Source organism: Daucus carota, chromosome 2 (genome assembly GCF_001625215.2).
Source record: "Daucus carota subsp. sativus chromosome 2, DH1 v3.0, whole genome shotgun sequence".
Taxonomy (NCBI): Eukaryota; Viridiplantae; Streptophyta; class Magnoliopsida; order Apiales; family Apiaceae; genus Daucus; species Daucus carota.
Genome location: NC_030382.2, coordinates 26,320,887 through 26,388,936, shown reverse-complemented (window position 1 = coordinate 26,388,936; position 68,050 = coordinate 26,320,887). Strand labels below are relative to the sequence as shown.

Below are 68,050 nucleotides of genomic sequence, written 5' to 3'. Positions count from 1 at the left end.
AATGTTCTGAAGATTGTCTTCATTGTGTCAGTAGTTGACCGTTGTGTGATGTCGTTATCACCTGTGGCTCAGTCTGTCACTTTCACAACAAGTGTCTTGTGTCCCGTTGGCTGTCTTGTGTCCGGGTTCATCTCCGGATTAGGCCTTTTGCCCGGATTGGTGTGAACCAACCCGGATTGGTGGCCTTTCATGCTCCCTGGACCTGGGTCAGATTTAGTCTTCGTTCCCCGGGGATGAGGAAATCCGGATTAAATCCTATTAATACCTGTTTGCAAATTTCAATCAATTACATATGCATGCTGCAAAGTCAATTGCTTGATGGATTTTTGTAATTGCCAACCAACCTTCTACAATGACATAGATGTCTAACATCAATAAATGTGCCCGGTGTTAAATTTCTAGTTAAGAGCATATGCTATGACGATGAATACCTTTTTTGTGCTTATAAGGCCTTCAGATTCATATTTGTAAAAACGTAGTCCGTGATCTATTTTTGACAATGGGGTTGTAATTACCATGCTTTCAAGAACTGCTCATATTTACTAACTTTGCTTTATTTTTAGATTGATCAAAAAAAAGTTTTATGTTATGGTAATTGGGTTCACTTTTTTGTAGCACCGAGATATATACTCGTATCGAACGGAGGTTTCTATGATGACTTCTGCCACTGATTGTTGAAGACAAACCCCTTATTTCTCCCATCACAGACTTGTACCAAACTGAGGTTTCTAAACTCACTTAATGTGTGTGTTCACAAAGTTTAACATGCATATGTTTTCCATCTAATTAATTCTTTTGCCAATAGAAATGCTCCTGTACTCGTCAGTAGTGTCCACCTATGTTGTTTTCTAGTTTCTTTTCACTAGTGTACACCTGTGTTGTTTTACGTATCACCCTGTTTCATTTTGTAGTTGCTCTTGTTCGTGCATTTCTTTTGCTAATGTTTACACTTCCACCAAGTTTAAAATGAGCTTATGAACATTGTAGTGGGGGCATGTATCCTTTACTTTTGGTATATCAATAATTACTATTATAGATGATATAAATATGTCTCGAATCTTAATGATGATTAGTTTGATTGCCTGGACTTGGTCTCTGGATCAAAGAAACTTGAGTTCTCCCCCAAACTTATTGTAGCGTTGTTATATGTCATCTTAGGGCCAATTTATTCTAACCTTGAAACTGTGTATCAATGTAATTTTCAAATATATATGCAATTGAGATTTGAATTTGGTTCATAAGCAGTATATGTCATTTAACATATGTCTTCGGTACTTGCTTGCAAATTTCAATCGATTACATATGCATGGTGCAAAGTGAATCACCTGATGGATTTTTGTAAATGCTAGCAAACCTTCTCCTTGTGCTGAATTTCTAGTTAAGAGCATATGCTATGACGATGAATACCTTTTTTGTTCTTATAAAGGCCCGCAGGTTTATTTTTGTAAAAATGTAGTCTGCGATCTTCTCTTGATAATTGTGGTTATAATAACCATGCTTTCAGAAAACAGCCTTGCTTTAGTTTTAGGGGCTGTTAGGGAGTGCTGTTAAAAATTGTTGTGCGGTCAAAAAAAGTGCTGTTGTAGAAATCAGATAACTGTTTGGTAATTTTTTTGATATTTGCTTATTTTGAGTTATAATATAAAAAAAATTGGTGAGGTTTGGTAGCGAAATTTGTAACAGCTTCCTGCAAAAGCTGAAAACAACTTTTTCCAAAAGCATGGGAGGATCTGCTTTTTATAAAAGCTGGTTTTAGATTTACCAAATAGTTTTTCACCTGCTTTTCAGCAAAAAGCTGTTGTTGCTGTCTGCACCAGCAACCCCAAACAGCACTTTAGACTAATTAGAAAGTAGTTTGTTTTGGGTGATTGGATTCACTTTTCCACCCCTACTGGATACAGGCCACTGGTTGTTGAAGGGGAGCTCTCTTGATGTGTGTGTTTCTTTACAAAGTTTAACATGTGTTTTCCATCTTAATAAATTCCTTTGCCATGTTTGGGGTTTTCAATTGTCTATTTCTTGAACTGATTACTGACTGTAGCCTGTATATTTGAATGAATTTTATTATAATTTAAGGAGCAAATTGCACATTGTGTACTTGTGGTATGACCAATGTGCACATTGTGTACCTAAAGTTCCAATTAAACACATTGTGTGCCTATACTATACAAGTGAGTGCAATGTGTGTACTATGCACTGTTTGGGGTTAACGGGAGGTAACCTCCGTTACTTGCATTTCCCTCCATTTTTTCCCTCCTAAAACCCCTTTATCCCACCCCCCCTGCAGCTTCATCAGTAAGCCAAAACACTGCACTCACTTACTCAAACAAAATGGCCATGCTCTGTAAATGTGGAATGGGTGGCTGTCCAGAGGTCCTGGACGGATAATAATTATGGTCGGAGGTTTCTTGGTTGTGTTTATGGTGCTAAAGGATGCAACTACTTTCGATGGGTTGATCCACCAAGCTGCCCAAACTGTTGCCATGTGATTCCTGGATTGCTGGGTAAGATTGAAGTGCGAAGAGAAGGTGATGAAGTTGGAGCATGAGAAGAAGAAACTGAAGAAGTGGTGTTTGATAGTCCTTGTTTGTGTGTTTTCAATGGCAGTTTCTAGGCTTGTTAGTTAAGCTATGGAATCTATGTAATGCTACCTCAACTCTGTAATGTAATGTTGTTAGTTATGTAATGATTCCTAGCAATGCATTTTGTTTTATTTATGCAGTGATTCGAATGTGAGCATGATTTTACTTGAACATTAACATTAAATTACATGATCATAACCTTAAAAACCATCTAAGCAAACACATAAACTACATAATCATAATCAAGTTCAACAGCCAACCAACCAAACAAACACATAAAAACTTAAACCAATACATAACTATTTTATTTAAATAGCTTAAACATGACGAAGCCCGTCCATGGTGCACTTCCTCTAGATGATGGCTTTGATGGCTGAAGGGGGCTCTACAAACTCCTCAACGCCACCATCCCCTCGCATACAATGTTGTGCCATGGCATTGACTGCAGCATTGGCATCAGGGTGGGTGGGCTGGATGTCAACAAAATCCCAGGACTCACGAAGGAGACCGCTGACCATGTTAACCAACATGGCCATAGGATGTGCTGGATCAGCAGCGTTGATTGCGTTGATGGCTGCCCTGCTCTCAGAGAAGATAACCACAGAGGTCTTCTCCCTCTCCCAAGCCATTTTGAGGCCATAAAAAATAGCCCAAAGCTCTGCTGTTTCAGGATCTGCTAGCCCGATGTTGCCTCCCAGACCTCGAACCCATTCCACATCCTTCTTCAGGATGCCACCTACACTAGCAGACATCTCACTCCTTGTGAACACACCCTTTAACACACATATGATAAGCCATTGTTTTATGCTGTAGAGATGTGTAGCAGTGGTGGTGTTTATATAGCCATGAGTTGGGTTGGTTAGGTATGTGTAGTCAATGATCTTGGTGTTGGAATTAGAGTTACAAGACTGATTAGTTGACCTAGAAAATTAAACCAGCCAATGCATGTAGTTGAGGGCATTGAACAAATGACATGACCAATTCATGGGAAGAGTGTTACCAATGCATACCCTAATACTAGTGTACTGACATAAAGGCTTAAGAAAAAAACTGTAGTGGCAAATAAATGAGAGCAAAAAGGCTTACAATAGGCCTGTAACATAAACTCAAATGTATGTTACATTTAAGAGCAAAATAAATAGCAAATTTCTATCTGCAATTTTGACAAAAAGAAGCTGGGATCATAGCTTGATTACAGTTTTTCAATGTTCCTATAATAGTGGACATTACTTCAATAATCAAAAGGTGATACTAGCTTTATAGTGCTGCCTCATAATTCCAAGCTGGCTTTTGCAGTGCTCCCTTTCTTTCATTTTTGGCATTCTCCAAATGCCTCATGGTTGTAACATACTTGCCATCCTTAGTTTGACTTTGAGGTTGTATTCCAAGTGGTGTGTTAGTGACCCTTGGAGCTTGTGTAGGATTTTGAAAAATTCCACCCTGTGTTGCACTAACAGTTGCACTCTTCTTAACCCTTTTCATCCTTGTACTGTCTGCATGGCTTGTTTGACTAGGTAATGGACATGCATAGCTAAAATCAGTGGTACTACCTTGAGTTGTTTGTGGTGCTTTTTCACCTTGACCCCCTGTTTGTGCTTTGGCACCTTCATCAACCCCTGTCTGTGCCTCTTTTTGCTTAAATTGGTGATCATATTTCTGTGATAACAAAAGGAAAAAAATTAAGAAGAAGCAGTGATTTACATTACAAATAAATAGGTAAATTACCATACCTTTGCAGGGCATGTCCTTGCATTGTGGCCTTCAAGTTTGCAGTATTTACAATGTAATTTGCCCCCAACCCTTCTCACTTTCAAAGCATCAGTGCTGCTATCAGGAGGAATATCATTCCTTTTATTCCTCTTTTTCTTTGGTCTGCCAGGTTGTACCTTCAACACTGGTGGCAATGGGGGTGGGAATGGTGTTTTCTCCCAATATTGTTGACTATTTATAGGCTCAACTGTGTGTTCATAAGTTTTCAAGAACATGTCCTTGTGGTAAGCTTTATGAATAAAGGCAGACATGTTAAGATTTTTCCATCTAATGCATGCACATGCATGATAACAAGGGAGACCATTTAGATCATATTTTCTACAAGCACATGTTCTTGCCTCTAAATCAACAACAATTTCATGCCCCCCATCACATACAGTCACCAAATATTTGGTGTTCCCACTCCATTGCACAATACAGCCTCTACTATATCCCAAATCCCTATCATATTTGAGTAAAATTTAGGACATTTCAAGTAAATAATAATTAATACTAGATACCAAATATAGTAAAACTGATGACATTGCAGTGCACTTACTTGTTCACTTTTCTCATTGCATTTGGACAGATTGGATTGAGTTGATAACTTGCAATCATTTTGTCCCTCCTACTCTGGATCCTTCTCATGACAACTTTGTGTATCCCCTGCAGTAAACTAATGATTGGAAGATCCCTAAATTCACCTATATTGTTGTTGAATACCTCACAATGGTTGTTGACAAACATGTCTGATTGACATGTGGTCCTGAAACCAGACCTGGACCACTGTGATCCAGGTTTTTCTATTAACCAATCATAACATTTTTTGGATAATTTTTTAAGTTCAAGCATGTGCTTGTCAAACATGTAATCATTGGTAGCTCTTGCTGCCTTCCATAACAAATCTCTCAAGCCCTTCCCTTTATGTTGTTTACTCATATTGTTGTAGAGATGCATTACACAAAATCTGTGCTCAGCATTTGGGACAACATTTTCCAGAGCATTGATAAACCCCTGTAACATTGTAAACATTATATTTGTTAACTGGGAATGACAATTTCTATTAAGAGAAATGCCAACAATTGCTTACTTTTTGTCTATCAGAAATAAAGGTCCATGCACCACTGTTAACAATGCCCACATCATCTGCTACCAATTGCAAGAACCAATTCCAAGGTTATGTGTTCTCTGCCTCAACCACTGCCCAAGCAATGGAATACATGCCATCATTTGAGTCTGCAACAACAGCACTTAAGAGTTGCCCTCCATATGGTCCCTTTAGGTGACAACCATCAAGGCCAATCAAAGGCCTGCAACCTGCCCTAAAACCCTTTGTCACAGGACCAAGACAAATGTAGATTCTCTTGAATCTTCTCCTCTCCACACTAGCTTCTGCATCTTCAAGCTCCATTTGAACTGTGCTATCTGGCATGCTCTTCTTAACTGCATTCATATAATCCCATAGAAGTGAATATTGTGCCACATGATCACCCTTAATATACTTCAAAGCATATCTTCTAGCCCTTCCAATTGCATGCCCGCTAACATCACATTTCCAATCATTCACAACTTTCTTGTGAAATGCAGCTATTAGCCATGTAGGGTTCATCCTAATATCATTTTCATAATATTGGGCAATCCACCTTGAATTCATCTGCCTCTGCTCAAAGGTTTGTTGACAGGTATGTTTGGGAGTTATGGTTTTAATCTGAAATATGGATGATTTCTGCATTGATGATCCATATATCTTCCATCTACAACCAAGACCTTCACAAACAAATTTAACTCTTCTGCCAAAGTTTCTTAATTATTTTATGGCCCTCCTATCTTTAATTGCTTGATTCTTCACTGCCATCCTAAAGCTATTTGCACTAGAAAATTTCATACCAATTTCAAAAGTTGGATTTTCCATGCCATTCTCTTCATTAAAATCAGGAAAACTCTGCTCACCATCTTCATCATCTGTACTGTTTGCCACCATCCTTTCCTCATCACTCATAAGGCAATCACTGAAGTCTGACTCCACATTCTCTGGTATCCAATTTTCACTGTGCACTGGAACATCAACCATGGCAGCCTTCTTTTTCTTATGACTCCTCACATCCTCATCAGTACTGTCTATGTTGGAGCTGTCCTCATGAAAGCTTGCATTCTCATGATCACTAATTTCTGTAGGTTTCTCTTTACCACATAGACAGTCAACCAAATCATCAATGTCATTGATCTCTTTGTTTATCTCTTCAAGTTCAAACAAAGCTTCAAATTGCTATCTTTCAAATTCCCTGTTCTTTTGCTCATTATCAACACATTCAGCTGTTTGTGTAATAGGATAGTCAAGTTGAGTTTCCTGGCTTGTTTCACAATAAAGATTCAACATCCTAGAACTATCCAAGTGAGTGCACATTTCAAGAGCTTGAGTGTCACTGGTTACAGGGAATAAACCAGATTCCATGTTGGCCTTAGGCAGTTTGTAATAGAGGTCAGCAAAACCAGCATCCACACCACAATCAGTTAGCATGCTATATAATTCAAGCATGCTAATTTCATCCACATCACACTTGTCTACATACTTGAAACTTCCCCCAACATAACTCCTAGGGTTTGATGTCAAATGGCCTCCAAAATGTAACTTTATGGTAAATAAATCATTATTCCCTAACACACCATGCAAAACAACAAACAAGCACACGTAAAATACATCAAACACAGTTCAATCAATTACACAATCAATTTCAATCGAAAATCAAGAAACTAACAGCTAAAAACAAAATATAAAAACAGCAGCTAAAATCAAACACAAAGTGAGGCCATTAACAGGAGCTTAAAAGCATCATCAGGGCTCAACTTAACACAGTCATATCAGAACAAAGTTGCATGAGGAAGAAAGCAAAACTCACCTCCATAATCAGGTGTCTCGCTGCCAAGATTGCCTCCACCATGATCGACGTCTCTTATCAACCATGTCATCACTTTAAATCACAAAGCTTGTTTAACTACGGATTACGCAAGCTTGATCGAATTTATCACAGAGAGAGGATTACAGTTATGACTTGTGTAATGGAGCTCGTGTGTGAGTTCTTATGTGTGTTGTCCTAAAAGTGGGTGGAAAAGACAAGAAAGCCCATCACCTTCTACCTTATTTACTAACGGAAGTGGGTCAAACTAACCCCAGTACACAAGATGCAAACGTTTGTATAGTATAGGTACACAAATTGTTTAATTGAAACTTTAGGTACACAAAGTGCACATTAGGCAAACCACAAGTACACATTCTGTATTTTGCTCTAATTTAAGCTAATATGAAATGAGATTCATTGCTTAATGAGTAATAATTTGAATATTGCAAGTTGTAACAAATTCATAACTAATCAGCTTATAAGCATGCCTGATAAAGGTAAGATTGTTAAGCAAAGGGAAGCAACTGGCACCAAAAGAAAGTCATCAGTTTGGCAGCTATATTGATTTCAATCCAAAGCTTTTAAATTAGGAATAAGGCAAAGGAAAATTGAAGCCAACTAATATGAAGTATTGGATGCTAGCTGGACCAATGAAATCCCTGAGTGTGTGCGTATGTAATTCTGCCAGAGATGTTGCTCTTGTAAACTCCAGTGTATAAACAAATGTCAAAATCAGATGTCTTGAGCTACAAGTTACTAGAAAAAGATATACTGGTGTTCATATGAAATTTACACACACATTTGAGTATATGAGCATTTAAGCTTCATTTTGATGGCTAACTAGTTACCAACTTAATATTACCCAAAAATAATGGCGACAGTTTTGCAATTAAGCAGAAAAGCGGGGTCAAAATCTTTGGAAGGAGAAATTATTGTACAAAATAGAGTTCAGGAACTATTATATAGATAGATATATTTGGGGAATGATTAACCAGAGTTTATAAGTTTTTGTTAAAATAATTTAATAAGAAATATACAAGTCTGATTTCTCAGTCATCTCTTTTGATATTTCTAGTGGAGTTGGATGATCCATACTTTGATTGATGTGCGTAAAAAAATTTCTTACTTAGAGGAACTTGCTCCCATATAAGACTGGCATATTCTGGATGGTTATTGAAAGAATTCCTGTTGTGCTGGTACAACTAGCATACTCTATCATTTTGCAACTTCTCTTCCCTTGAAGGTGTATCAAGATCATTCCATCTTAACGGTGTGGTAAGCAAACCCATCTCGTTGGTTGCTGAATAAAAGACATGAACTCATACAATCAAAAAGCACAAACGAGTAAGCTACATTATATATAAGATGGGTTAATGGCAGCTTGAGATGTCAAAATACATAATTATTATATTTTAAAATGCACAAGATCCATAGTTACAATCATTATCATCTAATTATTATATTTCAACAAAGGCAAAAATACAGCAAATGATTATAGTGGCAAAAACATACCAGCTCGTGGGAAGTCAGACAACCTCAGATTAACCCCTCCGTCTGATTGAGGAAAGCCATAACAAACTGCCATATACATTAACGCTCTTGCAATGTCAACCTGATTTGAAAAGTTTCACTAAAAAAATGATGAAGATCTATTAAAGGAGGGTGAAAATAAATCTAATATCACAACATGTTTCACAGGATTGTTGCCCAAAAGATAACAGCAAACATCTAAACCTTATTAATATGTTAACTTAAACTTATGGTAAGCTTAATATCTCAAAACCTCAAGTTTTAGTAATTTATATACTAAAATAGCACAATAATTAGATTGTATTCAACTGAAGATACATTAGGTTTTGACAACCAATTAATCATTTTGCCAGCATCAAAAGGAATGTTTCACTGTCAGGGATGATACGGCACAAAAGGATACTAAATAAAGCATCCGTATGATATGCACAAACTCAGATAATTAATGAAAACAAGCACTTACAATATAGATTGATAAGAGACAAAAGCTCAAAAGTGAATATAGTAGCACGAATTACACACCGGACATTTGAGAGGCAGAACTCTCGAAAATGTAACTACTCACACAATATTTAGAATGCCAAACCCTACTTGCCTCATTGGCTACATATCACTACTTCTCCATAGTAAAATCCCTATATTACCCCTTGACTCCCTAATATTACTCCTTAGACTTCACACGGCTCAATTGCCCATTTTACCCTACTTTGCATTCTTCCTGGAATATGTTAGTAACTTCTGAGGCTCATTCGAATGCATCACAATACCCCGCCCCCAAAGATTAACCTTGTCCTCAAGGTGAAAAGCAGGAAAAATATTAGCCAGAATCAAGATATCTTCCCATGTTGCTTCAAACTCAGGTAGTTTCTTCCACTTAATAAGGGCTTCCTGTCGAATGGTCGTGGACTGTACATTTTAACTGAGAAACGTGGAAAATAGGGTGCACCTTGGCCGACTCGGGTAACTCCAATCGATAAGCCACTTTCCTAATCTTTTGCACATCATGATAAGGACCATAAAATCTGGATGCCAACTTATCAAACGGCCGCCGGGCTAAAGACCTTTGACGACAAGGTTGCAGCTTTAAGAAAAACCAGTCATCCACCTCAAACGATTCCTGACGTCATTTGCCATCAGCTGCAGCTTTCATTACTTGTTGATCTCGTACTAAATTGTAGCAGAGATCATCCAATATAGCATCTCGCTCTTGTAAGAGCTCATCCAGACTGCCCACAGGGGTCTCGCCTTGGGCAATTCTCAGTAAGGACGGAGGATCTCTCCCATACACCGCTTTGAATGGGCTCAGTTTAGTGGAAGTGCGCGGCAAAGTGTTATAAGAATATTCTGCCTAGTGCAGCCATTTCGCCCAGGACTTCGGCTTGCCCCCAATGAAACATCGTAAAAATGTCTCCAGCCCTTTATTTACGATTTTAGACTGCCCATCGTTTGTGGGTGATATGATGTACTCTTCCGCAACTCCGTGTCATGTAATTTAAATAGTTCTCGTGAAAAAGTTCTCATGAAAATCTTGTCACGATCAGAAATAATAGTTGCTGGAAACCCATGTAATCGCACAATCCCCTTCACAAACACCTCTGCCACCTTAAACGCATCAAAAGGATGGCGTAACCCCAAAAAATGTGCATATTTCGTCAAGCGATGAACCACTACCAGAATCACGTTATACCCATTGGAGAGAGGAAGGTCTTCTACAAAGTCCCTGGAAATATCATTCCAAACTAACAACGGAACTGGTAGAGGTTGTGGAAGTCATGCTGGTGACAACTGAAGAGCTTTATTCTGTTGGCAAACCAAGCAATGTTGCACATATGCAGCCACCTCCTTACGCATCCCTTTCCAATACCAATCGGCGGCTAATCGCATATACATTTTCAATTCACCCGCATGCCCGCCAATAGCAGAATCATGGTACTCCTTAAGCAGAATTTCACAAAAGCGTAATTTCTGTGGTACTACCACGTCCTTTGTACAAGGGTCGCTCTTCCACCACTGAAAATCCAGGATGTTCCCTGATCTGTGCAGTCAACTCTTGGCAGAGTGTCTGTAATACCTGATCCTGGGCAACCTCATGGTCTAGTTCTGTCCAAGAAACCACAGTCTACGAAATCAAAGTACTCAACACCACTTCTCCCACCTGTTTTCAAGACAAAGCATCAGCAACACGGTTTGAAGACCCTGTTTTATACTGAATTTCAAAGTCAAACCACAACAGCTTCGTTACCCAATGTTGATACTCGTGGTTAATCTCCCTTTGCTGTGAAAGGAAACGCAGACTCTGCTGGTCGCTCCTGACTATGAAATGACACCCCATGAGATAACTTTTCCACTTTAATATGGCAATACATATTGCAATCAACTCTTTTTCATAAACCGATTTTTGTTGAGCCCGGCTTCCGAGCATCTTACTAAAAGGGTTAAATATCAACCGGGTGATTGATTGCGGCCCGATAACTCAATTTGGTCACTGAATAGAAAAGTGACTCAAATTAGTCACTCATTTAAAAATTTGTACCAAAAATATCACTCTATCACTTGTCGAAATTTTGAAAGTATTATATATTGAGTTTCGCACATTTTTTATGAATGATATTGCATCCAAATGAAAGGTTCCGAACTTTACTATTTTAGCTAATATTGTTAGATTTTTAAACCTTTATCAACTATTTACTTTTAATTTTTTGATTGTTTTACTTGATTTAAATAAAAATAAATAGTTGATAAAATTTTAAAAATCTAACAATATTAGCTAAAATAGTAGAACTCAAAATCTTTTATTTGGATGTAATATCATTCATAAAAAATGTGCGAAACTCAAGATATAATATTTTCAGAATTTCGACTAATGATAAAGTGATAGTTTTGATACAAATTTTTAAATGAGCGACTAATTTGAGTCACTTTTCCATTCAGTGACCAAATTAAGTTATCGGGCCGCAATCAATCACCCGGTTGATATTTAACCCCTTACTAAAATAGGCCACAGGCCGGTCTTTTTAGAGAAGCACGGCTCCAATGCCAAAACCTGAGGCATCAGCCTCAATAATGAATGGCTGAGAGTAATCCGGCATTACGAGAACCGAGGGTGTAGTCATGGCAAACTTTAATCCAGAAAAAGCATTATCTGCCTCATCATTCTAGCCAAACTTATCTTTTTTTAATTGCTCGGTCAGGGGACGAGCTAACTGAGCATAGCCTTTAACAAACTTACTATAGTAACCCGTCAATCCGAGAAAACCCCTCAAATCGCGTAAGGTCTAGGGCCGCGGCCAATCTAACATATTCTGCACTTTAGCCGCATCCACCGCAACTCCCTGAGATGAAATTATGTGTCCCAGATAACCCACCACACTCTTACCAAATTCACACTTTTTGTAATTGACGAATAACTGATGTTTGTCCAAGGTACTGAGCACTAACTCCAAATGTTGCTGGTGCTCCGCTGGAGATGTACTGTAAACAAGTATGTCGTCAAAAAACACTAGCACAAAACGCCTCAGAAATGGATGGAAAATGTCGTTCATCAAGGATTGAAAATTCACGGGTGCGTTCATCAATCTGAACGGCATTACTAAAAACTTGTAATGGCCATTAGGGGTCCTAAAAGCGTTTTTATGCGCATCTTCTGGCTTTACACGGATCTGGTGATAACCCGAGCGAAGATCAAGCTTCGAAAATGTGGTGGCTCCATGCAATTCATCCAATAATTCCTCTATAACCGGAATGAGGTACTTGTCCGGAATGGTCTCCTTGTTCAAAGCTTGATAATCTACACAAAAACGCCACGAGCCGTCTTTCTTTTTAACCAATAGCACCGGGCTAGAATATGCACTTGTAGAGGGCCTGATGATCCCAGCAGTTAGCATTTCTGTAATCAACCTCTTTATCTCGTCTTTTTGATGCTGGGGATATCTGTAAGGACGAACTCCTACAGGGTTAGTGCCTGCTTTCAGGTTGATGGCATGTTCGTGCTCCCTAAACGGAGGAAGCCCAGTGGGGGCCTCGAACACCTGGTCATGCTGCTCAAGAATCTGAGTGACGAAAGCAGGCTCATGTTTTGAGTCTTTCTCTTCATCAAGAGGTGGAGCCTGGACCCTTATCGAATTGTACTACCAAAAACCCACATCCCTGTTTTCGCAACATTCGTTTCATTGTCTTGAGAGAAACCTGTGCATGAACTAAGGACTGGTTCACCTTTGACTTCAAATTTCATAATCTGTTGTTTCTAGTCAGTTAACACCATGCCTAACTTTTCCAACCAAGCTATACCCAATATCACATCTGAACTTCCTAAGGCAAGAAATCATCAATCACTTTTAAACCCGTATCCAGCTGAACCCGAACCCTTTTACAAACTCCTTCACCCTTAATAGCTTCACCATTCCCAAGCGATACCCTGAAGTTAGGAGAGCTCTCTACTGGAGTTTGGGTTATGGCCCCCGTCCCCAACGAGATAAAATTGTGGGTGGCCCCAGGGTCTATCATCACCACCACAACATGATCACCAATCAACCCTTTCATCTTCATGGTTTTCGGATTGGATATGCCAACAACAGAATTTAGGGATACCTCAGTAACAACTCCAGGGGGTGAGGGAGGGGGTTCACTCTCGTCTCCATCACTGTCCTCCTCGTCCTCGGCAATCAACATGACTAGTGGCAGAACCAGGAATGAAATTCGGGGGGGGGGGGGCTCAAATTTGTAAATGACTGATTGAAATTTGGATACCGAACCTCGATACCACATTCATCAAAGAGAGACTGTCATCTTTCTAGGTTGCACGTATTGATTGGCTAAAAGGCTTCCAAGAGAACGTTGTTCAAAGTGCATTAACATAAATACAGTAGTAAGCAGCAGCGTCGGAAAAAAAAAGTTGACTTTATAGAATAGCAATTTTTTTACGCCACATAAAGGCTGTAGACCTTCGAAAAAGCGTAAGCAACCAGTTCCAAGTGACATGACTATTCACTATTCCTTTCTTAGAAGTAGAGATGGCAATCGGGTCGATCGGAACGGGTTTCAGAAATACCAAACCCAAACCCGAAATTTTTTACCAAACCCGAACCCAAACCCAAACCCGAAAAAACCCGAACCTTCAAACCCAAACCCGAACCCAATGGGTTTGGTTCGGGTTCGGGTTACCCAAAACCCGAAATATATTTTCTTAGCTATGAAAGATTATTACGATAAAATCATCTAAGCAAAGGATAATTAGTCATGTAACAGCAAAATATAAAACGTTTCACATGTCACATTCACACCAATAAAAGAGAACTAAGTTTTTAAATCTTTTTATCCACATGTATAAAAATATATGAGGCAAGCAAGTCAGCACTCAGCAACTTCAGTAGACAACAGCTTAGTAAAATATATATGGAGTAAGTGAGGTCTGAGAGGTGTTTCCTCTTTATAATTTGGATTATTTTATATAATATATATTGAAGTAATAGAAATATATATATATATATATATATATATATATATATAATATTCGGGTTTCGAATCGGGTTCGGGTTTGATTCGGGTTCGAAACGGGTTTCGGGTTTTCGGGTCGGGTTCGGGGCGGTATGATCAAAAACCAAACCCAACCCGAAACTAGTTCGGGTTCTAAAAATAAACCCAAACCCGAAACCCAAAAATTCGGGTTCGGTAAAACCCAAACAGGTCGGTACGGGTTGGATATCCATCGGATCGGGTTGAATTGCCATCTCTACTTAGAAGTCTCCTTCTCCATGTGTGGCGTGATAAGATAAGGACCACTAAGGGCCCAGTTTGTCCTTCCCACAAAAACCCCATTGCCGGAAATATTAAGCTTACTAAAGGTAGGGAGAGTCGGAGAGAGCAGATTGCAGGCCCTGTGGGCTATGGGCATTGGGAGCCGGCCGCCGGGAGGGAGAGCGCAGCTGAGCAGGTCGTCACGGATTCGCTGCTAAGTGAATTTATCACAGTGAGAAGCTGAGTTAGGGTAGTGTGTCAAGTGTGTGCGTATGATTTATTCTGTTTGAATGTATTTGCTAATCAGAATCTCTTTAGACTAAGAGCAAGTCCAAAGCAGAGAGAGAAAGAGAGTATGTATAAGAATTTATTATAATATATAGGATAGAGCAAGGAGAGAGAGGTGCCTTATAAATATGGCTTCAAGAGGTTATCCTAATGATATAAGGCATCACTAGGGCATTATTGGATCAACATTTTTTATCAAATGTCCTAAATTATGACTTAGGACATGTTATAAGGTATCTCTTGAACTCGCTCTAAGTACCCTAAATTATACTGACATGAATAATTCAGCGGGGGCTGAAAAAAAAAATATACACTGTTTTTTCGAGGTTAGGGGGGCTCTAGCATCCCCTAGCCCCCCTCTGGTTCCGCCACTGAACATGACACTCAGCTCCTTCTTTTTACACCGGTGACCCACTGCCCATTTAGCGTCACAGCGGTAACACAATCCCTTTGCACGTTTGTCTTGAAACTCACTCTCGGTTAACCATTTAACATCCCCTTGAGGTGGAACTGCCGGGCTGGAACTAGCACTAGAGTGTACTGATCCAGGGAAACTCCCTTGAGGTGGGAGCTCCATTTTTGCCACTTCCCTCGCCAAAACTACTACAACCTTGTTATCCATTCGGTCTCTGTGACAAGGAAACATATATGCTTCCACTTTGTGACCTCCATTCAGAAGCTTGTAAAGCTCAGGGCAAACAAGACCTGTAGCTATAGCAGTGGAGTTTGCAATTGCAGGGATGATCCTTAATTCCAGCAATAAATTTAGCTTTCAGCTTATGATCAACTTCCGGGATGCTATGATTTCTTGTTGGCTGGTGCAGGTGCAGCTATCATATCCATGTGGTAGTTTGTATTATCATCATTTTCAAACTAAATTAGCTTCATCTTAAACCCAGATGACAGCAGGCTCTTTCCATCTCAAGGCACTCGAGAATGATTCCAACTTATCGCCCTGAGCATCACCACCTGCATTCACTTTAGCAGAGGTATACATATACATTTGCATTGAAGAAATAGGCGTTTACTTCAGCAGGTCTTTTATCTAGCAAGCCTCAACCTGAACCTGGCCCATGTCAGACAATGGTCAATGCTGTGAGGAAATGAGTGCACATTACACATGGGTGCCTGTTTCTCTAGTGGATCTCTTGAGGCATCCATAACTTCTCTGCCTGCATTCCTCACCTGAAAACTTAAATACTCCGTCAACTTGCATATTTCCTGCACATTAAAAATCGAATACATGCCTTTTTTCTGTCAAGAGGTCCCAAACATGTTTGTATATGAAGTCTCATATGAAACCCAGCAACCGTATTACATATTTGAGATGAGTATGTTATTGATTTCCATTAACATAATGTCCTTAAATTACTAGGCTAAAAAAAAATCACTAGGCACAAATATGAAACAACATTTTATAGATACCTTTGCTTTCTTAGGAGCAGCATAACCCACATTTTGATATGTTTTGATGTCGTTCCAGATTCTATCCATTGGCGTGGCCTCCACAGGTATTCAAAGACTTTGCCATGTATGGAGTCACATAATACGTCTTGAGGCCAGCTGAGAGAGTATGAAACGTCCGTCACCAATTACTCAGCACGAGTCTTCATCTCAAATATTTTGCACCGAAATTCGTGGTAGCAAAATGAAATGCCTAAGTTTAATCCAGCATTGTCATAAGCTTGTGCTGATGAGATTGGTAATCGGTGATGCACTTTAGCTTCCTCAGGAGGTCCAAACTGCTGAGTGAGTAGAGTGTATCTGACAAAAATGTAACTGCAATTAGAAAGATACAAACACAAGTAGAGGCAACTTGTGCAATTTATATATCTCTTCCTTCATGTCTCTCTAACTCTAATCTATTTTTCCTGCAGAAAAATCATATAAAATTCAGGATTCAGTAAATTATCACTAGCTTTCAAATTAATCACATGTACTATGATGATTTCACAAAAGATTGCCTTCTGTCTGAACAAATGACTGTTGTTGAGAAGCAAGGAGATTCCGAACCTTCTTGAGTTGAGGAGGCAGAGATACGACATTCTGACGAAAACTCTGCTTTCTTTCACTATAATCTTTCAACAAAGAATCAATCTCTCAACTACTGGACATGGCAGTCATCTCTTAATTGCATGCGGGAATAATACTTAAAAAATCTGGATGAGATGATTTAATGCAAAACAAAACATAAACACTTAAACTGATGAAAGTCTAATATTAAAAAATATTTCTGAGAGGGATAATTCTACACTACTTGTCATACATAAAAATCAATCAAGAAATTTATGGAAGCCGTGACGAATCTTGAATAATGTAACAAAAATCTTACATGAAAATGAGAAAATAGGTATTGATAGAAAGAAAGTAAAATTTACACATAATGAGATGAAAGTGCAGTGCAGCGGAGCTATAGCCTATAGCAGCAAAGAATGAATGAATAACTACAAAGTCCTGTAGTTGTGAACATTGCAACTGCTTACCCGACACAATGACAGAGGGTTCGAGTGATGGGGGATAGTAATTTCCCAATACCAGTACATATAGCTGGTGGTCTTGAGTTAAGCCACATATGAAGTATGCAGTTAAGGTCAATTGTCATGCCACAATCTTTAAGCATTATACTTACTGGATTTGGAGTTGGATGGATAGGCAGAGATGCTAATAGAGAATTAGTTAGTGCTGCAGCTAGGTGTTTCAATGCTACTCCTCAGATACATTGGGAGGAGGGAGCTATAGGAATTCCAGAGGCGCTCAGCCGGATTAAGCAGCAAGAAGAAAAAGGGACTTGTCAAATGACAACCAACACATGATCTAATTTTACTAGGTCTCAGCTAGGCTTATCAATGAAATTTGATTTTGATCAGGTCTATTCATCAACTAGAATAATATTAAGTATTATAAATCATATCAATAATTTGAAGGTATATATTAACTGATATTGAACCATTACAATTGAAAATAAAATTTAAATTATATGATTTTCAGTTATAGAAGTTTCTTTTGTTATTATTCTTTCATGGGAGCTGATCCCTGGCCATTGATGGCTAAGGGTTTCTAGGTGGTTAACTATTTTCCAGCAGTTACACATTAAATATTTTGCTTCCAACAATTTTTTGCTAGAATACATACTACCACCAATATTTTTATCCTGAAGGAAATATCTAAAAAAGGGTATCAGCAAAATTTTTGTTGGTAGTGCAGTGGAAAAATGCTCCATGTTACAGCCTGAGCGCCCCTGTTCTCACCCCTCACATCACATTGCCTACGCCTCTACAGCTAAAGTCAGTACTTACAACATACAGCATAACAAGTAATATGGATATGATGAATTCGCTATGACATATACAGACCATACCAGATGAAGACAAGAAAGTAAATGATCACCGTGGGAATTTGTGGGGTTATTGCCTATATTTGACCCTCCAAGACATGCAAGTGCTGAGACAATCCATAGAGCTCTTGCACTTAGTGTCAGTGTCAAGACGATTACTGGTGATTAGCTTGCCACTGGCGAAGAGACTGACCGCAGACTTGGTACGGGCACAAATACTGTATGTAGCCATTCCTCTACTCTTCTTGGCCAAAGCAAGATTGAGTCTATTTCTTCAATACCCAGTGAGGATCTCATTGAGAAGGCTGATGGATTCGCAGGAGTCTTCCCTGGTAATTCAAGTGTAATTTATGTACGGAATGTATAGTCATTAATAATGTCAAAATTTAATAAAAATTGGGCCTTTTTTAGAGCACAAATATGAAACTGGGAAAAGGTTGCAAGAGAGGAAACAGATATGTGGGCCGGTAAAGGTGTGCATTATGCAGCAGCACTCAAAAGAGCGGACACTGGTATTGCTCTGGCAGATGCAACTGATGTAGCCAGGAATGCTTCGGACATTGTTCTACCTGAGCCTGGCCTAAAGTGCTGTTTGACTAGCAGAACCATTTTCCAAAGGATGAAGAACTATACCATTTATGTTGTTTCTATCACAATTTCAGAATCCATATAGTACTGGGCTTCATCCTCATTGCATATGGAAGTTTGACTTCTCCTGGTTCATAGTAATTGGCATTGTCGTATTGAATGACAGGACAATCATGACCATCTCAAAGGACAGGGTGAAGCCATCTCTCGTGTCAACTTATGAAAGCTTTAAGAGATCTTTGCCAGTGGTGTTGCCCCTGGCACATACCTTGCTCTTATATCTGTTCTGTTCTATTACTTGGCTCCTCAAACTGATTTCTTCCCCGTAAGCTTTCCTTTGCACAGAAAAAAAACTTTATTAGAGTGTTGTAAACCAAGCCTACTTGCATGTTATGATATATTAATGTTGCATGATACTTTCGAGAGTTGGGTCAATCTAGTATAACCAAGATTAGTTAACTACAACCGAATAATAAATTTTTAGTACTGATAATCTATGAAAGTTCAGTAATAAAAAAGTGTTTGTATTGTCATTTACATCAAGTACAAATATAAGATACAAAATTCTAATGGTAAAATTGCATTAACATCTTGGCTTAAATCAATATAAGCCAACTTATTTACAATTGCAATCACCAGTTTCATGATTCTCTCATTCAGATCTTTCTTTACCCCAAATAATAGTAATTTGGCAATGAAATGACTAGGCAGATAGTAGAGGTAACACCGGAGATGAGATATATTCCCCAAAACCTCTCAATGGTGAGGCTATCCGTGTTCATTGAATTAGCAGACCAGTGAGTTGTTGGCATGAGCCATTTCATTTCCAGGATTTTAAGAACACCATTTTCAGAGATATCTAAAATGGCCTCGGATACATCTCTAGCACCTGCATGCATGCATAGCATCTGATATCAGAGTATTAAATTTCTTGTTTCTACTGGGAGATTTTTCAAATGCTATTTGGTTGAACTGATCAAACCAGAAGGAAAGAGAAGTAATAACTTACAAATCCGAATCCTCCGAATCTATAGGTTGGTCCAACAGTAGTATATTGATTGCAGTACTCTTGCATAAAAACTTTCTCATATGTGAGCTCAATAAATAAAGCATAAAATATCGCCTCTCTTGAATTCAGTAGGATAGTCAAATTGGCTATGGATGGTTTTTATGTTTTCAAGTTTCAGAACAGTTCTCAAGTAATCTTTAACAAATGAATCACCATCACAACCAACTGTTGCATCTGTTCTCCTTATCCACTCTATAACTTCCACCTTTGGCTCAAGTCTTTGAATAAGTCATAAGTCCAAAATTTAGGAGGATTTTCTAATTGTATATTTTTTGGGATATACTCGAAGCATGACAACTTGGGCTCTCTTGTTCGGGTTCTATGTTAATTGTGTGTAAGAACAAAAAAAAGGACCATAGTAGTACTGGACTACTGGTAAATGATAATGGCACATCCAGAAACTTAGTTGTTTTACAAGACTTCTAGTGGCCGTTTGGCTTCGTAACTAAAATACTGTTTTCTTCTTTTTTTGAAAAGTCTTCACGAAACAAATGTGGTGTCAGGTCATGTTTTTATAAACAGTTATCAGAAAATAACTTTTAAAACAGAAACAAAGGACATGAATATGTTATCCTGAAAACTGAAAACAATGCTGAACAGCACATTAGCATCTACCTAATACATATCAAACACGCAGTGGATATTAGAATTTGTTGCAGTATACAGTGAAATTTACATTGAACTGGAAAATTTAAGTATTGTATCATCAGATAGGTTGCGCTAAAAGGACAATCATATGTAAAATACATCAGGTTCTAAGTTGTTACTTAGGCAGGATAACAAGGTACTTACTGTGTGAAAAGAACAAAGTTGAAAAAGTGAACCATAATGCCATGCCGAGCTGATGTTTAACCGTTTCTTTAAAATCTGGATTGGATTTATGTTCAAAGAACCAAACGATCAAGATAGTGTAGAACAAAATGCAAACTGTCGCTAGCCACATACTGCCACTGAAAGGCTTTAGAAACAAGCAAGCTTTGCCACGTTCGTGTTTGTACTGAACCTTCATTGACAAGCCAGATTCAGCATATGGTTGAGTGAACTCCACAAGGTTTGATCGATTTGCCAATATAGTTATATCCCCAATACCAGCATTGAAACCCTTCAACAAAACAAAATTAAGGGATCACCAGCAGAAGTTATTAAGGCTCTAAATATATCAGATTGGAAAATAAAATTTTCAAATAAGCTTTATATTATTGTGTATTAAAATTTTTGACAAAGTCAGGTAAACACAAAACTATAGCTTGCAGTTTTACCTCAGAGCTCTGATCCGTAACATTGAAAGACTAACTCATTATAGGTTCCATTAAAGGTGACTAACTCAAAAGGGAAGGGATAATAGTTCTCCTCCAAAAATTTAACAACCTCTTTAAAGACATCAATGCAAAATCCTGAATAATTTAGAGGATCTGATTTATCAACCATTACAAAATTCTCGAACTTGTCCTTCCAGGAACTCCGATCCTCATTGGCAGTTTATTATTAGGTTTTGTCCATACTCTTGGACCTGGCCAATTCACCACTTTGTCCAATGTTTTCATGCTACCAGAACCCCCATCAACTTGATCAATATTTTCTAAGAAACCAAAGTCTTGTGACCAATATCCAATCCACTGAACTTTTATCACGAAAATTAATATTCCCACTCAGACCTAGAAAGTCACTTGACCAAACTTCTTTAAGCAATGTTTCTTAGGTAGCATTTTTTCACTACCTAATCTTGTCACTGCCTGAGAAATGGCCGTAATACTATCATATGCACGCAAGGCCTGAATTCCAGGAACCAAATTATCTTACTCTGGATACTCTGATCTCATAATTTCACGAAATTGAGCTTTCAATTCCTTAAAACTAGTGGTTCGTTCAGAGTAATATGACTTTGTTCCAATAGCACCTTCCATGGATGTAAGGAAAGAATAGTCACTAGAATTCAACACACTTGTAATAGAATCAGTGACTATTTACACAGAATCTCTCCCTAATAATCCAATCCTCTTAGCTTCTTTAAACAGATGTTTGGCCATTATTATAGAGGATCTTAGCAAAAACACTCGACTTTCTACTCAACGAATAAACCCTTGGGGATCAGACGAAGAAAAATATGGTGGAAGGACTAAACGGTATACAATATCCGAACCAGACTCACCCTAGGCATCATCTTCATATATAACTAAGACTTTTCTCCAGTTGTAGGAATAAACAATGGCTGCAACACATTTCATCTCTTTGGAGCTGTTGCTAGCCATATCTATAAGAAAAGGCCACCTTACATGTGCTAATGTTGGTGAAATAGCAGAAGCTCCCAGTGAAATAACTGCCACTTGAGCTCGATTTCCAACATTGACAACTAACCGCCATGCATGTGATCCGATAAGTACTAGGACTTTCTCAGCTTCAATCAACTCGTGAGCTGCAATACACATGAACATAAGGTGTATTAACAGAAATGCAATATTAGACCATAATCTAACAGACACGTATAACCAGTGGCCCATCCCGGATTTGCAATCAGAAGGCTAACTTGTACTTAAAAAATATCATGGATGAGGAAAAAAACTATTCCAATTCATTAACGTTAACATCATTCGAATCATTACATATAACAAAAAAAAAGTCTAATTACAGTAATTTTGTGGGGACTAAATCCATTTTTACAATTTTTTGTATGTAAAAATATCATTTTTTTTTAAGGTTAGGGGGACTAAATCCTGCAATGGATGCTTTGGAGGAATCACCAGCATTGATATTCGGAATTGAATTTTTAGCTTGTGATCAAAGATTTAAATTTTTGAACTGCAATTTTCATAGCTATCTTTTGTTTTTTTACCAACTAACAAGGGTTAAATTCATAACTAAATTTTTCATAGGTATGAACATTTTCATAGCTTGTGATTCAAAGAGTTAAAATTTTATAACTGCAATTTTAGCTTTGAAACCCAGAGGATGACCGGCTCAGCTGGCAGGGGTTTATAAGATGGGGGCGGGGGACAAATGTAGCTACAAATTTAGCACACATGGCACTTCGACACGCTACAAGGCAGAAGGCCGTTGGTCTGAGGAGTCGTAGCTAGGTTCTTGATGAGGCCCTTCTCTTGGATGTAATTTACCTAAAAGCAAAAGCAGCTCCACAACATATTTAGAGATTCTGTGAAGGAAAATTCCCTTAAAAAACTATCACTGTCATTAAAGGAGAGTACAATATCATCAAATATGATGCATAGAATCTGAAGTAGCAGTACTAAGTAGAACATTAGTCTAGACAGTCTCCTTGAGCAATGCTGCGAACAGAAGGTCATTCCATGCATCAATTGGACCTGGTAAGCACCAATGAACACAATCATGACTTCCTCTCTTCCATACATTGCCAAAATGAATATCAGGATGCCCGTCAGGCCTCATTAACATTGCCCTTGTCACGTCCAGAGGCAAAAGTCTTCTATCTGCACCTCCCCTTCTTTTAGCTCTCTCTAACTCTTCCAGCTGAACCCCCCTCAATTCCAGAGTCACGTTATAGGTGCTTATAATTTTATAAGCATCGGACAGTTCATGTAGAGGGCTAGTCCGTGTACAGGACCCTCCTGCATTCCATCCCCCATTCTCAAAATGTCCAGGTGAGAATGTCCTTAACGCTATGGTTATACCCTTGAAACGTTCTGTGTACTCGAGAGCAGTTCTAATAGACATTCTGACAGCAAACTTGAAATCGTACTTTGGGATATCTGGTTCACTGCACGAAACACATCCAATCAATGCACCATCTTGGTAAAGATAAAAACGCCTATTGAAGAACCAATGACCAGTAGAGATAATAGCATAGTCTAGAGATGACGGAAGCTGTTTCAACCAGACTTCATGGACCTTGTCAAGATGTAGTGTATAGTTGTCTGTCTTTATACCATGGCTGACAATTTCATTTTCTTCCACAAGGAATGGAGTCCATAAAACCATTAGGGTGAAATCATGATTTCGAAAGTGATATTTTAGGATTCTGCCTTCTTCAGCCCAGTATATGTTTTCTGGAATTTCCCCCTACAAAATTAAATAGATTTACCTTCATAGAAGTTCGTATTCAAGTATATTACACATAAAATTCTTAAATTATGTAAATATTATCTATATCAAAAGTGAATAAGGTACTGTAATTAGAATGGAACCTGGTACAAGAGACATAGCAATGATTCCATGTGATTTCTGGCAACAGAGTCACCGATGAATGCCATAGATTTGCCTCGAACCATTTCAAGAAACAACTTGGGATCAAACCTGGATATTTCACATGTATCAGGTTGCCATCTCCACTTGAGAAAATCCGTGTCTACTCTTCCATTCAAGAAACAATTCCTAAGGTCTCCCATTATCGGACAACTTTTACTTGTATATAGAGGCTGCTCCATGTCCCTTATCCAGTGACCAGTAAACAAGTCACATTTTTGATAACCTGCAAAATGAACATCACCAAGCCTTAAGACATAGATATTGATTTAATTATTTAAAGGTAGTGGCGGAACCAGGTTGGGGCTAACTTACGGTCTAATTACTACTGACCTTCGAAGAGCCCAACTTAGACTTAATTCCTCAGAATCCTGGTTCCGCCACTCTTGAATAATAATGCCCTTTATTGAGTATTGCTTACGCTGAATGAGATTGGATACATGGTTTTCTTGGGGTGTAACTTTGTTGAAGATCTCTAGAGGGTAGGAATGGATCAAAAAATAGGAGATACATAAGAAAATGCAAACATAGCAGTAGAGAGAAAAATAATTCTTCATGGTTTTATCAAAACAAACAGAGTCTTGTTCCCTTTTGCTCTATTTAAGAGATGAACTCAGGGGGGTTTTTGCTTTGCCTTTCACATATGGTGCAAGTGCTGTGTATATCCTTGTCTTTCTTGATTTTAAAATTTGATATTCTCTTAGAATTTTGAAGTGTTGTCGTTTCTCAAATATTCTCCTCGAGATTTTAAGAAATTGATGATAATTTTGTTGAGGATTTATCTGGTATTTTTTATTCCTTTTTATTCTAAAAGAATATAAGATAAGAAGAAATGCATTCAAATATATTCCTTAAGTTCTTATATTTCCCAATCCGCCATATCTTTTCTTTGTTTATTTCCTATAACAAGAAACAACTGATATAGTTTTTTACTGCAGTACCCTATCTTTTCCGAAATTGGCATGCCTAGATTAAAAATGTATGAGTAATGCTACAGACCAAATTGGGTACTTCTAGCAAAATGCAGGGGACGATGATTATTATTTAAGTTATAATCAATAAAAATATGACACGTGTTATAAGCTGTAATAATATTCTGATACTTGACAGCCTTACGAAACTATACAATTCAGACTATCCAAATAAACATCAGAGCAGAAACCACAAGTGAATTGGGCGTTCATGTCATCAATTACCTAAAGAAACGAGGCTTGGTACTGAAATTTGAATGTAAGTTGGGCTGAAGTAAAGTGCTCAGTGTTTTGTTTCAGGTAGTTGAATTCCATGCTCTAGAGCCTGGGAAGGACTCATCACTTTCCATTTCGACGAATCCATATCTTCTCTTTGGTAGAAGGATGTAGCTCTTACTGGAGATATTCTATCGCTAGTTTTATGAATATAACTTACAATTGCAATAGACTTTCTCAAATTCCCCTCTTCTGATGGAATGTCACGAGTTACTTGATTTCTCTGGTTTTGGTTTTTGATACGTCGAAGGACTAGTAATTTGGCAATGAAGATGAGAAAGCAGAGTGTAGAGGTGGCACCAGAGAGAAGATATATTCCCCAGAAGCTCTCAATGGTGAGGCTGCCTGTGTTTCTTGAAGCAGAACAGTTGGTTGTTAAAATAAACCATTTCTCTTCCAAGCCTTTAAGAATACCATTTTCAGTAATGGTTAAAATGGCCTCTGATACATCTCTAGCTATCGGTGATCCTTTTTGAAAAGCCTGCATGTCAAATATTGTATTCAGATTCTAGTTTTCATAAACAAAACCGAATGGAAGAGAAGTAACAACTTACAAACCCGAAACCTCCAAATCTGTAGGTAGGTCCAACAGTAGTGTAGTGATTGCATTTATCTTTGAGAAAGAATTTCTGGTATGGGAGCTCAATGAATGATGCTGCAATATTTCCTTTGTCAAATTTAGAAGAATATTCATCTTGGCTTCCGATGTATTCTATGTTCTCAAGTTTTAATACATTTGTCAAGTAACCTTTAACAAATGAACCACGATCACAGCCAACTGTTGCATTTGTTTTCCTTAACCAATCTATGTCTTCTATCTTTGGCCGAAGCCTTTCAACTGTGAGCATTGAACTCAGACTAGCCGTGTAACTGGAGGTAAGAACCAGCACAACAAACAGCCAAACCACAACCACCATTTTCGTAAAGTTGCTGTAAACCTTTTCCTCTGAAATATTTCATTTGACGACAAATTGTTATGGACGATGGAATGACTGGAATATTGAGCTTCTAACCAACTTGAGAGAGTAATTTTAAACTTAAATGTTTTGGTTCTATGTTAGAGACAAAATAGAAGAAAAAATAATCAAAATAATATGAACACGAGAGGGACTAGAGCAAAAATGAGCTAATGCAGCTTGTAAAACACCAGTCTGCAACTTGTGAAGGTACTTACTTTGTGCAAAGAACAAAGTTGAAAAGGTGAACCACATAGTCGTGCCAAGCTGATCTCTGAACGCTCCTTTGAAATCTGGATTTGATTTACGTTCGAAGAACCATACAATGAACATAGTGTAAAACAGAATCCCAAGTGTTGCTAGCCACATACTGCGACTGAAAGGTTTTAGAAACAACCAAGCTCTGGTAGGTTCCGGTTTGTACTGGACCATCATTGACAAGCCAGATTCAACAAATGGTTGCGTGAACTCCACGAATTTTGCACGATGTTCTAATATAGTTACATCCCCCACCACAGCATCATAAGTCTTTCAGATTTTTGGTATGACACATAAAAAAACAAAACAAAAGTGTCAACAAAAGCAGGCAAAAAACTAAATGAAACTTTTCAAATAAAACTGCCCTTCATTTTTGTATATACATGACCAAGTTTATTCAATGCAATAGTTACCAAATCATCTTCTGAAATATATCATTTACCTCGTTGCTAACACTGAAGACCAGATCATCGTAAGTTCCATCGAAGGGGAAGAACTCATAAGGCAAAGAATAATTATCCTTCAAAATATTTACTACCTCAGCAAAGACGTCGATGCAAAATCCAGAGAAATTATACACGCTGTCTGAATTATTATCAGCTAATACGGCCTCCACAAAATTTGGATAAACTGTCCTTCCAGGAACTCCAATTTTCATTTTCTTTACATCGCTGGGCATCGCCCAGCCTTTTGGATCTCGGGTTAAATTACCTGGCCAACTCACCACAGTGCCCAGTGTCTTCATGCTGTGACCACCCCCTTTAACTTGGTTAACATTTTTCAAGAATCCTTTTGACGACCAAAATCCAAGATCCTTGTAACTCTGTTCAACAACATTTATGATTCTCACGTTGGAAGAATCCAATAAACTTCCGTCATGGAAACTAATCTTCCCACTCAAGCCTAGAAAATTACTTGATAGAATGCCTTCTAACAAAGTTTCCTTGGTAGTACTTTCATCACTAGCTAACTTTGTCACAGCATGATAAATAGCCATTATACTATCATACGCACGTAGGGCATGAACTCCAGGCACCAAATTATCCTCCTCTGGATAATCTGATTTAATAAATTCGTGAAACTGAGCTTTCAACTCCATAAAAATACTAGTTTCTTCAGAGTAATATGACTTGGTCCCAATAGCACCTTCCATGGACGCGACGAAGGAATAGTCATTATAATCCATAACACTTGTAATAGAATCAGTAACTATCCATACAGAATCCATCCCCATTAATCCAATCTTTCTAGCTTCTGTCAACAGATGTTTGGCTATTATTAAGGAAGATTGCAGGATTATAAAAACTCGAGATTTTCTACTTGATAACTTGGCTACCTGATCACCTATAAATCCTTGGGGATCGGATAAAGAAGTATATGATGGAAGTACTAAACGATATTCAATGTCCGACCCCTTGTCTACAAGTGCTTTTGATAGCAGAGCCAGTGCTCCAGGATCACCGTAGGCATCATCTTCATAAATAACTATGACTTTTCTCCAACTGTAGGAATGAACAATGGCTGCAACACTTTCCATCTCTTTCAAGCTATTGCCAGCCATTTGTACCAGAAAAGGCCACCTTACATGTGCTAATTTTGGCGAAACTGAGGAGGCTGCAAGTGAGATTACTGCCACTTGAGCTCGATTTCCAACATCAGCAACTATAGCAGCCTCCTGCCAAGCCGGTGATCCAACAAGTACTTGGACTTTCTCAACTTTAATCAATTCGTCAGCTGCAATATGATGATTAACACTTGGGCTTTAAAATGTGGATTTAAATTATTGGAACATATATTTTACCATTTTTCAAAATTTCAAATGAACTGAAGAGTAAATATCACCAGGAGCATATTTTCGGGAAAATATTCAATTTTACTGTCAAACAAGAATATTCTTGAGAGTATTCAGGTCATCAAAGTCAGAACTCAAGACCTCCTCATTATAAAAACTACTAAAAATTTTATCTGAGCTGGTAAATTATCAAATCCATATAAAACAGAAAAAGATAATCAATACCCTTTATTAATAAGCGAAACCACGTTTTGGTGGAACATCGGTACCAAAGTACCAAAATTCGGTCACTTTCATATTGATTAGGATTTTATAGTCATTATTATATTATTATCAAAAGACTTCTATATTGAATAAAATTTTATTATTAAAGACCTCAATATTCATTAGGACAGTGAAAGACTTCTGTATTGATTAGAATTTTATTATTAAAAATTTCAATGTTGATTAGGACAATATTATATAAATTTTTTATTCAATAACAATAACCATTATAGAATTATGAAAAGATTTTCATATTGTTAGGATTTTATACTTATTATTATACATTTTTACGATTTTGTAATTATTATTATACAATTACGAAAAGAATTCTATATTGATTCGGATTTTATTATTAAAATTTTCAATATTGATTAAGATTATTATCCTATTATAAAAAGACTTCCATGGTGTTTAGGATTTTTTAATATAACATTTATCCTATCCACACAGTTACATCGCTAACAATTTAACTTATGAAACAGTTCTATAAAATTCATATCAAAATTTGGCTATCATCATATTATTTTTTATTTAACAATTATTACTATTATCAAAAAACTTCTATATTTGACAAGATTTTGTATTATAACAATTATCTCACTAATAAAAATATATTACCAACAAAATTATTTGTTTTAATTTTTTAAAACTCAAATAATTTAATATACGGAACAACTCTATAAATCTTTTATCATGCTTCAGAGTTCAAATAAATAAGGAGTTCATATTGATATTAATATAATATCCTATCAATAGAATAATAATGTCAACAAAATTATTCGTTTTAATTTTTAAAACCCATACAATTTAATTTATGAAATAAATTTATAAAATTTCTATCATATTTCCGAATTAAAATAAACAAGATTCAATATTGATACCAAAGTACCAAAAAACTTGATCATATATTTTTTAATAATAATAATCATTATCATTTAGTGTTTTTCATAAAATTACGATAAAGACGAATAAGGCGGTGGTAACACTGACTTGACAAATGAAAACTCAAAAAAAATGAAGTCATTGTCCATATTGCAACATATAATAAAAGAACCGAAACTCTAGACATACATCAAATATTCGTTTTAATTTTTAAAACTCATACAATTTAATTTACGAAACAAATCTATAAAATTTCTATCATATTTCAGAATTAAAATAAACAAGATTCAATATTGATACCAAAGTACTAAAAAGCTCGGTCATATTTTTTTAATAATAATAATTGTTATCATTCAGTGTTTTTCAGAAGATTGCGATAAAGACGAATAAGGCGGTGGTAACACTGACCTGACAAATAGAAACTCAAAGAAAATGAAGTCATTATCCATATTGCAACATATAACAAAAGAACTAAAACTCTAGACATACGTCAAAATATTTGATATCAAATTACATTTGGAAAATTAATTAATTTTGCCAAACTACAATATCAGTTTATCAAACAACTACAACAACCATAAGATTTTAAAAAACTCCAACTAGATTTATATATAATGTTTGCCTATTAAATGAATAAAATAATTGTGACTTAAAATTTTGAATTTTTGTTCGAGATTAAAGACGCTGTAAACGAACTTATATATATGTGTTGACCGTGAATATTATTTTCACAATTTAAAAATCATCAAACAACATAGTAATTTTACTAAAATAAAACATATTGTTAGAGTTAAGTTCCATAAAGTACGCAGTAAGTACCAGTCATAATCTTTTAGTTTAATCATAAATAATATCTTTAATTATTCAAATTTTATATATAAGTTACCATCTTTAAGTAGTTTTAAATATATAATTATCAATTAATCATTAACATCTTTCAACATTTACAATCATTAAGATCATTGTTCTACTTATGAATTATATTTTAAAACATATATAGTGTTTACTGATTTATAATATGATTGTTTTATCTTTTGATTGCAACGATTATATTGTAGAACATTATCCTGCAAATTATCAGATGTTTACAAATATTGTAGCCTAAAAAAATTAAAATTGAAACGAGTAGATTATTTTTAAATAAGTTTGGACGTCAATACTCTTATTTTGTGGACTCCATAGAACATGGACCCATATTGTTATGAAATAAATTTAAAGTAGGATCAAATTTTAATATATAGAAAGTCTTATATTAAATAACAATAATTTAAATATCATTTAAAAACAATAATTTAAATAGGTTTTATTATAAAAATATCATAATGTAACTAAAAAAGACATTATTCTTTAAATAAATAACAAATTTAAAAATTTTATTTAAACCCGTGCTTGGCACGGGTTATCAACTAGTATGAAATAATATGAAACAATACCTTATAAGAGTCTCAAAATACGTGTCAAAAAGTAACTTAAAAGAACCTTCGGGGAGGGAGTATATATTATGCATAATAAATATGAAGTAAGAGGAAGAAGATATCCAATTAACCTGCAGTAGCTGCTTGAAGGGGATTGCCAGAGCTGATATTTCGGAACTGAATTGTCAGTTTGTGATTCGTAGAGTAGTGCAACTTCTGAACTGCAATTTTCATGGCTATTTTCTGTTCCTTACCAACTCGAGAATCCTCATCGATGACTACACCGATACTTGTTGTGCTTTTGCCGCTGGCTGCAGCCATAGTTGATCCATCACATAGAAATGAAAGAAAGAAGACGGGCAGCAGAAAAAATAAACAGCGTTTAAAACACATTTCTTCGACACAATATTCTTATTCACATCAGCGAAAGCATAGAATGTGCAGCACGGTATCAGTTGAGTTGTAAAATGAGCAGAGAAGTGCGTAAAATGAGCTTATATATGTGCTAGTAGGACTTATTGTGTGTTAAACTCACCTACCTCTCTTTGTTTCTATGTACTTGACTTGGACTTTCTTTTATTAGGCCAGCGTCAATGCTTGAGAACCAAGAAGCTCGTCAGTTCTTGAGAGCCAAGAAAGCGATGCCATTGTATAAGACAAATTAAACATGTTTGTTTGTATGTATGACTCGCTTTGATCAAAGCTTATCTCTCTGAAACAAGTTGCGAGGTGATTTCAGAGAAATGCACGGTGTAGTTGAATGTTCGTCTGCAGGGACGGCTACATAGGCCCCGTTTCCGTAATATTAAAATTTTTCTTATGAGTGTCATTTTGAAAGAATTATGTTTCATCTATATATTTATATGAGTATTAAAATTTGACCACGCTCTAAAAAAATATTTATTAGCTCTAGCAAATATTTAACATTGTCAAATATAGTTTTAATTCTTAAATTTACCTAATTTATATATTAGACCAAATTTATAAATAAAAATAAATAAAAATATGGATATTACAACTATACTATTTAGAAAAAACGTGGAATGTGATATGTGATAAAGGTAAATATTAATATGATTTTTTATAAAAAAAAAATAAGAATCTTTAGTGAAGGTATTTCTTATCTGAGAAACTTATACCTCACTTTTTCATTTTTGTAGAATAGTGTTAGTTCTCGTGTTATTTTTTACTTGTTTACACTATAACTTGTCATCTTCATAATAAACATAATATTTTAGTTCCATTGTGCGGGCCACATCTTTCTTTTTCTCAACATCCATGTATAATAAGGAAAATGATTTTAGTTTGGTGGTGGTTGTGAACAATGGTTTAACATTAATAACCCAAATGTGATTTAAATCTATTATTATATTTACAATTCGTTCCATATAGCACAGTTGACTGCAACTTCACAAATCATACCTCCGTCCCTCTAGGTAAGTAGTTTGCGTTCACCGTTTGCACGTTTAAATTTTTTTTTTTAATAAAAGTATAAACACCAAACTTTATTCAGGAAAAAAAATAAAAATATATTTTGAAACAATATTTTGAACGAGTCTTAAAAAATGTGCCAAAAAATAACGTAAAGAATTGAGTGGGACAAAGAAAGTATATAATCGAGGAAAAAAGATGATATTAGAAATCTTTACACAAAACCAAGTGACCGGCATCACAGAAGACGAGCATAAGGAATTTGTTATTAAAAGGATTCATGCACACCTTGAATGGTTGTACAGTGTTTGTTTATATAGAGAATTTATATATACATGATAAGAAGCATCCTAATGTACATGGATAACATTACAAAACCATAAGTAACTATCCTATCATAACAAATAGAAGATAACTCTACATCCTGAATTATAGAAGGAGATCAACTCTTAACACTTCCCTGCAAGTTAAACGGCTATGAGTGGATGGACCAATTGTTCTTTAGTTGAGAAAATCTGGTGTTGCTGAATGCTGAGGCCTTCTGTGAATATGCATCCATGAATTAAATATAATAACGAGAAGCATTACAAGATACATTAGAGTTGGACCCCATAAATCAAATACAAGTAGGTGTTGGTTCCTTATAACTTGTTGAATTTGGAGAGAATAACAACTTGTGACTTTTGCTAACCTTACAAGCATGACAAAAACTTTAAGACTTATTATCTGCTAATAAGGAATGAGCTAAAACTATTTTATTGACTGTTTTAAGCATTGTATCACCTAGGCGATGATCCTATATAGATATAGACTCAGATCCAACCGGACTAGACACAGAAAGAAAAGCTGATGGTACTAGGTTGTTACCAAAATGATGGAGGCCCCTTTGATTCGTGTCGCACATGAATGGCTTTCCATTGGTCCTTCACAAGAAAGTAGGAAGAATGAAATTCAAAGTATACCTTATTCTCAGTACCAAATTTGGAAACAGATAAAAGGTTTGTTAATATATAAGGCACATGATAGACATTGTTCTAGAATAGAAGTCACGAATATTAAAGCAAAACGAGGAGTTACCGACATGACTAATCGATAGTGTATTACCACTACCAACTTTAATTCGATCGGAACTATCGTACTGATTACGAATCTGGAGATTATTCAGGTTTGAAGTAAGATGATGTGTGGCACCACTGTCCGGACACCAATTGTCATCAAGAAGCAACCCAAGAGCAACAACAAGGCTACAGGTGGATGATCATATGTAGAACTAAGAGTGTGATCTTTATTAAAGCGATACCAACATGAACGTAGTGTGATTGTTATAGCTACAGATTTGTCAAGAACTGGAAGCCGTTCGGTAAACATTGGATCGATACTGAGATCCTCCAGGGGTGGATTCCTATTACCATTTGACTGATTATGACCTCGATTAGCATTGTTAGTTTGTGAGTGAGTAGAAGACTTGGTGTTGGTACGATGAGCCATATGGGCAGTGGGCTGTGGAAAATTGACATATTGTATTTCAAGTCGCATTTCAAATGAAAGCAGGCTAAAGTAAAAGTCATCAAGCTGTAAATTAGCAGTTGTGGTAGTGAGAACAGTTACAACTGGATCATAGGATGAATTGAGGACACTCAACATCATATGTTAAAGGTTGGTGCTTGAAACAGGTTGTGTAAAGGCTGCTAGTTTATCATAGAGTTGCTTAGTATGGAGATAGTATTCTGTCATGGTTTTATTTCCCATGCGCATGCTTTGAAGCTCACATTTTAAGTGAAGAATTATGGCTTGGGAATGAGAGGAAAAATACTTCCAAAGAAATTTCTAAACACTTTGTGAGGTATGAAGGTCGACAACTTGCGCTAATACTGGCTCGAATAAGGAAGATAAAAACCATCCTAGAAGTATATTATGTTGTTTATTCTACATTTTGTATGTAAGATTAATTATAGTAGTATCCGGTAGAAGGAAGGCGGGACATGGATGGATTCATCGACATAGCCTTGTAAATCATATCCTCGAGGGAGAGGTTGAAACTGTGCCAACCATAATTGACAATCCTCATTGTCGAGTTTGACAGAGATTAAGTGATGAATTTGAATCTGTGAGACTAAAGTGGAGGAGGCAGGAGTGAGTTGTGGAGGCGGGAGATGAAAAACATGATGTGTTTGTTGGCGCAGTCTTTGTGGGGATTATTAGTGTATGATCATTGACCTGATACCATAAAAGGAATGATGAACACCTTGAATGATTGCACAATGTTTGTTTATATAGAAAATTTAGATATACATGATAAGAGTAAGCATCTGAATGTACATTGGATAACATTTTAAAATCATTGATAAGTGGTATTTATACACATTTATAGGCCTTCATTTCCACTTAAATTGGTTGGTTGTACTTAAGTGTTTAGTGTCTTTTGATGTGTTTTTAGTGTTTTTCTGTGCAGGTCACGAGTTGAGGTGATGAAGTGATTTTCTATCATTTTAGGTTGTTTTTGGTGCATTATTTGCAAGAATAGAGAATTGTGGATTCATCACGACTTGGGATTTTGTGGGTACATCTTCTACAAACCCTCACGAGAACACACTCGTCCACTAGAGCTATCTAGGGGTTTAAAGGGCTTGTTGCATATGCTAAATGCAACCGTGATCACCTACGGAAGTGGTACTAGAGCGAGGAAGGGCATGCACGCGAGAACGAGCTAAAAAACGAAGAAACGGGCTGCCAGTGGCAGACAGTAGCGCGCCCGTGCTAGATCTTAGCGCGCCCGCGCTAGCTACTGTCCCACTAGCGCACCTGCGCTAGTTTAGCGCGGCCGCGCCCAGCAGAGCTGTTCCGGGCCGATTTTTGGAGCTTTTCTGATGGATTTTAGAAGCGGTCAAGGCCCGGTTGACTTGGTCAATGTATCTAATTTCTCATGTGTAAAAACCCTAGCCTCACTTGTATCGTAGAATCGAAAAATAGTTTTATCAGTTTTTCTCTTGTAATCAAGCACATTATCAGTTTTGTAGTGGATCGTTCTTCGCGAGGAAGTGACAGTTTCGAGCGAGATCGTGAACATCAATTCTGTAACGTTGTGTTCTTTATTATTAATTCAAGCACTTTTATTCCGCTTAATTCTCGTCTTTTATTTATCATGTTTTCATTAGAACCCATGATGTCAATTAGTTCGATTATGAACTAACCGCCTTCATGGGATTCTAATGGATTTATCGATGTAGTCTAGTAACGAATATTAATTGCTTGATTTTGTGACGTACGTTGATTTCTTTGCATGCGCCGTGCTTATTCTTCTTAGAAGCGTAGCTAACTTCTAAGTTGTTTGTTAATTCTTTCTGAAGCGAGAGTGGATGATTGAATTTAGAACTATGCCATGTAAACATAGGATTATGTGAATGAAGCATAATTTGTGATAGACTTGAACTATTTTTATCACCCTGTGTAATCACGATAGACGACCTGTTATTAAACCTCTCTGCTTACACTACCGCTATAGAGATATAGGGTCTGAGCTTTGTTGGTGTCCCTGAGATTTCTGTCTTAATTGCGGAATTTGATTGGTATGATATGTGTGCAACGAGAGTTGGCATGTATTACTTTCGTGTTGTCTGATTAGGATCAACAGTCACATGTTAATCAGTAATTTCAATTCTAGATGAATTCGATAATGAAGTTAGAATCCCATGTGTTTTCCTATTCTGATTTTGATTAGTAAATTTAGTTATTAGTATAAAAGAACACATCCTTGTTAATTGTCTTAGCAGTGAAAATTACTCATACATTGTTGCATAGGTGCGTATTCTTAATTCACCAGTCTCTGTGGGATCGAACTTAATATATTACTTGTGATCACGTGCGCTTGCGTGTAGATTTTTGCGAACAAGTTTTTGGCACCGCTGCCGGGGACTCGGTGCTAATTAATTAGTTTATGTACTTGTCATCAGTGTGCATTAAAATTCACTGACTAGGATTCTATTCTTTTCTCACTTTTCTTTTTTTCTTTTGTTTCAGGTATTCAACAATGGAGTATACAAAGACAGCAGTTGGTGAGGCGTCACATGAATTTTCTCGTTTGAAAATCAATGATAATCAGGCTGACACAATTGAGCCAGCGATATCAGCCAGGGGTATTCGAATTAAGCCATCAATCATTCTCAGGCTGCAGGATACTATTCAATTTGGGGGGTCTGTTCTTGAGGACCCAAACCTGCATCTAAGGAAATTCGAGGAATTCAGTATTGCATTGGATTTCAATATCGGACCTAAGGATCTGGTGAAGCTGAGACTCTTTCCATTCACGCTACGTGATGTAGCACGATCGTGGTATCTCTCTCTCTCGGCAAGCACTACTAATAGCTGGAACAAGTTGGAGAAAATATTTTGTACCAGGTTTTATCCTCTAATTAAAGTATCAGCTATCAGAAACACCGAAAGTAAATTCTCTCAATTCTCGGGAGAATATCTTTGTTTAGCTTGGGACCGGTTCAAGAAGATTCTCGAAAATCTCAATGAAGATGGCATGCCTCCTGGAATGGCAATTCATTATTTCTACAGGGGTCTTAATGGTCAATGTAGAGCAGTGTTAGACATGGCAGCTGGAGGAAATCTGTGGAGCAAGAGCTTCGATGATGCTTACGAACTGATAGAGAACCTGGCTGCTGCTGAGCACAGAGACCTAAAGTGGAAAATTCCAAAAGAGAAAGAATCAGAGGATGATGAAGCGGTCGAAGTCACTCAGGAAGACAGGAACTTCAGATGACTAATTGGCACAGAATTAGAGCTCACTCCGACTCAATTCCTAATGTATGTGGAGACACTTGTCCTCTACTTTCTACCAGTGCGAGTAGCCAATCTGTAATTCAATCACCTGCTGATTCAACATTGAATGAAGCACAGTACCGAAGGATAATCCGGCGTATTGACGCGGTTGAAGAACGAATCGGTCGCTTTGCTGATATATTAACGGACTCTCTTGCTGAAGCATTCTTAGCACTAGATGTTAATGTTACTTGGAATTCGTTTGGTTATGGAACGAGGTATCCTCCACAGGATACTTCATCGGAATCGGATTAATTCTGGACTTCACGTCGAGCTAACGACGTTAAACAAGCGCTTCGTGGGAGGCAACCCGCGCATAGGAACCATGTTGTACCGTTGTAAACCTCAAAAAAAAAACGCAAAAAACGAGAAAACTTGGCCCTGGGTGGCAGACACTAGCGCGCCCGCGCTAGTGTCCAGCGCGCCCGCGCTAGTGTCCAGCGCGCCCGCGCTAAGTTGCTCAGCGCGCCCGCGCTGCACTTAGCGCGCCCGCGCTACTGTCTGCCCAGAAGCCCGATTTTCTCCCAAAAATATTTTATTTTCCGTTTTTAAAAGCCCACAATCCTAATTATGCATGCCTAGCCCGAAATATATCCTCCATAACCCTAACTCAGCTCTCAAAATCCTATATAAACACAAAATCCATCTCCAATTCCTATTCTAATTCTATAAACCTTACTTATATATATACACCTCCATACACACAACCACCATCAAATCTCTCAAACCCACTACACACAAATCTCTTGTAACTCTAGATCTCTATCAATGGCACCCAAAAGAGCCCGAAGAACACAAGGACCAAGAACCCAAGCCCCTACATCTAGCGATTCTTCCTCGATGGGTGAGGTTGAATTCACCTCCGATGGTGCACGAACCGAGTTTCAACGGCTTATGAATAAGTCGATAGTCAAGGAGAGAGGATTCCTACCCACAGCAGAAGATGGTGAGCTCTTAAGCATGATTCAAGAAAGGGGATGGGAGTCTTTTTGCGAGGCTCTGGAGGCGGTTCCCTTGGCTATTATTCGCGAGTTCTATGCTAATGCCAAGGAGAATCGCGATGGTTTCACGGTGGTGCGAGGCACCCGGGTGGAGTATAGCGCGGAGGCGATCCGTAGAGTGATTGGGGGGCGTGCCAAGCGCCGTAATGAAGAAGATTGGGTTGTAGAGAGGATTGGGCGTGCCAAACGCCGGTTTGATGAGGATCCGATTGATCTTGATAGGTTGGTGTATGACATGTGCGTGCCGGATACGAGTTGGAAGATGACGGCACCTCCTTTGCCGGCACATGTTTCTTTTCCAGCAGCCGCTTTGAACCGGTATGCGAAGGCGTGGAACGCCTTCATCTGTGCTAATATCATTCCATCTTCACATGGGCATGAGGTGACGGTGGATAGAGCTATTCTGCTCTTTGGGATTGTCTCGGACAAGTATATTGATCTGGGACATGTGATTCATCAGGGGATTCTGAGATTCTTACAAGGAGGAACCACTGGTGCCATTCCGTATGGCACAATTATTACAAAGCTATGTCGAGCAAGCGGTGTTCGTTTGCCAGCCAACGAGCAATTACAGTTACCAGCAGCACCGCTTGATCATTCGGCGATCAGCCGGATGACGGAGTGGGAAGGAGGAGTTCCCCACCCTCGAGGCCTCGGGTACATATATGATGAGATGCCAGGGGGACGCTCAGGGTTCATTAGGAGGGAGCGTACTAGAGCTTCTGGAGCTGGTACTTCTCAGACGGAGAGGAGCTCCGAACCGATGGGAGATGTTCATTATCGCCGGCTAGCGAGACGGATGGACACCATGCATGACATCCACCAGAGGTTTGCGTTTGACTTGACACATGCTCTTGGTAATGCTTGGCGCAGGGGGTCACGGTTCAGTGGCCAGTATTCGGAGCAGGGATGCAGTATCCTCCACCTGATTCACCTCTAGTAGAGGAGGGGGAGGACTCGGACTCCGAGTAGGTATGTGGGTGCTCTAGCCTTTTTACCGCTTTCAATGGGGCATTGAAAATTTTAAGTTTGGGGGTGGTAATCTAAGGAAGAGCATGTTATTGTAATTTTGTTTATTATTGCATGTGTTAGTTAGTTCATGTAGTTCACGTTTTTTATTTTTATTTTGTTTTGATTATTTCTCACGTTTTTTTTTATTTTTCGCAATTCTTTTATTTTACATGTTTAGTAGTAATTGTCGTAGTTAGTATCACGAGCATTTGCATGAATTATGAAGTTAAGCCAAGTTAATTGCCTATGATGAGTTATGTGCGTAGTTCTTGATTAGTAATTTCAATTGCAATGCTAGGTTAGTACTTGGAAATTGCTTGTGTTGGAAATTGTAATTCACATATGTTCTTGAGATAGGATTTAGACGAAATCCTTGAATTCTAGGATTGAATTGAGCACCCTTCAGCTTAGGTCTGTAAATCTTAAGTTTGGGGGAACTGAGGAGTAGATATACCTTTCTAGAAAAAAATATAAAAAAAAAAGGAAAAAAAAAGAAAAAAAAAAGAAATAGTAGTAAATAAAATTCACTAGAAAAATAAGTGGTAGAATTAACTAGGTTGAGCTCATTAGTACTCGAGTAATTAAGTCTGAGGGGACTTTGTGCCTAACAACCTAAAGCCCTTCGTGGTTTGGGATTGTTGACCCAACACTCGCTACATGGGTACTAGTGCATAAATCTTTAGGGATCTCAACCATTGCACGGTTAAATAAACCACTAGAATAGAGTGAATAATTGGTGTGTGAAGTCTTGTGGTGTTCGTAACGCATTTACACTGCGAAGCGCTCTGACCTTAGACCGAGCAATTAATCACCAATAAAAAAAAATTATAGTGAATAAAATAGAAGGGTGTGGACATTCTTTGGGACCTTGGCTTTTAGTTGGACATGAGTGACGGGGTGTTAGTTCTAAACTTTTACGATTCTTGATTGGGAATCTGTGGGAGTAGTAGTTTTTGTCTTGTCTCAATAAAAGAGCATGCTTGCACACACTGGCAATCCACACTTGTAAATAGAAGAGTAATTGACTTAGTAGCGAGAGAAGTGAAATGCGAGAACATTAGCACAATCTGAGGTATTATAATTGGCAAGGCAATTACTTCATAGTTCACTCATTCATCACGTAGTTGCATTCATGCATTGCATTGTATTATTGTATAGTGTCGTTGACGCTTGAGGACAAGCATCAGTTTAAGTTTGGGGGTGTGATAAGTGGTATTTATACACACTTATAGGCCTTCATTTCCACTTAAATTGGTTGGTTGTACTTAAGTGTTTAGTGTCTTTTGATGTGTTTTTAGTGTTTTTCTGTGCAGGTCACGAGTTGAGGTGATGAAGTGATTTTCTATCATTTTAGGTTGTTTTTGGTGCATTATTTGCAAGAATAGAGAATTGTGGATTCATCACGACTTGGGATTTTGTGGTTACATCTTCTACAAACCCTCACGAGAACACACTCGTCCACTAGAGCTATCTAGGGGTTTAAAGGGCTTGTTGCATATGCTAAATGCAACCGTGATCACCTACGGAAGTGGTACTAGAGCGAGGAAGGGCATGCACGCGAGAACGAGCTAAAAAACGAAGAAACGGGCTGCCAGTGGCAGACAGTAGCGCGCCCGTGCTAGATCTTAGCGCGCCCGCGCTAGCTACTGTCCCACTAGCGCGCCTGCGCTAGTTTAGCGCGGCCGCGCCCAGCAGAGCTGTTCCGGGCCGATTTTTGGAGCTTTTCTGATGGATTTTAGAAGCGGTCAAGGCCCGGTTGACTTGGTCAATGTATCTAATTTCTCATGTGTAAAAACCCTAGCCTCACTTGTATCGTAGAATCGAAAAATAGTTTTATCAGTTTTTCTCTTGTAATCAAGCACATTATCAGTTTTGTAGTGGATCGTTCTTCGCGAGGAAGTGACAGTTTCGAGCGAGATCGTGAACATCAATTCTGTAACGTTGTGTTCTTTATTATTAATTCAAGCACTTTTATTCCGCTTAATTCTCGTCTTTTATTTATCATGTTTTCATTAGAACCCATGATGTCGATTAGTTCGATTATGAACTAACCGCCTTCATGGGATTCTAATGGATTTATCGATGTAGTCTAGTAACGAATATTAATTGCTTGATTTTGTGACGTACGTTGATTTCTTTGCATGCGCCGTGCTTATTCTTCTTAGAAGCGTAGCTAACTTCTAAGTTGTTTGTTAATTCTTTCTGAAGCGAGAGTGGATGATTGAATTTAGAACTATGCCATATAAACATAGGATTATGTGAATGAAGCATAATTTGTGATAGACTTGAACTATTTTTATCACCCTGTGTAATCACGATAGACGACCTGTTATTAAACCTCTCTACTTACACTACCGCTATAGAGATATAGGGTCTGAGCTTTGTTGGTGTCCCTGAGATTTCTGTCTTAATTGCGGAATTTGATTGGTATGATATGTGTGCAACGAGAGTTGGCATGTATTACTTTCGTGTTGTCTGATTAGGATCAACAGTCACATGTTAATCAGTAATTTCAATTCTAGATGAATTCGATAATGAAGTTAGAATCCCATGTGTTTTCCTATTCTGATTTTGATTAGTAAATTTAGTTATTAGTATAAAAGAACACATCCTTGTTAATTGTCTTAGCAGTGAAAATTACTCATACATTGTTGCATAGGTGCGTATTCTTAATTCACCAGTCTCTGTGGGATCGAACTTAATATATTACTTGTGATCACGTGCGCTTGCGTGTAGATTTTTGCGAACAATCATACGTAACTATTCTATCATAATTGAAAAGAAGATAACTCCACATCCTAAACTATAGGAGGAGACTAAGCCTTAACAACTATATATACATATTTTTGGGAGCTAGTCACCTTCTAGAAATTTGAAGTTCTTTGACTGTTAGCTATAACACTTACTCAGTCAAGTCTTGTTAACTTAACCCTTCAACTTTCTGTAAAAATTATATTTAAAAGTTTTATATTTTAAACATCAACATGTAGTATAAAAACAAAAGAACAACAAACATTCTCATTCTCATTTCTATTGTCATCTCCAGCAGTTTGCTCATTGATTTTCTTCTTCATTCATTTTATTGTCTGAGCATGCCACTTCCTCATTTTTGCCTTTTCAACTGATTGAGACAATTTTAGGCTAGTCATTTCATCAAATATCTTATTAATCACAATAGTTGCATGCAGCTGAAATCTGTCCTCTAGCCAAAATATGTAACCCTACCCGTTAATATCATTTGGACACTGTATCATCCTTCATTTGGCATCTAAACCGATCTCTGGACAAATTCACTCGACAACCTTATCATAATAGCACTTTTCAACATCTCTAACCTCACCCACTGGCGTTATGTTAATTATAATTTATTATTAATGTGGAATGACATTCAAGTGCTATAAATAGTATTTCTTGTTTAAAATTGATACCCTTCACATGCATGTTCACATGGCTACAATCAAGACACCTGCACCCTTTTACATTTTCACATGTGTATAGTGATCTAATCTTTGCACCTTCACATCTAAACATGACTACATTGTTGGAATCTTTGCACCTATACTGTAGTGGTAGTATTAAGCTTTTACTCTACAACAATTGGTGGTTGCATTCCCTCATAAAAGCAACAAACTTATCTTAAATCTCATGAGTAACTCTACCATGTATTGATGGTATTACGGCTACTCATGCCTAAACAATCTGCTAAGACTGTAAACACCATGTCGTCTTTATATCTTTCCACGTTAATCTCTCTATTTATATCAATTTTCAAACCTCCCCTTTCTAAACTGCTTTAATAACATGGAGGTTGCATGAAGAGATCCAAGAAGAGGAACAATGAAAATAAATCTCATTACGTGCTCCAGGAGGAACCGCCCCAAGGTGAACATAGCAATGGGGTGGGGGTGATTCTACATGACCATTATGGTAGAAAGCTCTAGGGAGCTACAGGCCCTATGAACAATCTTTGTGAACAACAAGGTTTGTCGTCGTAGGGGATTCAAGTGGGTATCATTCAGGCCTACAATATGGGTTTTAACACTATCGAAGTGGAAGCTGTAAGTCGTGAGGTTTATGATATTATAAATTTCCAAGACTTCATCGTAGTTTCTGAGGCGCTCTCTCGTGTTATCACTCAATTCAACACAAGGCATGCATATCAATATGAAGAAGAAGAAACCGAATGTTTTCAATTTGTCATCCCTGCTGTAGTGAACGAAATGGCTGAATACATGGCAACCTATTGAATGCGTTTCGTGACAAGTTTTGAAGAAACTGCGAAGTCTTTTGGAGATTGACAAACAGGGAAATAGCTAGGTAGGGACGTAGTTGATGGATGATTGGTGGATTATGGCTGCATATCTAGTAGTTTCTGTTTGTTTAGGGGTTAAGTAGTTTTATCTAGTTAGTATTATTTTATGGTTGTTCGGACTCTCAGATTCCTCCCTACGTAGCTGATCATTGTGGCCATATATAATCCTGCTTAGCAAAACAAAAAAGATGGTAAAAAAAAGAAAAATCTAGCTTTGTCAATAGGACTATTAATCGATACGGACTATCCGGTGACTCGGTTTATATCTGTCTCAAAAATATGATACATATGTTATATTCATTTTAAAAACGATGCAAATATTACTGAAAAATGAAATCTACATAATATATGATCCCGGATATGAACACTCGTATACACGCTCAGATTAGGTCTCATATTATTTTTCATAATATGATCCTACTGAAATACTTGAATATGATCCATAATTTATATTTGAGTCGAATAAAATAATCTCGAACTCAAATATGGACAACCTAACAATAATATCATCTGATACGGGAGGGGTCGATATTACCGAGATCATTTTACCGCCCTATTTGTCAACCGAACAATCAAGGTGAAAAATGTGAACAGTGAGGGTGGCAGAAAAAAGAAGAAGTGAAGCCTGCATAGAAGGTGGTAGAGGTGATCATAACCCGATTAAAACGAACTAAAACAACCCTATTTTGGACCGATTAAGCCGAGCCAATCAAAATTGAAGCTTGAATGGTTCAATTTTTAAAAACCCGATTAAATTGGGTTGGGTTAGGGTTTGGCATATTTTAACCCTGAACCAACCAAACCAACCCAATAATATACAACTCCTTTCATAAAATAAAGAAGTGTGTTTAGTGACTATGTTTACTGGCAAAACAGATTGGTACTCTAGAATATCAGCAACATAAGAGCAAGTCCAAGAGTGTCCTTGTTCAAGCCCTATAATATAATATAAAATATTATTTCCTAGTAATTTAGGACATTTTACTAACTTGAACTCCAACAATGTGCCCTATTGTCACAATATGTTTAATATCTATTATTAAGGATTTTCCATCATCATTAAAGCATAATGTAAAAGTAGAGAGTGAAATAGAGTGTTCATGAGAATTTATAATAAAATATATGATAGGACAAGGAGAGATGTGCCTAAAAAATAAGGTTTGAGGAGGTTGTCCTAGTGATATAAGACATGATCACTAGAATATTGTTGGATTTGGATCAACCTTTTTCATCGATTGCCCTAAATTATAACTTAGGACATGATATAGGGCATCTCTTGGACTTGCTCAGATGGACTTGCTCTAAGAGCAAGTCCAAGAGTGTCTTAGTAGAAGCCTTAAATATATAATAAAATAAAATGTCTTAGTGATTTAGGACACTATACACATACATTTACTCCAGCAACATGCCTTATCTTTTATGCCCTAATACTAAAATAATTATATATTTCAATACAACTATATTTAAGACAAGTGTGAAAAGGTGTGAAAAGGGAGAAAAATGAATATTTTATGGATTAAAGTAGTTTAGGACAAGTGTGGTAGTGCCTTAAAAATGAGATACATGTTGTGTCTTCTAGTATTTTAAGACACAATTAGGACACTGTTGGATTACATTTTTGTCTCAAATGCTTTAAATTTTGTTTGAGGACACCACTTTAGGGCGCTATTGGACTTGCTCTAAGACACCTAAAATGAACAATACGCAAATGAACTGCCCGAGACTTGAAATACATGAAAATCCTATATAATACACGGTATACACCTCCCACTGCATGTAGTATTTTCTTGTAAAAGTTGCAGCTCATGGCAACATTAAGAGCAAGTCTAATGCTAAAACTAAAATAGATGTTATAATATAAAATCAAAAAATACATTTTGATGCTAAAATTAACTTTTATGATATAATGCATGGTTTTAAAATAGAACCAAAGAGATGTAAAATATGAACACAAGTATAAAAAATTAAATCAAAATTATTTTTATATTCATTTCCCTCCAAATTTGTTAGGTCCAGATACGATTGTAGAAGGGGGGGTTGAATACAATCGATACCAAATTATCGCGGAAGTGAATCTGATTGAATATAACTAGGCAAGACAATTACAAGCTAGGCAAGATAATTACAAGCTAGGAAAGACAAATACAAAGAGGGTATGACAATCTAGGCTTGGGCAAGACAAATCAAGGCAAGGAAAGACAATTACAGATTGTCTACCAAGCTTTAACCAAGTCAGAAAGACAATTAGAAGGGAAGGTATGACAATCTTATTGACAGAAAGACAAACACTACAATCGGCAAGACAATTGAGGATTGTCTTGCACAACTTCAAGCATTCGGCAAGACAAAAGGATTGTCTTGTGTTCGCAAAAATCTACACGCAAGCGCACGTGATCACAAGTAATATATTAAGTTCGATCCCACAGAGACTGGTGAATTAAGAATACGCACCTATGCAACAATGTATGAGTAATTTTCACTGCTAAGACAATTAACAAGGATGTGTTCTTTTATACTAATAACTAAATTTACTAATCAAAATCAGAATAGGAAAACACATGGGATTCTAACTTCATTATCGAATTCATCTAGAATTGAAATTACTGATTAACATGTGACTGTTGATCCTAATCAGACAACACGAAAGTAATACATGCCAACTCTCGTTGCACACATATCATACCAATCAAAATCCGCAATTAAGACAGAAATCTCAGGGACACCAACAAAGCTCAGACCCTATATCTCTATCGCGGTAGTGTAAGCAGAGAGGTTTAATAACAGGTCGTCTATCGTGATTACACAGGGTGATAAAAATAGTTCAAGTCTATCACAAATTATGCTTCATTCACATAATCCTATGTTTACATGGCATAGTTCTAAATTCAATCATCCACTCTCGCTTCAGAAAGAATTAACAAACAACTTAGAAGTTAGCTACGCTTCTAAGAAGAATAAGCACGGCGCATGCAAAGAAATCAACGTACGTCACAAAATCAAGAAATTAATATTCGTTACTAGACTACATCGATAAATCCATTAGAATCCCATGAAGGCGGTTAGTTCATAATCGAACTAATCGACATCATGGGTTCTAATGAAAACATGATAAATAAAAGATGAGAATTAATCGGAATAAAAGTGCTTGAATTAATAATAAAGAACACAACGTTACAGAATTGATGTTCACGATCTCGCTCGAAACTGTCACTTCCTCGCGAAGAACGATCCACTACACAACTGATAATGTGCTTTATTACAAGAGAAAAACTGATAAAACTATATTACGATTCTACGATACAAGTGAGGCTAGGGTTTTTACACATGAGAAATTAGATATATTGACCAAGTCAACCGGGCCTTGACCGCTTCTAAAATCCATCAGAAAAGCTCCAAAAATCGGCCCGGAACAGCTCTGCTGGGCGCGGCCGCGCTAAACTAGCGCAGGCGCGCTAGTGGGACAGTAGCTAGCGCGGGCGCGCTAAGATCTAGCGCGGGCGCGCTACTGTCTGCCACTGGCAGCCCGTTTCTTCATTTTTTAGCTCGTTCTCGCGTGCATGCCCTTCCTCGCTCTAGTACCACTTCCGTAGGTGATCACGGTTGCATTTAGCATATGCAACAAGCCCTTTAAACCCCTAGATAGCTCTAGTGGACGAGTGTGTTCTCGTGAGGGTTTGTAGAAGATGTACCCACAAAATCCCAAGTCGTGATGAATCCACAATTCTCTATTCTTGCAAATAATGCACCAAAAACAACCTAAAATGATAGAAAATCACTTCATCACCTCAACTAGTGACCTGCACAGAAAAACACTAAAAACACATCAAAAGACACTAAACACTCAAGTACAACCAACAAATTTAAGTGGAAATGAAGGCCTATAAGTGTGTATAAATACCACTTATCACACCCCCAAACTTAAACTGATGCTTGTCCTCAAGCGTCAACGACACTATACAATAATACAATGCAATGCATGAATGCAACTACGTGATGAATGAGTGAACTATGAAGTAATTGCCTTGCCAATTATAATACCTCAGATTGTGCTAATGTTCTCGCATTTCACTTCTCTCGCTACTAAGTCAATTACTCTTCTATTTACAAGTGTGGAGTGCCAGTGTGTGCAAGCATGCTCTTTTATTGAGACAAGACAAAAACTACTACTCCCACAGAATCCCAATCAAGAATCGTAAAAGTTTAGAACTAACACCCCGTCACTCAAGTCTAACTAAAAGCCAAGGTCCCAAAGAATGTCCACACCCTTCTATTTTATTCACTATATTTTTTTTTTCTTTTTATTGGTGATTAATTGCTCGGTCTAAGGTCAGAGCGCTTCGCAGTGTAAATGCGTTACGAACACCACAAGACTTCACACACCAATTATTCACTCTATTCTAGTGGTTTATTTAACCGTGCAATGGTTGAGATCCCTAAAGATTTATGCACTAGTACCCATGTAGCACACCAATTATTCACTCTATTCTAGTGGTTTATTTAACCGTGCAATGGTTGAGATCCCTAAAGATTTATGCACTAGTACCCATGTAGCGAGTGTTGGGTCAACAATCCCAAACCACGAAGGGCTTTAGGTTGTTAGGCACAAAGTCCCCTCAGACTTAATTACTCGAGTACTAATGAGCTCAACCTAGTTAATTCTACCACTTATTTTTCTAGTGAATTTTATTTACTACTATTTCTTTTTTTTTCTTTTTTTTTTCTATATTTTTTTTCTAGAAAGGTATATCTACTCTCCAGTTCCCCCAAACTTAAGATTTACAGACCTAAGCTGAAGGGTGCTCAATTCAATCCTAGAATTCAAGGATTTCGTCTAAATCCTATCTCAAGAACATATGTGAATTACAATTTCCAACACAAGCAATTTCCAAGTACTAACCTAGCATTGCAATTGAAATTACTAATCAAGAACTACGCACATAACTCATCATAGGCAATTAACTTGGCTTAACTTCATAATTCATGCAAATGCTCGTGATACTAACTACGACAATTACTACTAAACATGTAAAATAAAAAAATTGCGAAAAATAAAAAACGTGAACTACATGAAATAACATGCTCTTCCTTAGATTACCACCCCCAAACTTAAAATTTTCAATGTCCCCATTGAAAGCGGTAAAAAGGCTAGAGCACCCACATACCTACTCGGAGTCCGAGTCCTCCCCCTCCTCTGCTGGAGGTGAATCAGGTGGAGGATACTGCATCCCTGCTCCGAATACTGGCCACTGAACCGTGACCCCCTGCGCCTGAAAAGCATTACCAAGAGCTTGTGTCAAGTCAAACGCAAACCTCTGGTGGATGTCAAGCATGATGTCCATCCGTCTCGCTAGCCGGCGATAATGAACATCTCTCATCGGTTCGGAGCTCCTCTCCGTCTGAGAAGTACCAGCTCCAGAAGCTCTAGTACGCTCCCTCCTAATGAACCCTGAGCGTCCCCCTGGCATCTCATCATATATGTACCCGAGGCCTCGAGGGTGGGGAACTCCTCCTTCCCACTCCGTCATCCGGCTGATCGCCGAATGATCAAGCGGTGCTGCTGGTAACTGTAATTGCTCGTTGGCTGGCCAACGAACACCGCTTGCTCGACATAGCTTTGTAACAATTGTGCCATACGGAATGGCACCAGTGGTTCCTCCTTGTAAGAACCTCAGAATCCCCTGATGAATCACATGTCCCAGATCAATATACTTGTCCGAGACAATCCCAAAGAGCAGAATAGCTCTATCCACCGTCACCTCATGCCCATGTGAAGATGGCATGATATTAGCACAGATGAAGGCGTTCCACGCCTTCGCATACCGGTTCAAAGCGGCTGCTGGAAAAGAAACATGTGCCGGCAAAGGAGGTGCCGTCATCTTCCAACTCGTATCCGGCACGCACATGTCATACACCAACCTATCAAGATCAATCGGATCCTCATCAAACCGGCGTTTGGCACGCCCAATCCTCTCTACAACCCAATCTTCTTCATTACGGGGCTTGGCACGCCCCCCAATCACTCTACGGATCGCCTCTGCGCTATACTCCACCTGGGTGCCTCGCACCACCGTGAAACCATCGCGATTCTCCTTGGCATTAGCATAGAACTCGCGAATAATAGCCAAGGGAACCGCCTCCGGAGCCTCGCAAAAAGACTCCCATCCCCTTTCTTGAATCATGCTTAAGAGCTCACCATCTTCTGCTGTGGGTAGGAATCCTCTCTCCTTGAATATCGACTTATTCATAAGCCGTTGAAACTCGGTTCGTGCACCATCGGAGGTGAATTCAACCTCACCCATCGAGGAAGAATCGCTAGATGTAGGGGCTTGGGTGCTTGGTCCTTGTGTTCTTCGGGCTCTTTTGGGTGCCATTGATAGAGATCTAGAGTTGCAAGAGATTTGTGTGTAGTGGGTTTGAGAGATTTGATGGTGGTTGTGTGTATGGAGGTGTATATATATAAGTAGGGTTTATAGAATTAGAATAGGAATTGGAGATGGATTTTGTGTTTATATAGGATTTTGAGAGCTGAGTTAGGGTTATGGAGGATATATTTCGGGCTAGGCATGCAAAATTAGGATTGTGGGCTTTTAAAAACGGAAAATAAAATATTTTTGGGAGAAAATCGGGCTTCTGGGCAGACAGTAGCGCGGGCGCGCTAAGTGCAGCGCGGGCGCGCTGAGCAACTTAGCGCGGGCGCGCTGGACACTAGCGCGGGCGCGCTAGTGTCTGCCACCCAGGGCCGAGTTTTCTCGTTTTTTGCGTTTTGAGGTTTACAACGGTACAACATGGTTCCTATGCGCGGGTTGCCTCCCACGAAGCGCTTGTTTAACGTCGTTAGCTCGACGTGAAGTCCAAAATTAATCCGATTCCGATGAAGTATCCTGTGGAGGATACCTCGTTCCATAACCAAACGAATTCCAAGTAACATTAACATCTAGTGCTAAGAATGCTTCAGCAAGAGAGTCCGTTAATATATCAGCAAAGCGACCGATTCGTTCTTCAACCGCGTCAATACGCCGGATTATCCTTCGGTACTGTGCTTCATTCAATGTTGAATCAGCAGGTGATTGAATTACAGATTGGCTACTCGCACTGGTAGAAAGTAGAGGACAAGTGTCTCCACATGCATTAGGAATTGAGTCGGAGTGAGCTCTAATTCTGTGCCAATTAGTCATCTGAAGTTCCTGAGTGACTTCGACCGCTTCATCATCCTCTGATTCTTTCTCTTTTGGAATTTTCCACTTTAGGTCTCTGTGCTCAGCAGCAGCCAGGTTCTCTATCAGTTCGTAAGCATCATCGAAGCTCTTGCTCCACAGATTTCCTCCAGCTGCCATGTCTAACACTGCTCTACATTGACCATTAAGACCCCTGTAGAAATAATGAATTGCCATTCCAGGAGGCATGCCATCTTCATTGAGATTTTCGAGAATCTTCTTGAACCGGTCCCAAGCTAAACAAAGATATTCTCCCGAGAATTGAGAGAATTTACTTTCGGTGTTTCTGATAGCTGATACTTTAATTAGAGGATAAAACCTGGTACAGAATATTTTCTCCAACTTGTTCCAGCTATTAGTAGTGCTTGCCGAGAGAGAGAGATACCACGATCGTGCTACATCACGTAGCGTGAATGGAAAGAGTCTCAGCTTCACCAGATCCTTAGGTCCGATATTGAAATCCAATGCAATACTGAATTCCTCGAATTTCCTTAGATGCAGGTTTGGGTCCTCAAGAACAGACCCCCCAAATTGAATAGTATCCTGCAGCCTGAGAATGATTGATGGCTTAATTCGAATACCCCTGGCTGATATCGCTGGCTCAATTGTGTCAGCCTGATTATCATTGATTTTCAAACGAGAAAATTCATGTGACGCCTCACCAACTGCTGTCTTTGTATACTCCATTGTTGAATACCTGAAATAAAAGAAAAAAGAAAAGTGAGAAAAGAATAGAATCCTAGTCAGTGAATTTTAATGCACACTGATGACAAGTACATAAACTAATTAATTAGCACCGAGTCCCCGGCAGCGGCGCCAAAAACTTGTTCGCAAAAATCTACACGCAAGCGCACGTGATCACAAGTAATATATTAAGTTCGATCCCACAGAGACTGGTGAATTAAGAATACGCACCTATGCAACAATGTATGAGTAATTTTCACTGCTAAGACAATTAACAAGGATGTGTTCTTTTATACTAATAACTAAATTTATTAATCAAAATCAGAATAGGAAAACACATGGGATTCTAACTTCATTATCGAATTCATCTAGAATTGAAATTACTGATTAACATGTGACTGTTGATCCTAATCAGACAACACGAAAGTAATACATGCCAACTCTCGTTGCACACATATCATACCAATCAAAATCCGCAATTAAGACAGAAATCTCAGGGACACCAACAAAGCTCAGACCCTATATCTCTATAGCGGTAGTGTAAGCAGAGAGGTTTAATAACAGGTCGTCTATCGTGATTACACAGGGTGATAAAAATAGTTCAAGTCTATCACAAATTATGCTTCATTCACATAATCCTATGTTTACATGGCATAGTTCTAAATTCAATCATCCACTCTCGCTTCAGAAAGAATTAACAAACAACTTAGAAGTTATCTACGCTTCTAAGAAGAATAAGCACGGCGCATGCAAAGAAATCAACGTACGTCACAAAATCAAGCAATTAATATTCGTTACTAGACTACATCGATAAATCCATTAGAATCCCATGAAGGCGGTTAGTTCATAATCGAACTAATCGACATCATGGGTTCTAATGAAAACATGATAAATAAAAGACGAGAATTAAGCGGAATAAAAGTGCTTGAATTAATAATAAAGAACACAACGTTACAGAATTGATGTTCACAATCTCGCTCGAAACTGTCACTTCCTCGCGAAGAACGATCCACTACAAAACTGATAATGTGCTTTATTACAAGAGAAAAACTGATAAAACTATATTACGATTCTACGATACAAGTGAGGCTAGGGTTTTTACACATGAGAAATTAGATACATTGACCACGTCAACCGGGCCTTGACCGCTTCTAAAATCAATCAGAAAAGCTCCAAAAATCGGCCCGGAACAGCTCTGCTGGGCGCGGCCGCGCTAAACTAGCGCAGGCGCGCTAGTGGGACAGTAGCTAGCGCGGGCGCGCTAAGATCTAGCGCGGGCGCGCTACTGTCTGCCACTGGCAGCCCGTTTCTTCGTTTTTTAGCTCGTTCTCGCGTGCATGCCCTTCCTCGCTCTAGTACCACTTCCGTAGGTGATCACGGTTGCATTTAGCATATGCAACAAGCCCTTTAAACCCCTAGATAGCTCTAGTGGACGAGTGTGTTCTCGTGAGGGTTTGTAGAAGATGTACCCACAAAATCCCAAGTCGTGATGAATCCACAATTCTCTATTCTTGCAAATAATGCACCAAAAACAACCTAAAATGATAGAAAATCACTTCATCACCTCAACTCGTGACCTGCACAGAAAAACACTAAAAACACATCAAAAGACACTAAACACTCAAGTACAACCAACCAATTTAAGTGGAAATGAAGGCCATAAGTGTGTATAAATACCGCTTATCATCTTGGCAGAGTAGAAACTCTCAGCAAGACAAACCAATTGTCTTGCTGCCACACTAAGTCATTCGGCAAGACAATTCAGTTGAATTGTCTTGCACACCATTGAATCACACGGCAAGACAAGACAATTGAATTGTCTTGCATACTGACTTCATCCCATGTGGCCAGTTCGGTAAGACAATCACTGATTGTCTTGCTGGGCTGTTTTGGTGATAAAGAATGTAATATTGTAGTATATATAAAATAGAAAATGATTCACTTAATTAAGTTAATCATATAAATTCATAAATTAAATTAATTCGAGAGTGAATTAATTTAATAAATAAATTACATAATTAATATAATTATTTGAGAAGTGAAATAATAGTCTATTAAATATTTAATCACCCAATCTTCAGTAGAACTGCTTCCTGTCTTCTTTAAACTTTAATAACTTCTTCTTGATTTGTCGAACGAACGAACTACCACTTCTGCTTGACTTTAAATATTTAATTTGAACAACTGATACACAGATGTACTGTCTGGTTCATCTGTATCTAGTTAAATCAAATATTCTTCCTCAAATAAACAATAAGAATTTGATTTGTTCGTCGAGTCTTTGTCTTGTAAGTACTTTTTCATTAAATGGAATCTTCTAATGAAATAAAGTATAGAAACTTTATATCTTCTGAACTCCTGGACATGCCACAAAAGATTATTTGTGCACTGAGGCTTGAACATATTAATGAACTTCTTTCAGTGGCGTGCAGCAGCATCCTGGAACTTATCTGACATATAATTCCCATAAATCATTTGACGTTCTTCGTACGGATTCCGATGAATTGCTATTTACGGAGCTTTCTTATCTGAGTTGAGTTGTAGCTCTTTAAATACAAATAGGCTGAACATATGCCTTTCAATCTCCCCCTATTTGTTTGTTAACATAACATGCAAATTTCCTAGAGGATAACTCAACAAACAGATAAGACAAAGATTTAAACATTGGAAAGTAAATAGCAAAAGTTTATGGTTTTGCATTAAACATTAAACCATGATCATTAATAGATTACAAAAGATTGTTCCTTGAACATATCTAACAAATATCCTAATCAATCTATTTCACTCAGAACGAGTGACTTCTCCTTCTTCTATATCTGACACATGAATGATTGGAGTAGAAGGCTCATTCTGAGTAGGCTCTTCAGCTGGAGTGGATTCTCCACGCTTCTTTCTTTCACGAGCCAGAGCTAGCTGGTGAAGTACTTCCAGTTCCACAGGGTCTTCACGGAAGTCAGATGGCTGAGATTTTGTTACACCCTTCATCCTCCGAAAGTATTGAGAAATATTTCTTCGAGTGCAGTAGGATGAGATTACATCATCAGCATCAGACTTGGCTTTAGAAGCGAAGCCCTTGGTTCTTAGTAAGGTGGATGCTAGAGCCAGACGTTTGGCAGGGTACTTTGGCAAAGCCTCTTCGTTTAGATAGACAGTGCAGAGGATTTCCTGGTGAACGAACTTGACACAGTATGGGTTCTTAACAACCTGAGGACTGTTGAAAACAGCACAATCCAACAGTTTGTCACGAAGAAGTTCATTCAAGTTGGAGCAACGCTTGACTTTGTTGCGAAGTACCCAGAGCTCAGATACAAAGAATGATTTGAGAAATTCGACAGATAGTCTGAATGAACCATTCCTCTGTGTGTAGACAATCAGCTCCCACTCTTCTAGCAATCCCCTAACAGCAACAGTTACATATTCCAGTTCTAAGGCAAAGGCATGCATAAAAACATCCTCATCAGGGTTTACCTCTCGAAGATCATAGATCAGAGATAAGAACTTCCTATCATCGAAAGTTTCCCTTTGAGGTCCATTGAATATTCTTCTTGCAATGTCCCAGCCTTTTCCTTCTTTTCTTTTAATCTCAAGATTCTTCTGCTTGATCGCAGCATCATAGATTTTCTGCTTTTCAATCTTGATTTGTTCCTCTGTGATCAACTTGTCCTCCAGAAGTTTCTGATAATCACGAAGCTTACGCTTCCTGGCTTCATTTTCTGCCTTGAACTTCCGGACATTCTCCTCGTGTTCAAGATCAACAGGTTCTTCCTGAAACAAATAACTTTCGTCAAATTTACCTTCTTCTTCAGCCTGACGATAGGTAGCATCGAATACGTCATCATCATCCATGTCTTTGGGATAATCATCATAATTGTCAGTGTTGAAGACATTTTCAGATTGATGTAACGGTTCTTTGCCTTTAGACCTTTCATAGCTTTTATCAGCTTCAGAAGATTCTTTGCCACTTTCTCTTTCTCCACCCTTGTCACTCCTATCAGCATCACCATCCTTATCACCCCTATTTGCAGCATCAGCATTGCTGTTATCATCTTTGTCTTCCTTGTCCTTCTCCCCCTTAGTTGAGGGATCCTCTAGAGTAGACTGAGATGTAGACTGATTGATCTTCAAATGTTGAACAACTTGAGCCAAAGTTTGCTCCAAGTTGTCAAGCTTAGTCATACAGATCTCCTGGTTCTTGTCAAACTTGTCCATCCTAGAGTGAATACCCTTGACATGATCATTCATTTCCTTTTGCAGAGAAGTAAAGAAAGTATCAGCAATTTTCTCTTGTAGAGTCACCAGCTCTCCTCTTCTGAATCTAGCATTTTCAGCATTCAACCTCTCAATCTCAGCTTTCATAGCAGCCATTGGTTCCTGAAGTAGATCAGTGTTGGTGTGTGCACTCACCTCACGAACACTCAAAGATTTGTCACTATCCTCTCGTGCATGTGTTTCGCTCGGTGTTTGCCTGATTTCACTCGTGTTTATCACACCGTCACCAGTACCAGTATATACAACCATAGTTCCCTGAGATGGAACTGGAGGTTGTGAAGGAACAAATTGTCCTTCAGATGCCTGTGAAGGCTGATGTACTTGCAGGTTGCCAAGTAGATCCTGATCCAAAAAGAAAGAGTGATCAGAAAATTTTTCATATGATATGTTTTGAAATTCTGTGCTCTCTCTAAGTGTAGAATCAAAAGATAAAGGTTCAGCGTTTACTAGCGTGAGTGCTAGTTGTGTGCTTGACTCTTTACAGGATACCGCGGTCGGACGGCCAATTTCAATAAATGCATTCTGTAGAGAGAATGAATCTAGAGACTGTATATTTACCATTTCAGTGTCCAAATCCTTTTGGGAGGAAATGGATGCGGCTGCAGTTGTCTCTGGTTCTGCCACCCTTTGCTTCTTATGAGACAGAGCTGCAGGATTTCTCAAAATTGCACTCCCACTCCGTTTCCGGGCAACCTTTCTAACAACAGGGGTTGAAGTAGTGTTGTTTGAAGTGTTTGATGAAGAATCAGTTGTTGAAATGGAAACGTCAGCTTGGTTATGACCCTGGGTGTTTTCAGGTTCATTGCTGGGAGTCTGGAAATCAAATCCAATATCACAATCAAAATCTGCAATATCAATATTAAAGGTATCAGTGAGATTAGAAAGTACCTGAGCTACCTGTAAATCTGTCCTGAAGTCCTGTAGCTCTGGATTGATAGCAGAATCAGCAGGCAGAGGCTGACAGGTGGATTGTGGTTGATGAATGGTATGTAGATGTGCAGGTGAAGGTGTTGGTTCAGACTGAGAAGGAATGATGGTGGCTTGTTGGTCTGGGAAGAAGTTGTAATGTGGAGTGGATTGGTTTGGAGATAGGTGAGGAGAGTTGTATGATGATTGGTGAGGTGATTGCTGTGGTGAGTTGTAAGGAGGGTTGTAGGGAGAGTAATGTGAGGATTGGCTGGAGGATTGGTAATCTTGTAGAAGTTGAAGTGGTTGGAAGTTTTGTGGAGGAGAGTGTTGTTGAGGTTGTTCTACTTGAGGTTCAGGTTGAACTGGTTGTTGTTGATCAGGTTGATATTGTTGCTGTTGTAGAGGCTGAGGAACTTGGAAAGGTTGAAGGGGAACATTAAACTGTTCCAACATGTAGGGAGTCACAACAAGAGGCACATTCTCATGCTTCTTTTGATTAGCAAGTCTTGATTGAATCTTGGTGCAAGTTCTTAGAATAGGCACCACTGCAGAATCAACGTACATGGCTCTATCTGCATCATTCATTTTGTCATTTAAGAACAGCATTAAGAATCTGGGAAAGTGACACTCAACTTTGTCATTGTCATCAATGGATCTCTGAGTGACAGAACCCATTTTTCTGATAATCTCCTTGAGTAATATCTTCCCGAAGTTAATTCGACGATTATAAGCCACAGAGAATCCAAAGATTTGTAGCATGGAAGATATGTTGTGAAAATTCTGCCTTGTAGTTGGAGCAAACACATTTGCCAAGGTATCGAAGAAGACATCCCATTCAGCCTTCAATTTGCTTTTTGACATTCTAGGAAGAAAAATCTGTCCCTGGTAGTGGATGTCGTGAAAGAATTGAGTAATTTCATCACTAGTTGGTTCCACTTGAAAGTTGTCCCTTGGAAACCCTAGAATCCGGTTCACATCATCGACAGTTATAACAATCCTTCGTCCATTTGGTAGATCACCAATCAACTTATAATTCTCGAGAGTTGTAGAGTTGACGGCATTAGAGTAGAAGTCGAAGAGTGGTTGCACTTGTATGGGAATATCAGCAGTTAGTGCAGTACTGACGAGGCTTTGTTGAGTCAGGAAACGGATCCACTTCTTGAATCTATCAGAACAATCCTCGAAGTTCAGATTAGCACAATAATTGGTCTCAGCAATCTCAAATTCTCCAGCCATTTTAGAACAATTAAAAATTGAATTAAGCGAGAATTTTTCAAATAAAAGGTTAATTCTCAAATGTCTCGCAAAGTTCAATTAATAATTAAATTGATTAATTAATTAATAATTCGAAATATTGGAATAATATCGAATTAAAATTTAATTAATTTAAATGGCACTCCCAAATTAATTAATCCAACTCAGAATGTCACAATCCAAACGCAGCCTTAGATAAAAATCCAATTAAGTCCAAACCAAACAAGGCCTTAATATCAAAACCCCCAATTTCAACACAAACCCTAACTCTAAATTAGGTCAAATCAGTCCGAAGATTACACAAGCAACACAGATTAATCGAACCCTAGAAAAGTCACAGCAATCAATGGCGAGTCAAAAACCTCGAAAAACCGACGAAAATCCGGCAGAGTTCCGACTGAAATCAGGCGAATTGAACCAAACCAGCAAGCGTAGAGCTTGAATACACAGTAATCAGCAAGTTTTTAACTCTAAAACTTGAAAAACGAAGATCAATGGTGTGTGTATATATAAATCGTGTATGTGCAGTGATGAAGGTGAAGAAGACAATTGGGCAAGACAATCCTGGATTGTCTTGCTGTAATGTCTTAGTGATATATATATAGCAGAGTGTGTCTCGGTAAGACAATTTGAAATTGTCTTGCCGAGACACGGTGGTGTGTGCGTGAGTAATCAGTAAGACAATTACGATTGTCTTACTGAACATTGTCATGCCGAGCGTATAAAAACCGTGAGAACGAGTATGACAATTCTGGATTAATTGTCTTGCCGAGCTGATATGATAAAACCGGTCTAGTAAGACAATACGATTGTCTTACCGAGCCAAACAGAAGACAACTCCATTGTCTTGCAGAAAAACAAAATAATAAAATGATTTTTTGATTATTCTAAAAAGATAAAACATTTTGCATTTAAAAACAAAAACCTATAATAAAACAATAATATATATTACACGAATATTTTGTAAATTTCAACTTTAATTAAATATAAATATTTATGAATTTAACTTTAATTCATTAAAATGAATTAACTTAAAATCAAATATTTATGCTTAATTAATTTTGAAAAATACAAAATAAAAAGCAAATAATTATCTAAATGCTTAGAGAATGTTACAGGGGAGTACATGAGCACTTAGAAAATTACAGACTAATATACAAGCATGCATAACTACTCAGAATATTATCAGATAATATGCAAAATATCATATAAAATCTAATAAAATAGAAGTAATTATACAGAAAATTCACAAAAAAAAAATATACAAAAACATATAATATATATGAAAAAAATATATACAAGAGAACTATGTCATATTTAACATCCCTAACTCACAAACCAGCTTAGAGAAAGTGGATTCATCCAGTGGTTTCGTGAAGATGTCAGCAATTTGCTCAGTCGTGGGTACAAAATGTAACACCACTGTACCATTCATGACATGTTCTCGAATGAAATGATACCTGATATCAATGTGCTTGGTTCTTGAATGTTGAACCGGATTGTTGGAAATGGCTATGGCACTTGTATTATCACAAAATATAGGAATTTTGTTTACTACAACACCATAATCATTCAGTTGATTCTTGATCCACAAGATCTGAGCACAGCAGCTACCAGCAGCTATATACTCAGCTTCAGCAGTAGAGGTAGACACGGAGTGCTGCTTCTTGCTGTACCAGGAAACCAACCGACGTCCTAGAAATTGACAGCTTCCTGACGTACTCTTCCTATCAATCTTGCATCCTGCATAATCAGAATATGTATAGCCGGTTAAGTCAAAACCAGTATTCTTAGGGTACCAAATACCTAATCCAGGTGTACCCTTAAGATATCTAAAGATTCTTTTGACGGCTATAAGATGTGATTCTTTAGAATCAGCTTAGAACCTAGCACATAAACATGTTGCAAACATGATATCTGGTCTACTTGCAGTAAGATAAAGTAAAGAGCCAATCATACCTCGATAGCTTGTGATATCAACTTTCTTACCAGATTTATCCTGGTCAAGCTTTGTGGCAGTGGCCATGGGTGTCTTTGCCGGTGAAGAGTCTTCTAGATTGTACTTTCGAAGAAGATCTCTGACATACTTGGATTGGCAAATGAATATTCCATCTTCCTTTTGGCTTACTTGAAGACCAAGGAAGTAGGACAGCTCACCCATCATACTCATCTCATAATTACTCTGCATCAACTTAGCAAATCTCTTGCATAAGTTATCGTTAGTAGAACCAAATATAATATCATCAACATATATTTGTACAAATATCATATCCTTGTCATGCAATTTGTAAAAGAGAGTTTTGTCTATGACACCTCTAGTAAAATTGTTTTCAATTAAAAACTCAGAGAGAGTGTCATACCATGTCCTTGGTGACTGCTTGAGTCCATAGACTGCTTTGAATAGGAAGTATACAAAATCAGCAAACTCTGGATTTTCAAAGCCAGGGGCTGTTCCAGATATACTTCTTCTTCCAGCTTTCCATTCAGAAATGCACTTTTCACATCCATTTGATAAACCTTGAAGTTGGAGTGTGCAGCAAATGCAAGAAATATTCTGATGGCTTCAAGACGAGCAACTGGAGCATAGGTTTCATCGTAATCAATTCCTTCTTCTTGTGAATAACCTTTTGCAACCATTCTGGCTTTGTTTCTCACAACAATGCCATCACCATCTAAGTTGTTACGAAAGACCCATCTAGCTGCAATGGTAGATTTTTCTTTTGGTCTTGGAACCAGGGCCCAGACTTCTTGTCTCTCAAATTGATTGAGTTCTTCTTGCATGGCAATAACCCAATCAGGATCAGCAAGTGCTTCTTCTATTTGCTTTGGTTCTAGTTGAGATAGAAACCCAGAGAATAGGCATTCATTTGTCGTAGCACTTCTAGTCTTGACACCAACATCAGGATCACCAATAATTAAATCAAAGGGATGATCTCTGCTCCAAATCCTTTCTCTTGGAAGATGTGTCCTTGAAGATTCAGCAGTATTATCATTGAGCTGAAATGTGTGACTAGTTGATCCATCAGCTCCCCCTGAGTTGTTGCCAGGTTGACTTGATGATCCACCACTACCACTAGTGGAATCTCCAGTGTTTCCACCATTTCCTCCACCATTGCCTGGATCATCACCATCATTGTTGTCATCTCCTGTTGCAACCTCAGGTGGTATATCATCATCTGAATCAGAGTCTGGATAGTTGTCAAACTTCAGAGGCTCAGATGGATCAGCAGATTGTAGACTTGGAAGTTTAGTGTCATCAAATGTAACATTGACACTAACTTTCACTGACAGAGTGTCAATCACAAAAACTCTATAAGCAATTTTGGTATAACCAACAAAGATTGCTTCATATTCCTTTGGCTCAAACTTACTTAGATTCTCTTCACCATCTTTAAGAACAAAGCATTTGGCTCCAAAGACATGAAGATGTTTGACATATGGTTTCTTGTTGTTATACAGTTGAAAGGGAGTTTTCATGTGATCCTTATTGATCAAAGTTCTGTTCTGGGTGTAGCAGGCAGTGCTCACAGCTTCAGCCCAAAAGTATAGAGGAAGCTTTGCTTCAGCAATCATTGTTCTAGCAGCTTCAATCAGTGTACGATTCTTTCTTTCGACGACTCCATTCTGTTGTGGAGTCCTTGGTGCTGAGTACTGTCTGTTGATTCCCTTGTCAGAGTAAAAGTTGATTAAGGTTTGATTCTTGAACTCAGTTCCATTATCTGATCTTACAGCTTTTACAGGAACACCTTTTTCCAACTCAACCAACTTGATATGATCAATTACTGTCAGGGGAGTTTCATCCTTGGAAGCTAGGAAGTAAACCCAAGTAAACTTTGAGAAGTCATCCACAATGACCAAAGCATATCTTCCTCCATCAATTGAAGTAATATTCACTGGGCCAAATAAATCTATGTGCAACAGGTGCAATGGTTCAGTGATACTATTGATGGTCTTGCTTTTGTGAGATGCTCTCTTTGCTTTTCCTTTCTGACAAGCTTCACGGAGATCATCAGATGTAAATTCAAGGGAAGGCAAACCTCTCACCAAATCTCTCTTGACCAGAGAGTTTATAGTTTTGAAATTTAGATGTGAGAGTTTCTTATGCCATAACTAACTATCTTCAGAAGATGTTTTTGCATAGAAACAGTGATATTCATTTCCTGGTCCAGTAGATAGATCAGCTACAAATATGTTGCCTTTCCTGATGCCACATAGTGAAGGACGTTTATCCTTGGTATGCTTGATTATACATATTTCCTTTTCAAAGTGAACATAATAACCCTTGTCACAAAACTGGCTGACACTAAGGAGATTATGTTGAAGTCTTTCAACTAGTGCAATTTCTTCTATGATGATCCTTCCAACTTTATACTTGCCATATCCAACAGTACGACCCTTGCTATTATTAGCAAAAGTTACTGTAGGTCCAGTTGCCTCTCTCACTTCAGTCAGCAGGGATCTATTGCCAGTCATGTGCCTTGACGCTCCACTGTCAAGCACCCAAACAACTCGAACAACTCCACTGGCACCCTTCAAAAGACAACTTGATTAAACATTCTTTTGGACCCACACTTGATTGGGTCCAGCAAACTTAAAGAACTGATTTCTATCAGGTGTAACAACAGAGCCTCTTGGACTGATACTTGGTTCAGACTTGACTGAACTTACTTCCTTAACAAAAGCCTTATAAACCTTAGTTTTAGGCTTTGGAACATAAGTCTCCTTCCTAACACGAGGAGGACTAGCAGTCTTTGCCCTAGCATACTTCTTGTTTGTGTGTTGTCTTGGTGACGTGTTTTCATTTTTAGCATGCAAATTCTTGAAATAAGCAGACATAGTATTGAAAGCACAAAGCATACAATTATCAACACCACAAAATTTATGGCATGCATCAGATACAGGAGCAACAGGAATATCAGTCACAATAGTAGGAACATCAACAGATTCTACTCTAACATTGTTAACAGTTTTAAAATTCTCAGTAGAATGGCATCTATTGTTTCTGTTCTTACTATTCACAAAGTTATTAGGCTTGTTGAACTTAGTTCTTTCTGAGTTGACACCTAAACCAGCTTTAGGCAACCTAACATTGCCTTTCACTTTGATTGGTTTCAGGTTTGTCAGAATCTCATCTCTCATCTCATTACTCTCTTTCATTTTAAGGTCTTCCTGTTTGAGTTCATATTTAATGACAACAGGAGTTTCTAACAGAGGTTCAGCTACTGAGGATTTAAATAAAGGATGAGGGGAATTTTTTAAAACAAAAGGAATTTCTCTCTCCTCAGCACTCTTCTTAAAGGGAGTAATGTTACTAGCCTTACCTACAGATTTGTTATAGTCAAAGCCAATTCCAACAGTTCTCTTGATCTCTTGTTTATCATTAAGCTCTTTAACTATAGTGGAGGCATCTTTAAAGGCCTTACATTTCACTTTCTCTTCGTCTAGCTGAAGTCTTAAAGCAATCTCACCTTTTTCTAGAACTCTGACTTTAGCTACTTGTAACCCTAAATCCATAGTCAGTTGTTCAATTTTAGGTTTCAATACGTTCATCTCATTCATTTTATAAGCATGAATATCTAAGACTAACGTATCAATTTTAAGATTGGCAGCTTTTAACTTCTTAATAGCATCATCTCTTTCAAGTCCTAATTGCATAAACAGTTTAGGGCATGTAGGATTTACCTGAAAGCTTCCAGCAGGAGGAGGTGAAGATAATCCAGTATTAGCCATGAAAGCAACATTCCCTAGCTGCTCCTCTTCATCACTATCTGTATCATCCCAGCTTTTGCCTTCTGCCAGATAAGATTTGCTTTTGAAGTTATGACCTCCAGAAGTTCCCTGATGCTTTCTCACTAAGGCATCATACTTCTGTTTCAGCTCATCGTAGGAATCCTTTCTCTTTCCTTGAACCTTGGGTTGCTTGCACTCAGTTGCAAAGTGTCCAGGTTCACCACAGTTGGAACATTTAAATTTACTTCTATCCACCATCCCAGTCTTGTATCCTCCTTTGGTTGTAGAAGATGAATAACCTCCCTTCTGAAACTTACTAGCAGTAGGTTTGTATTTGTAGGAAGGGTTCTTCCGGAATCTCATGTTTCCAAACTTCTTGGCAAACAGTGACAGAGATTGATCTTCTAACAGTTCTAGCTCTTCCATTGTATAGAACTCATCATCACCACTGGAAGAAGCAGTCTGACCCATCTCAGGTACAACAAACTCCTGAGTGGTTTTAGAAGGAACAACAATATCCTTCTTTTCTTCCGGTGTAGGTGATTCAACAACTAGAGCTCTTGAGTGGTTCTGTGTTTTACCCCATCCATATCTCTGCTTTGTCTGAGCTTGTTCCAGTTCATAAGTCTTCAGAACTCCGTAGAGTCTTTCCAGAGATATCTCATTCAGATCTCTGCCTTCCCTGATTGCAGTGATCCTGTGTTCCAGATGTTCAGGAAGGGTTAAGAGAAACTTCATGTTGACCTCTTTATTGTCGTAGTATTTTCCATTCAGATTTAAGTTGTTAATCAGATTATTAAGTCTGATAAATACATCTGAAATCCCTTATCCGGGATTGGAACCAAACTGTTCATACTGAGCCATCAGTATTTCTTTCTTGTTCTCTCTTACTTCTTCTGAGCCTTCATTGATGATTTCTAGCGTATCCCAGATTTGCTTCGCATTCGTACAATTAACAACAGCATTGTACATGACAGGATCTAGGGATTCAACTAAGATCAGTTGGAGAGTGTCATCAAGGTTCATCTGTTCACTCTCTTCATCCGTGTACTCAGAAAGTTCTTTCGGAACAGTTTTATGAGGCATTAACACACCATCCTCTTCGTGTGCTATTATAAGCTTCATCGGAGTTGAAACACCCTTGTTCAAAATCCCGATGTATTTCCGGTTCGCAGTGCGGAGGAATAGTAACATGTGCCTCTTCTATAGGCCGAAGTGTTCTTTGCTGAACGGTGGGATTTTAATGCTACTAATCTTTTGTGTACTCATTTTAATGATTTAAAGTGAATAGTGTTTGGATGAGATTTGGATTACTGAAAGAAAAATATTTTAAATCAAAAATTAATTCGAATTAAAATATTTAGATTTGAAGTGAATAGTGTTTGGATGAGATTTGGATTTTTGAATGAAAAATATTTTTAATCAAAATTAATTTTTGAAATAAAATTAATTTGAATAAAAAATATTTGAACGTTACAGAGTGTGTATAGGATCTGATACGGAAAAATGGTATCAACCGCTCTGATGCCAATTGTTAGGTCCAGATACGATTGTAGAAGGGGGGGTTGAATACAATCGATACCAAATTATCGCGGAAGTGAATCTGATTGAATATAACTTGTTAATCAGATTATAATTAATTAATATAACAATGTTTGAAGTTGTTATATAATTAATATGGTTCAGTTTTAATGTCCACTAAAGTTCGTAGAATAAATTCGACAGGGTATATTCTAGATTTAGTGATTAAAACAACCGGGTTATCAAAGCACAGAAAACTGTGGATATAACGATCAAGCAAGTTACGAACAACTTGAAAGCTTTACAAATGCTTTGAATACAAAGTGATGAACACTTTCAAATGAAGAAACTAAGCCATATTTATAGGCAAAGCTTTGTACATGAAAGACAATCACTAGACAAGACAATTACAAGCTAGGAAAGACAAATACAAAGAAGGTATGACAATCTAGGCTTGGGCAAGACAAATCAAGGCAAGGAAAGACAATTACAGATTGTCTACCAAGCTTTAACCAAGTCAGAAAGACAATTAGAAGGGAAGGTATGACAATCTTATTGACAGAAAGACAAACACTACAATCGGCAAGACAATTGAGGATTGTCTTGCACACCTTCAAGCATTCGGCAAGACAAAATGATTGTCTTGGCAGAGAAGAAACTCTCGGCAAGACAAACCAATTGTCTTGCTGCCACACTAAGTCATTCGGCAAGACAATTCAGTTGAATTGTCTTGCACACCATTGAATCACACGGCAAGACAAGACAATTGAATTGTCTTGCATACTGACTTCATCCCATGTGGCCAGTTCGGTAAGACAATCACTGATTGTCTTGCTGGGCTGTTTTGGTGATAAAGAATGTAATATTGTAGTATATATAAAATAGAAAATGATTCACTTAATTAAGTTAATCATATAAATTCATAAATTAAATTAATTCGAGAGTGAATTAATTTAATAAATAAATTACATAATTAATATAATTATTTGAGAAGTGAAATAATAGTCTATTAAATATTTAATCACCCAATCTTCAGTAGAACTGCTTCCTGTCTTCTTTAAACTTTAATAACTTCTTCTTGATTTGTCGAACGAACGAACTACCACTTCTGCTTGACTTTAAATATTTAATTTGAACAACTGATACACAGATGTACTGTCTGGTTCATCTGTATCTAGTTAAATCAAATATTCTTCGTCAAATAAACAATAAGAATTTGATTTTTTCGTCGAGTCTTTGTCTTGTAAGTACTTTTTCATTAAATGGAATATTCTGATGAAATAAAGTATAGAAACTTTATATCTTCTGAACTCCTGGACATGCCACAAAAGATTATTTGTGCACTGAGGCTTGAACATATTAATGAACTTCTTTCAGTGGCGTGCAGCAGCATCCTGGAACTTATCTGACATATAATTCCCATAAATCATTTGACGTTCTTCGTACGGATTCCGATGAATTGCTATTTACGGAGCTTTCTTATCTGAGTTGAGTTGTAGCTCTTTAAATACAAATAGGCTGAACATATGTCTTTCAAAATTCCCCCTTGCATTGCCCATGTGACAATTATAGCTACATCTAAACTTGATTTTATATTATATAGGGTGAGGTTCAAATTAGAACCAATATCATAATTAGAACTTAGGACCACACACATCCATTAGATGAATATGAATTCAATGGTCATGATCTGCCTAGCTATATTATATAAATTACAATTTAATGTTATTTATTATGTTAATCATGATTACAAATCATAATAATCATTAACTACTGCCTACTAATTATAATAATCAGTTAATATAAATGCACTTTGTTATAAATGCAAATCAAACCTAGAACTTCTGATTCTCAATCAATTTGAATAATATAATATGTTAAAACACGAGATTTTGTTGCAGTACATGTAATATTACAAAAAACGAGATTTTGTTACAGTACATATCTAACTAAAATATATTACAAAACACGAGATTCTGCTGCAGTACATGTAATATTACAAAAAACGAGATTATGTTGTAGTACATATCTAACTAAAATATATTACAAAACACAAGATTTCACTGCAGTACATATCTAGCTCATATAATATTACGCAACACGAAATTCAAATGCAGTACATATCTAGCTCATATAATATCACAAAATACGAAATTCTGCTGCAGTACATATAAATAATAATAAGATATCAAAACATACACATTCGAACTCTTCGTATTTTACTGAGATATATAAATTAAATATTAAATGTATTTTTATTGTAAAATGATCAAATATAAATTAAGAATGTGCATTAATTGAAGGCATGTATATTTAAATATGTACCATATTAAAACATATTCATATGTTTAATTTCACACATTAAAATTACTTTCATTTAATGACTATTAATGTGGTTATAAGGTTCTAAGTTTAAGCGGTTCTGTCTGGAACCTGACTCACTAAGGATTCTAAAATGCATCAGCTGCTTTTATTAGTTTTAGTATTTATAATAGATTGTATGTTTAGAGTAGGCATATATATTTTGGAGGGACATGTTATTTAACACACACTTCCAGGGCCGTCAGATCTATATTTCAAAAGTTCAGATTAAAATTTCGTTTTTTTAAGTATCCGCTATAATTTTCCGCGTTCCGCGGAAAGGGAAAGTCCTTGTCCACGGAAAATTATAACGGATACTGAAAAGAAGTTTCAATCCCAACCCTTAAAATACAGATCTGATGGTAATGGAGCTGTGTGTTAGATAAGAGCTCCATGACAATCGGTGTTATGGACCAAAACCCATATATTTTTGGGTGATTGGTTAAACTAGGGAATTATGCCCGCGCTACGCGAGCTCCCTTTAAAAATGTTTAATAATTATCCAAAATGCTTAATAATTAATAATGTGAAGAATTACGACTTTTTATAAACACAATGCAAATGCATGTGTAGTTATAATAGTATTAACAACCATTACATCTCAAACATTACCACGATTACTCTTCTAAACATGTTTGCTAAATACTTAAACATAATGTACAAAGTTGAATCCATACATATTTATCTCATAACTGCAAAATTGTTTTTTGATGAAATTGTCTATACATAA

General features: G+C 37.6%; 2 protein-coding genes and 1 pseudogene across 3 annotated transcripts; 1 reads left to right on the top strand and 2 right to left on the bottom strand.

The window, feature by feature from the left end:
• Positions 1–17,358: 17,358 nt before the first annotated feature.
• LOC108207257 (plasma membrane ATPase 2-like) lies at positions 17,359–19,030 on the top strand (annotated as a pseudogene).
• A 3,898-nt stretch (positions 19,031–22,928) lies between these two features.
• On the bottom strand, positions 22,929–24,740 carry LOC108207256 (xyloglucan O-acetyltransferase 4-like). Its single transcript, XM_064087031.1, has 2 exons — positions 23,928–24,740; positions 22,929–23,802 (listed from the first exon to the last, which is right to left on the bottom strand). The coding sequence occupies exons 1-2, from the start codon at positions 24,165–24,167 to the stop codon at positions 23,029–23,031; spliced, it is 1,014 nt and encodes a 337-aa protein (XP_063943101.1). The 5' UTR covers positions 24,168–24,740; the 3' UTR covers positions 22,929–23,028.
• Positions 24,741–25,014: 274 nt separating this feature from the next.
• Positions 25,015–31,497, bottom strand: LOC108206951 (glutamate receptor 2.8-like). 2 transcript variants are annotated; one of them, XM_017377402.2, is made up of 5 exons: positions 30,931–31,488; positions 26,889–28,180; positions 26,407–26,716; positions 25,787–26,178; positions 25,015–25,713 (listed from the first exon to the last, which is right to left on the bottom strand). In XM_017377402.2, the coding sequence occupies exons 1-5, from the start codon at positions 31,190–31,192 to the stop codon at positions 25,240–25,242; spliced, it is 2,730 nt and encodes a 909-aa protein (XP_017232891.1). In that variant the 5' UTR covers positions 31,193–31,488; the 3' UTR covers positions 25,015–25,239. The 2 variants fall into 2 exon arrangements, with proteins under 2 accessions (XP_017232891.1, XP_017232892.1); XM_017377403.2 differs by having other exon boundaries at positions 25,546–25,713; positions 25,791–26,178; positions 30,931–31,497.
• Between the last annotated feature and the right edge of the window lie 36,553 nt (positions 31,498–68,050).

What these genes read in the sequence shown, in the direction of transcription:
- LOC108207256 (XM_064087031.1), bottom strand. Translation starts at nt 24,167, where the DNA reads ATGGAGCAGCCTCTATATACAAGTAAAAGTTGTCCGATAATGGGAGAC. An exon ending in TGCTATGTCTCTTGTACCAG is followed by an intron (nt 23,803 to 23,927) that starts GTTCCATTCTAA and finishes TTAATTTTGTAG; the next exon opens with GGGGAAATTCCAGAAAACAT.
- LOC108206951 (XM_017377402.2), bottom strand. Translation starts at nt 31,192, where the DNA reads ATGTGTTTTAAACGCTGTTTATTTTTTCTGCTGCCCGTCTTCTTTCTT. An exon ending in CCTTCAAGCAGCTACTGCAG is followed by an intron (nt 28,181 to 30,930) that starts GTTAATTGGATA and finishes ATCATATTGCAG; the next exon opens with CTGACGAATTGATTAAAGTT. An exon ending in GATTTGGAGGTTTCGGGTTT is followed by an intron (nt 25,714 to 25,786) that starts GTAAGTTGTTAC and finishes TTTGACATGCAG; the next exon opens with GCTTTTCAAAAAGGATCACC.